General features: G+C 41.8%; 3 protein-coding genes across 10 annotated transcripts in view; all 3 read right to left on the reverse strand.

Moving 5' to 3' along the window:
* Window positions 1-1838: 1838 nt before the first annotated feature.
* LOC120562374 (membrane-spanning 4-domains subfamily A member 15-like) lies at window positions 1839-22630 on the reverse strand. Of its 2 annotated transcripts, none has more exons than XM_039806083.1 (7): window positions 22318-22630; window positions 22121-22231; window positions 9473-9529; window positions 8668-8835; window positions 8401-8508; window positions 7128-7262; window positions 1839-2251 (listed from the first exon to the last, which is right to left on the reverse strand). In XM_039806083.1, exons 1-7 carry the CDS (start codon window positions 22453-22455, stop codon window positions 2213-2215), a joined length of 756 nt encoding a protein of 251 aa, XP_039662017.1. In that variant the 5' UTR covers window positions 22456-22630; the 3' UTR covers window positions 1839-2212. The 2 variants fall into 2 exon arrangements, with proteins under 2 accessions (XP_039662017.1, XP_039662016.1); XM_039806082.1 differs by having other exon boundaries at window positions 1840-2251; window positions 7128-7265; window positions 22318-22628.
* A 1905-nt stretch (window positions 22631-24535) lies between these two features.
* LOC120562372 (membrane-spanning 4-domains subfamily A member 18-like) lies at window positions 24536-56160 on the reverse strand. Of its 6 annotated transcripts, XR_005639764.1 has the most exons (16): window positions 56097-56160; window positions 53186-53301; window positions 52989-53099; window positions 52060-52116; window positions 51412-51570; window positions 51155-51262; window positions 49331-49465; window positions 45707-45819; window positions 36190-36305; window positions 35993-36103; window positions 35755-35811; window positions 31894-31967; window positions 31644-31802; window positions 27010-27226; window positions 25641-26072; window positions 24536-24751 (listed from the first exon to the last, which is right to left on the reverse strand). XR_005639764.1 is itself a non-coding variant. In XM_039806081.1 (8 exons), exons 1-8 carry the CDS (start codon window positions 56143-56145, stop codon window positions 45781-45783), a joined length of 777 nt encoding a protein of 258 aa, XP_039662015.1. In that variant the 5' UTR covers window positions 56146-56160; the 3' UTR covers window positions 45665-45780. The 6 variants fall into 6 exon arrangements, 1 of the variants encoding a protein (XP_039662015.1); XR_005639763.1 differs by lacking the exons at window positions 24536-24751; window positions 25641-26072 and having other exon boundaries at window positions 26601-27226; window positions 49331-49468; XR_005639762.1 differs by lacking the exons at window positions 24536-24751; window positions 25641-26072 and having other exon boundaries at window positions 27010-27151; window positions 49331-49468.
* A 10721-nt stretch (window positions 56161-66881) lies between these two features.
* LOC120562375 (ankyrin repeat domain-containing protein 34A) overlaps window positions 66882-72089 on the reverse strand; it is a 6770-nt gene continuing 1562 nt past the window's right edge. For both annotated transcript variants that reach the window (XM_039806084.1, XM_039806085.1), the window contains exons 2-3: window positions 68410-69504; window positions 66882-67734 (exon numbers count right to left, since the gene is read on the reverse strand). In XM_039806084.1, the coding sequence (XP_039662018.1) occupies window positions 67320-67734; window positions 68410-69504 (1510 nt within the window). In that variant the 3' untranslated portion in view covers window positions 66882-67319. The remainder of the gene's footprint in view (window positions 67735-68409; window positions 69505-72089) is intronic.

The following is a 72089-nucleotide window of genomic DNA, read 5'->3' on the forward strand; positions in this document are numbered from 1 at the left end:
AACCGGATCGGGCTGTACTGGCCTGCCTCCCTCTACTCTCACTATATTATTGAATATATGATAGGTAAATCTGATGACTATAAAGAGAAGCAGAGAAAAGCAGGGGTACTGTGTCTGTAGCTATACACCCTGCCCCGCCAGGCTAGGCGTACATGGCAACTCCTCACTCCCTAACTATAAGCTTTATCAAAGAGGAGAGTTTTAAGTTTACTTTTAAATGTGGTGACGGTGTCTGCCCCCCGAACCCAGATTGGGAGCTGGTTCCACATGAGAGGAGCCTGATAGCTGAAGGCTCTGGCTCCTGGACCCAGACTGGGAGCTGGTTCCACAGGAAAGGAGCCTGATATCTGAAGCCTCTGGCTCCCATTCTACTTTTAGAGACTCTAGAAACGACAAGTAACTTGGTGTGTCATACATACACCACTTCATGACATCAGTCTTGCACTGGTATTGGATCGGTACTCTATATTGGCAGTACTTAAGTCCAGGTAACCCAATCGGTGTTGGGAAGAAAAACATGGTATGGGAACATCTCTGTCTGTGATTGGACGTCCCGATGCTGAGCTGCAGCATCAGCTGAAATCTAAATGGACCCTGGTTCATCAGAGTCTGGTGATGATTGGATGCAGCAGGTTTGAGTTTTGAACATGAAACAAATTTTTTTATTCCACAGTTTGAGTTACAATCAGAGTGAAAGAAGAAAAATAGATCACAGATTCGGCTAACAGGCTTACAAAAATACTTTGATTCAGCACATTTTAATAAGGGAACCACATAGTTAAATAATCATGAGACAGAGTTAGTGTTGGGCATATTCTCTACACTCCTATCTCTGCTGTTATGTCACTACGTTATCTTTTATATATATTAAAATATATATATTTTATTTTACGCCCCGTGGCTAGGGGTATTTGGGACATAACATAAAACCAGATGGAGTTTGGCATTAAAAAGGATATTTATTCTGTAGTCAGGCAAGCGAAGACAAACAGTGTACAAGGCAAAGGATAAGTGGGCCAATGGGTGCTGTGGCAACAAAACAAAATACAACAGAAAACAAAACCCTCAAAAATCCTAAACCCAAATAACAACACAAGAAGCAAACAAAACACCTCTCTAACTTAAATACTTGATTAACCCAAAATACAATATATATATATATATATATATATATATAATATATATATATATAGATATATAGATATATATATAATTTATATATATAGATATATAGATATATATATAATTTATATATATATATATATATATATATATATATATATATATACACGTCACTGTACTTGTGTTTGTCTTTCACTCTCAACGTGTAGTTCTGCTTCCTGTCTGTGATTTAATCTCACTAGAGTTTAAACAGAGTGAAGCATCTTCTCTACCCTCCACTCTCTGTTTTTATTGGTCACTATGTTTCCTGTTTTTATTTCCTGCTAATCAAACAAGCTAATCTCTCTCGATGCTATCTCTGCACGGTGTCCTGCTCTCTCCGGTGTTTATGTGCAACTATAATTTAACACAGCAGAGCATCTTCCTTATGCTCCTATCTCTGATCAGGAGCACGATGATGATGATGATGATGATGATGATGATGATGATGATGATGATGACTGTTTGTTATTAATGAACACAGACACAAGCTGAGCATTTAAGAAATATAATTTCCCTTCAGAACTATAATTTAAATATAAAGAAGCTGCTCTGATCAATAACTGTACATATTTTCTGTCACTTTCTGTTTTCTGTCTTTTAGTTTTCTTTTTGAAACTTTGAAACGTGTTGAAAGTGTTTTTACTTCATTAAATATCTGAATATGTGAACGTCTTTAGCTGTTGGTTCTGACTCACTGATTGGTCCATTGATTAAAGATCAGGGTCATGTGACATGATTCACTGTGTTCAGAGACACTTCCCAACAGAGGGGTACGATTCAAACGCACAAAAGACCCAAACAAAAAGACATTTTAAGTAAATTTATTTCGCATTACAGGGATCCATGTGTGTGTGTCTGTGTGTGTGCGTGTGTGTGTGCGTGTCTGTGTGTGTGTGTCATCTTATAATAATACAACAAAGATTAGGTCAATATAAATGCAGTACTGAGTTTATAACAGTCAGAAGGCAGACCCAGATGGAGGAGGCGGGACCAGGCGGAGGAGGCGGGGCTTGTTGGAGGAGGGGGGGGCCAGATGGAGGAGGGGGGGTCAGACTATGTCTATGTTGTATTCCTGAGGCTTCAACGTCTGTAAAGAACAACAGTCTGTTAGCAGCTAACACACAGCTGAGCTTGTGGAGTCGGGCTCCGGTGTTTCCGGTCCAGTGTACCAGCTTAAATCGGTGTGATTTTATGCTTTCATCATTATGATACATTCATCATTATGATACATTCATCATTATGACACATTCTGGCATTCTTATAACGATCGCGGGTCTAATAACGATCGCAGTTCTTATAACGATCGCATTACATTACATTACGTGTCATTTAGCTGACGCTTTTATCCAAAGCGACTTACAATTAAGTGCATTCAACTGAGAAGGTCCAAACTCTAGACAACAAGTAGTAAGTGCAAGTACATTAGCTTTAAATAAGCTAAGCTACAAAGAAACATATAAAAGTGCAGGTTCAAGAGTTTTTTTTTATTTTTTTATTTTATCCGAGGTGTAGTCGGAAGAGATGTGTTTTTAGCCTTCGGCAGAAGATGTGTAGGCTTTCAGCCATCCTGATGTCGATGGGGAGCTCGTTCCACCATCTAGGAGTCAGGACAGTGAACAGTCGGGCTTTGGTGGAGTGATTAGTTCTCCCTCGCTGTGGGGGGGCAGCAAGCAGTTTGGCTGATCGCAGGTCTTATAATGATCGCAGGTCTTATAACGATCACAGGTCTTATAACGATCACAGGTCTTATAACGATCGCAGTTCTTATAACGATCGCAGGTCTTATAATGATCTCAGTTCTTATAACGATCACAGGTCTTATAACGATCGCAGGTCTTATAACGATCGCAGGTCTTATAACGATCGCAGGTCTTATAACGATCGCAGGTCTTATAACGATCGCAGGTCTTATAACGATCGCAGGTCTTATAACGATCTCAGTTCTTATAACGATCGCAGGTCTTATAACGATCGCAGGTCTTATAACGATCGCAGGTCTTATAACGATCGCAGGTCTTATAACGATCGCAGGTCTTATAACGATCGCAGGTCTTGTAATGATCGCAGGTCTTGTAACGATCGCAGGTCTTGTAATGATCGATTTATAACGATTGCAGGTCTCACCAGGTTAGTTCTGGTTCTTGAACTGGGTCCATTGAGGATTCTTGGAACCTTGCTGCTATCTAGCAGTTCTGAGTGTAACCATTGTAATCAAGAATGTGTCATCAACGACAGTAAACAGTTGAGACAAGACGGCAGATTGCATTGATCAGCTGTGAGCTTTTGTTCTGGATTCAGCGGGCGCCACATCACGGAAGGTAACCCAGAAGATTAGAATGTTTTTTGGTGTATTTGCCAGGCGAGCAACTCCCCTGAACTGAATAGAAGTCATTTTGAATTTAAAACATCTTTGTGTTCAACGTACCGCCATTTTAAATTAAAGGGGTGATAGAATGCAGAACCGATTTTACCCTGTCATAGTGTAATAACGGTAACTAGGACATACATAGAACCTCAGAGTCGCAAAAGTCACCCTTTCTGGGTCACTGGACTACCAAACGCCGCTGCCCTGACAGAGCTCCAGGGCCTGCAGCTCCCCTCTTCCTGCTAAATGCCCAGTGTGTGTGAGAGAGAGCTCGGTCAGCGAGCTTGTTACGCCAGCAATCTCTTATCACAGGTTCCAGTTAATCTTATGATGGATATGTGTGTTGAGTTATTTAAACGATTGGGGAAATAAACGCCTCTTGTCCGCGGTGAGCTGGATGGAGCTCCATCAATGAGAGCTAGCTAGCCTCCTCCTAACAAGACCTCTAAAATTCACAAAAATGCATTAAATTGGAATCTGAAAAAAGTGTTAGCTAAGACCTTAGGGTAGCTGTGATATAAGTGACGAAATTCAAACTGTAAATATACTATAGTTATGCCGAAAGTGTAGCGGCGATCTTTTCCCATTGGATTGAATGGGACACATAGCCTAGCTAGCAGCTCCTCCTAACAAGACCCCTCATATTCACAAAAATGCATTAGATTGAAATCGTACAAAAGCTAAGCTTTGTAAGACCTTAGGGTAGCTGTGATATAAATGCCTTGACAAAATTCAAAGTGTATATATATACGATAGTTATGCCGAAAGTCTACCCAGGGTTTATGAAAGGACAGGCCGGGCGGGGGGGGCAGAAACCTGGGCAGTACCGGCCGCTGTCACCTTAGCCTGCTGAGCTCCTGAACTCCGACACACAGTCGGACAAAATTTGCTATTAGCCATAATTTTCGTAAAACAGCTTCGCGGAGCCCCGAGCCCCGGTAGTCCAGTAACCCAGAAACAGTGACTTTGCCCTGGGTATGGAGCCCAGCAGGCTGCCGCTTTCTCGTCAGACTGTGTGGAGCTCCTAAAGTCCGACACGTCTTACCAAATTTGCAATTAGCCATCAATTTTCATAAAATGGCCCATATTTGAGCTTTATATAGTTGATTTCTCGCTTAAAAAAGTCTCAGAAGTGAATTTAATAACGAAATAGCAGACAAACAATGTATAACATTGCAGTGTCTGAAATATGAGACCTGCTGTCTCGTCTCCAATATATGTGTATGTTGTTCGGTCAACCAATCAGCGCGCAGCTCATCTAAATATTCATGAGCATACCATATTTGGAAGAAAAGCTCTTGTTACAAATAGAGCCATATTCACAGGGTAGTTAAGGACCCATATAATAGCACCTGGGCCATGTTCAGCCCAACCAATGTTACATACCCCATTAGGAGACCTTAAGGAACAGTGTGAAATACCCTATATAATCATTCTATCACCCCTTTAAAGATGAACTGAACTGGAATTTGAGTAAAGGTGATATAACAGATGTATTTTATTTCTTCTCGTTGGTACAATGATTAAAATGGCTGAATTTGTTAAAAGGGATAAAATGGTACATTGAAAGTGTTGTTGTTGTTACATGGGCGCCGCCATGTTGGAATTCCACAACCAGCTACGTCACTGGCATGGTAAGCTACGTCACTGGCATGGTAAACTACATCACTGGCATGGTAAGCTACGTCACTGGCATGGTAAGCTACATCACTGGCATGGTAAGCTACATCACTGGCATGGTAAGCTACATCACTGGCATGGTAAGCTACATCACAGGTATTGTAAGCTACGTCACTGGCATGGTAAGCTACGTCACTGGCATGGTAAGCAGCCATGGAACGTAAACAGTCAGAGGCTAACAGACATGGCTGAGGAAACTGAAACCAACAGGTCTGGGGGGGGGGGTTTCATACTGTATTGCCCCTGGCTGCAGTAATGAACCGTATAGGGCTAAGGCAGCTAGGGTTATGATACATCTCCACAGGCTACATTTGACAAGGAAACCAGTCCTCAACTCATGGCTAGCTGCCTTAAAACTGGCTAGCCCTCCAACAGCCCCTGGATTTAGAGTCTGTAGCGACCATTTTTTAGCGACAGACTATTGCGAGAGCTGTACATTTGAAACAACAGGGTCACTAGTGAGGGTTAAGTCCAACAGACTGAACCTGAGGCCATACCTTCAATGATCGACTTTTCAGACTACAGTACAGGGCCGACCGATAGACCAACGGCAAGTACCAACACCACCGATGCTGTCTGCCGCAGAGACAAGGCGCTGAAACGCTCCCATCAGGCAGAGGACAGAGAGGGATGTTTAGCTGTTATCCAGCATGCTAGCAAGTCGACTAGGCAAAGGGCTGGATGTAACGTTGTCGTCACATACACAAAACATGTACATATTCACTTACACACACAAATAAAGCCTAACGTGGAGGCTTTATAGCGTTCAACAAAACTGAGACTGACACACTGGCCATTCATTGAAAATGAGTCACAAAACCAAGCTAGATACCACACGCTCCAACCTAGGGAAAGGGCTAGCAGCTAAACACGTTGGAAACACTTATGTCCAACTCCACAAACTAGCACTCCGACCATAGACTGTATGAATAAATCCTGACTCCGACAATATCACAGATCAATAATAATGCGTTACTAGCTGCTAACTAAACCACAGCAGGTCTGTAAACAGACTCCAATGTCCCTTTCTACTCACCCTGATGCTAGCTGGTGTTCACCGCCTCAGGGCACATCGTTGATGCAGAGGGAGTTCAACTCGCAGAAAAAGCTGCTACTTCCTTAGTAAGAGGTATCTGTGCAGTATCCATTTGTGTAATATCCATCAACGACCACAAGGAAAAAATCTGCCAACTCTACACTAGCCTAACGTAAACGGCAAAACTCGTGAATCCTCCGTGTAACCTCAGGTTAACCTGGGGTGACTCTCCTACAGGCAGTGAACTTTTTTTTCTTTTTTCAAACTTTACTTATTTGGGTTTTAACATTTTGCGTGCAGGTAACTTAACAAACGATCCCATTGGATGAATTCGTCCAATCACAGATGGATTCAGTTGCAGTGTCCATGCTCCGGCAGCGCCCACACACACACCAGTCACTCCCCCCCAGACGATCTGTACTGCAGGTGGAGCCTGAAACCATGGACTGGTCATCCTCCATGTGGTGGTAGTCAGACACTGCAGGCCTGTCCCTCACAGGCTCAAATGCGTAACCTATGCCATTAAAATTACTCATTTTCATGTCCATGCTGCACTGTAACCTATATACCTTCGCTGGTCCTACCATGCCAGTGACATCATCGAAATTGTCAGCGTTCTAATACTAACAAACGTAATTTTTGTGTTGCTTAAAAAAAGCTATATTGATTTTTTTTAATTAAAATTTTTAGTGTAATTCATTTTTATTTGTCATAACCAACACATTATCAACGCAGATTATTTTCAGTTCAGTTCATCTTTAAGGAACAGTGTGAAATACCCTATATAATCATTCTATCACCGCTTTAAATACACCTTTTGTTACAGTTCCCCCGGCCCAACCCTACTCCCCAGTCACATGACCTCACAGCTTGATGACACACCTTGTAGTCTCTCTCTGAAGGGGGCGGAGTCGCTGGGATGGGCGGGGCCTCATATCTGGGCAGGGCCCCCTGTGTGGGCGTAGTCTCTGGCGTCTTTGAAGCCGCTTCATATGATTGGTTGGTCATGATGATCAGCTGCTGAAGAAGAAACAGATTGAGGTTTGAATCTGAAACACGAGGGGTGAAGTCTGTTTCCTGTTGATTCACCTGGTCTGTGACATCACACAGGACTCACCTGGGGTCTGATTTATAAAACTGTGCGTAGGATCCGTGTAAGGAAATCCGTGTAAGGAGGTTGGTTGGGGGGGTGGATGGGTCAAACACAGGACTTTAACCCAGGAGACCGGGGATCGTGTCCAGCGTGTCACCATTCCTAAACCCAACCGTCCATTATTCCCGCGTGTCACGGAAACGTCAGCCCACCCACGACCTTTTCCTTAACATAACTGCGGGGACGCCAATAGTCCCGACCCAGTACGTTTAGTTAAAGCGCTGTTGGTCACGAGAATCCTACAGCGCGTTATATGATGCTGAAGGAGACTTTTAGCGTCAATAACAACGACAAAGACATCTGACCAAGCATCCATATTTTACAAGATGGGAGTGAGAATCCCGCCCTGTACACGCCCACTTTTAACCATAAATACTCAATGCAAAGCACCTGATGAATGCTGATCAGTATGTTAATGAGCCTGGCGTGCTATTGTTCTTTCGTTATGGCGAATCATGATGACAGGTGGGAATAAGCAAAGAAGTGTAACTTCTCAGAAACCGAACATTGCTGAAAATTCAATTATAATGCCTGTTCTTGTGTAGGGAAACCTGATCTATAGTCTACCTTTATTAATAATACGTCCAAAACGGCAGGCGTTACGGCACTCAGGACAGCTTCGATATACCAGACCTATATGATAAGATTTAACAATTTGTGATTGATAACACCTTGCCACAATCACAGCATCAAGTAGTGGTATTCCACCCCGAGATACAATATACATTTTTCCCACATTTACTTTCTGTAGTCTGACTTCAGTTCACCACCTCATCATCTGCGTTGCCAATTCCAAAATGTGTGTACATGGGTCAGAGTTTGCATGGAGGACCGCGCATTCTCCCGTCAAGTTTGATTTTTATAAATCACAACCTTTGCGTGGGAAGTGGCGTACGCACATTTTCAGCCCCGTTTTGTGCGTACGCCACGTTTATAAATGAGATACCTGGTCTGTGACATCACACTGGACTCACCTGGTCTGTGACATCACACTGGACTCACCTGGTCTGGGGACTGAGGTGAAGCTTTGCAGCCAAGCACAGTAACACAGATGGAGACCATGAAGCCCAGGAAGGAGAAAACAGCCAAAACACATAAAACTCCACGAGTCTGAATATGGAAAAACCCCAAAACAGTTTACAGCTGATGAACCCCAAACTGGACTCTTAGGTCAGGTTCACACCTTCCCACTGCAACAAACATCACATGTGATGTAATAATTAATCAAAAATCTGAGAATGTCAATGACATTAAACCAAAATGTCTCACCACAGATAAGTCATTGTAATAGTTGTGGTGGTAGTAGTAGTAAGGATGGTTAGAATCATATCTCTGGAACAGGTATCCAGTTACATTCAAAACATCCAGAACGTAGATGGTGGTAGCAGCACCAGAAGCAACAGCAGCAACAACGCTGAGTCCCACACCTCCATTCACCTGCAGACCAGAGACACGTCAGAAAACACCTGGAACACCTGGAAATCATAGGAGCAAGTTTCCTACAGACTTAGATTACAAAATGCCTTGCTGTGCATTATGGGATGAGGACAAGGATGCTCTTTAGCAAACTCGCTCCGTGGCGATCTCCCCGACAAACTCTGAGTCATCAGCAGGGGCGGATGTTAACTGTTAACTCCCAACTTTCCAAAAACACACAACAGAGACATCTTCATATTGTTTAGGAAACCAAGAGTGGTGAAAGGGCGAAAATCTGCATAGCTCAAAATGCGTACAGTTTACACGCCCCTTGGCTTAAGAAAGTGGGCGTGTATGTTTACGTGAAGTCATGATGTCATGTTGACAGAGACATCTTCATATTGTTTAGGAAACCAAGAGTGGCCAATGATGTGAATGTTGTCACATAACTTGTGTCGCTGTATTATGTTTTATTTCATCAACTCATCCGCTGATTCGGACCAGAGCAAACAGTGTGGTATCATATGGACCCAAACGGCTGAAAAATGCTAAAATGTCAAATTTTGGCCCTTGGTCCGGACCAAATGAACCGAACTAGAGATGTAAAAGCAAGAGTAATTTACTGCCATCCTGAGTGTGGTGATAATGAGTTACTGACCCGACATTTGTTCATCGATGTCCCAGCACACACCATCAGAGATCCAGACAAGATGTCCTACAACAGACCAGAGACAGCTTTCTGTCAGCTCACAGGTTTAATACAGAGATAAAGTCTTCTCTTCGTTAAGTAATATATTATTTATTCTCCTGAGAAAACCACTGACATGTTTCTGTGACAAACCTGGACCCCCCCCCCTATTCTCTTTACGCTCTTTTGTACTATTCATCCACCCAGGCATGCTCAACTGTCACTTCCTCCAACCTTTGTTGTCACACAAATTTTGTATACCACAATCTGCACTAACTGTATATTGACTCTTTATTACATCTCAGCATTTATATATTCTGTCTATTCATGTATACTGTGATATTATTGACCTATATCATCATCTAGACCAGTGGTTTTCAAACTTTTTTTCTCAATAATGTACCCCATTTGAATTGTGTTTTTAAGCCAAGTACCCCCTGACCAGCGATAGATTTACCAAAACAACAGCCAAGTATCTGAAAAACAACTATTGAAAAAAGGCAACTAAAACCTTAAAACAAAAACTTAAAAAATTGGAAATAGTCAGTAGAAAGAAGGAAGTAAGGCAAGAATAGGTGGAAAATAGTATCAAAATCTTAGGAAACAGCGACAAAAACTTTGTTAAAAGCGACAGACTTTTTAAAAAAAACACAGTAGGAAGGAAGGAAGACATACTTCGAAAAAAGTGACAAAAACCTTGAAAAAGGCGGATTTGTTTTTTTTTTTAAGTGTCAAAACCTTCAACAAACTTGGACAAAAAAAGAAGACGGTGGAAGGAAGGAAGAAAGGAAGGAAGAAATAAAGGAAGAAAGGAAGGAAGGAAGGAAGGAAGGAAGGAAGGAAGGAAGGAAGGAAGGAAGGAAGGAAAGAAGGGAGGGAGGAAGAAAGGAAAGAAGGGAGGAAGGGAGGAAGGAAGGAAAGAAGGAAGAAAGGAAGAAAGGAAGAAAGGAAGAAAGGAAGGAAGGAAGGAAGAAAGGAAAGAAGGATGGAAGGAAGGAAGGAAGGAAAGGAGGGAGGAAGAAAGGAAAGAAGGGAGGAAGGAAGGAAGGAAGCAAGAAAGGAAGGAAGGAAGGAAGGAAAAAGGAAAGAAGAAAGGAAGGAAGGAAGGAAGGAAGGAAGGAAGGAAGGAAGGAAGGAAGGAAGGAATATACTAAAAAATAGTGACAAAAAGCAAAAAAAACTTTAAAAAAGCGACAAACTTCAAAAACCTGCAGTCCTCCAAAGTACCCCCATTTGAGAACCACTGGTCTAGACCACACTTTGCACCAACTGTATACCGACGAGCTATACTGTATATCGACTCTTTACTACATCTCAGAATTGTATAGACTGTCTATTAATGCATATGAATCTGAATCTGTCTGACAAACACAGAGGTGAGAGCCTTAAATTAGACTTGTGCAGCCAGCACATAATAATAGATAGAATGGAGCCAATAGAATGGACAAATAGGATGGAGCCCTATTAGTTGTAAAAGTCAAAGAAAAAGGTTGTAAAGTGAATATATTTAATCAAAGACTGGTTTGTATGTTATTTTATCCATTATTTTATTATCTAATCATAATCATTTTCCAATGTCGTCCTCATCTTCATCTGAACTTTCTACACAGGTCGCCTGGTTTTCACACTCTGTCAGTTTACACGTCTGTGCACCTGAGGCCATTTGCAAGACACATACATCGTGGGAATGAACACTTTTTTGTACAGTTGCAGGCGAGTAGATCCAGGCAGAGGTGTATAAAGTACTAGAGACCCATACTTGAGTAAAAGTAAAAGTGACTTGAGTAGAAGTAGAACTGCTCTTTAAGCACAACACTTAAAGGGATACTTCACCGATTTAGCATTCAGCTTTGTATCAGTAGAAACCCGATAGTATTTCTGAATGACCGTCCTTCCCTCCCTCATGTCCCCCTGAGACGAGAGATCTCTGCATTTGGGGCCTGGAAAAAATCTTCCGATGACGTAAAATGAAAATTTTTGCGTCATCGGAAGATTTTTGGGCCAGTGTCAGTACCCGATCCGTTCCACCGGCACGATCCGTTCTGCACATGTGCAAGATGACACGTATGCCATGACGTAGGCGCAGATGATAATGCTGCGTTAATTCCACCTCGGAATAACAGGCACCGCCCCACTGGTTACGTTGTTTCTGACTAGCAGCATTCACATGGTCGGTGGCTGTCTGTCAGTACCCGATCCGTTCCACGCTAGCCTCCACCGGGATAGCTAACAGCTAATTCGGCTAACCGCTAGCCGACAGCTAGATTCAGTCTAAAATAACGCATGCGCAGAACGGATCGTGCAGGCAGAGCGGACAGCTAGATTCAGTCTAAAATAACGTTAAGTCAAACTTAATGGGAGAAGCAGCTACAGCTAAATTAAGACTTTACAGTAATACCAATAAAGACAAGTATTGAGTGATTGTATTTTAAATGAGCACAAGTAAAGTAGAACTGAAGTAACAGCTGTTATATATGTTAACGTTTATTTTCAAGTTTTATTTTGAGGGTCTTTTTGAGGGAAGTTTACATGCTGTCTCAGCTAGCGGTTAGCCGAATTAGCTGTTAGCTAAACTAACGTTAGCTTAACTATGGAGGCTAACGGCAGACCGCTGCAATCAGCTAGCGGTTAGCCAAATTAACCGTTAGCTAAACTAACGTTAGCTTCCCGGTGGAGGCTAACGGCAGACCGCTATAATCACCTAGCGGTCCGCCGAATTAACCGTTAGCTAAACTAACGTTAGCTTCCCGGGGGAGGCTAACGGCAGACCGCTATAATCACCTAGCGGTCCGCCGAATTAACCGTTAGCTACCGCTATAATCACCTAGCGGTCCGCCGAATTATCTATTAGCTAACTAACGTTAGCCGGAGGCTAGCGTGTGAACATCTTGCGAATGCGCAGAACGGATCGTGCCGGTGGAAGCGGTGCCGTTATTCCAAGGTGGTGGTGGAATGAACGCAGCATTATCATCTGCGCAACCAGTGGCAAGGACTACAGCCAGTATTAGGATCTACTTCCGTATATTTTCAACACGCCCACAGGGGGTTGGACTGCCAAGTCTGGCCGAGGTATTCCGAATGAAAACGACTGTCAGCCATCTTGAACCTTCGCTAAACAGGCTTTCGGTTTTCAGTAGAAAACATTTACAACAATTATCTGCATTCAAACTACCGGACGTGTGTACCACCGGGATACATCGGTACAGATCGGAGAATATGGAGGAAACGTTATTACAGACGCAATACTCGGCACACTACGTGAGCTTCGCCTGCACGGAGACCAGCGGTGTCGCTCAATGCCGCTAGCCGGCTAGGGGACATCCTCATCGGCTAGGTGGAAAGCTAACGCTAGCTGTCCACCTGTCCCAGCCATCCTGCTTGCAAGTGTCTGCTCATTAAACAACAAGCTGGACTAAATCCTCCTTCAACAAAACTCCGAACGTGAGTTCAGTGACTGCTGTGTTTTTGTTGTTGTGGAAACATGCCTGAACAACAGTGTACCGGAACCGGGACTATCCAGCTACCAGGCTGCTCTCGCCGGCCCGTGGAGGTGGGCTGTGTTAAACGGACTGGTGTAGAAATAAAATCCAACTAGCTACTGCTAACTGCTGTGGGCTGTGTTAACACCGAGTGGCGCAGAAATGTGGTGATTTGTATCCATTTAACTGCTAACTGCTGGTGGAGTTTGTGACTGTTAAATGCCGACCATTCGACATTCCACGCTAATTCACGGCTGTGATTATACTCTGTGTTTAGCTACACCAATGCTAGTATGCGTTAGCTGAACTTTACGGATCCTGCTTGCAAGTGTCCACTCATTTAGACCACAAACTGGACTACATCCAACTTCAACGAAACTCCCAACGTGAGTTCAGAGACTGTTGTGTTTTTGTTGTTGTGGAAACCTGCCTGAATAGTGTACCGGACTGTCCAGCTACCAGGCCTGCTAGCCCTCCGAGCTAGAGATGCTCTGTCGCAAGGTAAAAGAGGTGGGCTGTGTTAACACGAAGTGGTGCAGAAACGTGGTGATTTTGTTTAACTGCTAACTGCTGGTGGAGTTTGTGACTGTTAAATGCCGACCATTCTACATTACACACTAATTCACGGCTGTGTTTATGCTCGGTGTTTACAGCCCACCAAGCGCTAATGCTAGTATGTGTTAGCTGAACTTTACGGAGCCTATAAAGTGTGTGTACTAAATGTAGCCTGTTTCGTATGTCGTTTTTATATAATGTCGTTTTTATATATGTTAAATGTGTAACACCACTTGAGTCACGATGAAACGTTGTTTCGTGTATATGGTTGAAATGACAATAAAACACGCTTGAGTTGAGTTGAATGCCTCTGTCGGTCTGTCAAGCGGTAGGCGTGGCTTGGGAGTGGACTCAAAGCAACAAAGCAGGTGCATTCTGGGATTTGGTGTTTTTCATCCATATAAGACCAAAACACATTTTCTGGCTTTTCTCGGCCTAGAAGGCACAAATTTCAATTTTTTTTTCACATTTCTACTACATAAGTGACCCAATTTAAAGATATATTCAGCTTTCCAGCGGTGAAATATTCCTTTAAGTAGAAGTACTAAAGTATTCAACATTTATTGTACTTAAGTATTGCAAGTAGTTTATTTTCAAATGTACTACTCAAGTACTGAAAGTAAAAGTACAAAGTAAAGTTTTTTAGTTATTCAAGAAAGCAGTCAAAAGTTTGAATATCATATTGTTTATATTATTTCAAATGTTTAGCCTAAGGCTGTATCCAACGGAATTAACAAATATTAAATATATTATATTACAAATAACAAATATTAACAAATACTGAACTAAAATGTACAATTATCACACTGTGCAAGTAAAATAAACATCCTCTCCAGCACAGTAACGATTAAAGCCCCAAAAAAACGTAACACACACTAGCTAGTAACGTGTGATGTACAGGAAAGTTAGCAAGCTAGCAACATCCAGATAAACTAGATCAGCTTCACATCACAGGGTCAAACATCCAGGCTTGGCACTTGTGGGTCCTTTTTTTCTAAACATCTTTTCCAAATACCAGCCTGATAGTTATTTCGCAGTGTGTGTTGCCTCAAGCTATTCTTGCACGGTGGGAGTTGATGACTCTCGATTTCACCTATCTTTGCACAGAAAAGGTGGTACCTGAGCTTGTTGATCATGGTGGTTGATGCTTTTGGGGCATAGAGGACACATGTAAATGCCTCCAGTTTGTTGCTCAGTTCTGGTGAGAGGTCCCATTCCTGCCCCAACTTCAAGAATGTGTCTTGTGTTTCTTTGTTGTTTATCAGGAGTGTAAGTGCCCTTGTCTTCCCTTTGTCTGCAAAAGTGCTTACAGTGTCACATCCTGTGTAGGCGTGCAACCCAATGAGAGCCCTACAAGTGTCCATGCCAACAGTGGCTGCAACATTCCTGATAGCTTCCAACCTTGTACAGGTTCTTGTGTCACACTTCAGGAACAATGGGGCCTCAATCTTGTCACAGAATGCTAAAGACATGATTAAGACATCTGTGTCTTCTGAACAGATAACTATAGATTGGTATCCCTCTCTTGCGGCATGGATGGCATGGAGAAGTAGTCGTCCATCTGCTTCTTCTTGTTGACATTGAAGAGTTGACACCTCTTCACTGTCTTGATATGTGATTCTTTAACATTTGTCAATCACAGTTGCATATAGAATCTTCTCCTGTAGCTTTTCTCTGTATTCTGGCTTCCTCCATTCATTCACTATGAAGCTAATGAGCTAGTTTTGTTATTGACTTTGGTCAGGAAGCTCCTCCACTGCCTCACCATCTTTGTGCTTGTGATATCCTGCAACTCATGACCAGTCTCTTCACCCCGTAGAGATCTTTCACTATTCTTGATTGAGTTCTGCTTGTATGTGTCGAACACAACATCTATTCTTCTACTCCAGCCATCGTCAACTGGCCGATGAGCAGTTATAAAACAATTAAAAACAATTTAAAAACTTTAAAAAAACATTAAAAAAACATTAAAAAACAAGAATAAAACTTACAGTGCAGTATAAGAGTTAAAAGAACTGAAAAGTAGATAAAATAGGTTATTTAAAGAAAGGCGACATCAAAAAGAAAGGTCTTCAGCTTAGATTTAAAAGAACTGAGAGTTGCAGCGGACCTGCAGTTTTCTGGGAGTTTGTTCCAGATATGTGGAGCATAAACACTGAACGCTGCTTCCCCCTGTTTAGTTCTGACTCTGGGGACAACAAGTAGTCCTGTCCCAGACCCCCTGAGAGGTCTGGGTGGGTCATAGTGTAGCAGCAGATCAGAAATGTATTTTAGCCCTAAACCGTTTAGTGATTTATAAACCAGCAAAAGTATTTTGAAATCAATTCTTTGAGGCACTGGAAGCCGGTGTAAAGACTTCAGTACTGGAGTGATGTGATCCACTTTCTTGGTTTTAGTGAGGACTCGGGCAGCAGCGTTCTGAATCAGCTTCAGCTGTCTGATTGATTTTTTAGGGAGACCTGTAAAGACACCATTTGCAACTCTATTCACATCCGGCATTCTGTACAGCGATGCCCGAGCTCCACACATAGAGCTGAGCCGAGATGTGTGTGTGCACCTGACTGGGAACGATACAGAGAGGATTACCAACGCCCGCTGCACAAGATGAACTCACGCTAGTCTCTTTTCTGTAACTAGGTTACAATTAAACCTTCGTGAGTAAAAAGTCAATACTTATCAATGCACTCACCTGTGTAGACCGGCATAAACATGTAGAAAGCGATATTTCAATCTGCTCTGTCTGCTCAGTCCGCTCTTGTCCACCACGCTGTTTTACGCAAACACAGCTCTACTCTGCAAATAGCGAATTTTTACAAACAAGCTAAAACAAAAGCTGTCGGTTTGTAGTCTAACTGTTTATCTTAGTTTGCCAGGAATCTGGAAATTTAACTGCTGGCTGAACAAACCAAACTCTCCGCTGGAGCGGTAAATCTATGGAGGTATTATAAGTGGCTACTTAATATGCACGTGAATGACGCGATCGTTATGTTCGCGTTCTTCATTCTTGATGATGATGATGATGATGATGATGATGATGATGATGCTGGTTGTATTATTTTGCAACAGCTTTCATTGCAAATGAGGCACACAATGCGAGTGCATAGCCTGCTTATCCATTCATTCTTAGTCCATTCATCATTAAAGCTGGGCTTTTGGCTTTTCCACGTCAACTTTTCGCTTCAGCCTCTTTGACAGTGACATGTTTACCTGACAACAGCCTTTCTTTCTGCAAGCATTTTCCACCAATCAGGATGCTGCATACAACAACAATGTTTCCATAATCACAGACTTTAACCATCACTCCTCAGTGAACTGCCTCCTAGTCGGAGATCTTTTTCTAGTTAAAGAGCCAGTCATCATTATGGAGTTTCCATGTTTTTTAGGAGTTTGCTCACATTAATACAATGTAAGAGAAACAATATAGCATTAATTCAGTAAGAAAGTGAAAATTTCTAACAAGAATAGGCGTATGTATAAATTCATTTTATTTTCTTTATTTGAAAGTCCGGCCCCCAGAGTGTCTGCTTAGAAAAATTCTGGCCCTTGGAAAAATGCAGTTGATGACCCCTGTTCTACTCTGACTGCCTTCCGTCAAAGCTATAACCAGGATTGTTGTAGCAACATCTCTGAAAGTAACTTCATCACCTTTCACTCATTGGACTAAGTTCATCCTATCAACCAGAGTGGCAGAGTTTTCTGGGTGTTTCTCATGTAGTGTTACATTTTTCTGCAAGGCTGTGGCCAAAGTATCTTTGTTTGTTTTTCTCAGCAATCCATCTGGTGTGGAGAGTGCCCAGGGCAATGGACCAAGAGGATGAGAAAGGATATCCTCCTTGTTAAGTCTACGTGCTTGTGCCATCACTATGATGCGTCCAAACAGAGACCTGTCTGCTTTCAAGATGACTGCCCTCCCACTTGATTTCACTTCTTTCTTCTTACACATATCACTGAATGTTTTCAGCTTGTTGGTTTTCATTGGGTCGTGGAATTTCTTTGCTGGTGTTTCTTTGTCTAGTCTCTCATCCTTGAAGTTTGCATAGCATTGCTCACCAATCTCATATGCCTTCATCAGGTCGGAGACAATGGGCCTCATTCACCAATATCTTCCTAAGTTTTCTCTTAAATATGTTCTTAAGAAGGTTCCTAAGAAAAGTCTACGTCAGATTCATGACGTGTTCTTAAACAGCAGAATTGTTCGCATCTGTGTTCTTAGGATTGTTGAATCCCACGTCTTCGTAACTGAAAGCGCGTGCCAGTTGTTCCTAATTAGCATAAGAAAACGCCCCGCAAATTCCCATATAAGGACATGACACTTCCTGTGCACCTCCTGGGAGACAGGTTTTCGGAGATTGTCGGAGGAAGTACTGAATCTCAGTACTTAAATAAAAGTACAAATAACCAGAGACATATTTACTTTAGTAAAAGTAGAAGGTGTCCACTACCACAAACAAGGCCTGGCTTTTAAAAAAAGTTCCTATCCTAACCAGCATAAAATGGAAATATGTTGTTAGAATCGGAATGCGGTTTGTTTTATTCATGGATGTATTTTATTTTCTTTAACCGTGAAAGTAAGCAAATAAAGTGTGTGAAGCAGCGCAAATGGGGAGATGTGAAGAGGTCCAGCCAAATAAATAAGATATGAACGCAGCTTGGCGGAGGAGTAAACGACGCTGTGGAGAGAAATAGATATAGCAACTTTGATTTAAAAACGGGAATAATAAAAACAAACGTCTTCACTTTTACCGGGGGCTGTATTACCGAGGGTCAGCGGCGCTGCGCCCGGGCTCTGCAGCACCGTAGCCGGCTTGGATCAGCGGTGCCCCATATATACAGTATCTACGGCAACCAAACTTTACTGGTGAGACAAACGTGTGACGGTCAGGAAAACGTTTTGGCAGAGGGGGGAAACTGATCAGAAAATGTAACGGAACATTGTAGAAATGTAGTGGAGTAGAAAGTATAGATAATTGCTGCAAAATGTAACAAAGTAAAAGTCAAAAGTAGGCTATGCAATATTGAGTCTACTTAAGTAAAGTACAGATACGTGAAAAATGTACTTAAGTACAGTTAGGACGAATTTGTACTTTGTTACATTCTACCACTGCATTTTGGCCCTATAAATAGCGATCAATCACCAAATAACGCAGGATTTAATCAGTTTAATTGCTGATGTAAATTGCAGTGTTAGTGTTTTTTTTTGCATACTATGATATTTTTTTCAACAAATGATCAGAAATACATTACAGTACAATACTATCATTGTAAACGACTGTAGAATTAAATAAAATGCAGTGAGCAATCATTTGGAGCAAATTGTCATCACTCAAATGTGCGTAAGAGTGCTTTTCAGTGTTCGTAGATTTTGTTCTTAGCTAATAACAAATCCAAGTTAAGAAAACATTAGTGAATGCCAGAATCTTCGTAAAAAGTTCGTAAGAAGGGTTTAAGAACACATTTCTTCGTAAGAACGGTTGGTGAATGAGGCCCAATGTCTTTGGGAGCTGTCTTTGCCGTAGAGATGCTAATGAGGTCCTGCTTCTCTGCAAATAAGAATATATTTTATTGTCACTGTACTATGTACAACAAAATTGAGTGCTCACAGTCTGTGTTTACAGTATTAAACATTTTATGGCAGCATTTAATGTGACTACTGCTGTTGGGTATAAACTGTTTTGTCTGTTTGTGCATGTTTTGATTGATATATACCGTCAAATGGGTTTATCCATCCTTGTATGAAGCTAACCACTGCTGAAACTGCTTCCTCATCTTTCTGGATTCTTGGTGACTGTAGCTCTGAATGAGAAAGCTGTGATTTGTTGCCTTGTAGCATCTTCCTTAACTGTCCTAGGAATGCACTGCCGTGCTCAGTTGTTAGATAGTAACGCCTGACTACTCCAGCTTTCAGGCTAAACCGTGATGTGCCTCCAGGAGTCTGTGTGTCTTTATTCACTGTGACTTCAATAGCCTGGTCTACAGGAATCCTCCCAAATGTGTTGTTATTTGACAGCTGCACTGAGAACTGGCCTGTCTTGAATGTTTTATGTTGACCACCTGTGACAGCGTATATTATGTCCTGACTAAATGATTGAACCAACGCAGTGATCTTCTGTGTTTGAGTTCTGGTGTCAGGATTTCTAGCGAGCAGTCAAACGTTCTAGTTGATCTGGTAAGGTGATATAACCACTATCTTTCACATCAGATGGATGGAATGACCAGGGGGTCACAGTCATCTCCTGTTTAATTATTGATCTGATATGTGATGATGTCTGATCTATTATCTTGTTGACATTGGTTGACTTGGCCCTCCAAACGTTGAGTTTCCTCAGCAGATTTTTATTTTCCAAGACAACATCCCTTCTGGAAACATCAGAAATATATCGACAGAATTTCCCAGCTCATTTTCAAGCATCCTTCAAATGTTCTTTGTTGAATCCTGCAGGCTTGTAACTCCACCAGATAGCATGAATGATGTGAGCTTTGTCACCAAAGAAGTGACCTGTACAACTGTTTTGTTGGGTATGATATCAGTTCTGATATACACGAAAAGGTCTTTATAGGCTTCCCTTTCAATCCTTTTATACTCTTCATCACCATCTGTTCCTGCATCGTTATCTTGGTTCTTGGACTCCTTTTTCTTGATTCTTGTGTACACACTTCAGATTCTTTGTACTGGCTGTCCATTCTGAAACCAGATCTAAATCTCCTCTACTCAGGTCTATTGTGCAAGAGTATCCCACCATCACAGTAACTAAAAAAGAAAATCACAAGGGTGGTGATGTAAACATTACAGGTTAATGAACAATTGTGTTGAAAAAAAGAAAGAAAAGGTTTGTTACTTGACATTACTTAAACCCAACCCATCATAACATATGCTTAACCTGATGTCACTTACATCCTCTTGGAAATGTTGGAACTGATGTAGCTAGCTAGCCTGCACTGTAGCAGTTACTGTTACTGTTACACTGTTTGACCTGCAAGTTAGCTAGCCTGCTAGATAGCTAGCCTGCAAAAAACACCAAGCTTACATTAGCTACTGTTACAGGTACAGCTATAGGTATAATCTCCCTCTGTCTATTCCCCATCAATTTACAAGCACAAGAGAAAAAGTATTTGGTACTTACATTTAATACCCCTGGAACTCATTGGAAGTTGATTGAAGATGTGTTGTTATAACCATTCAACTGAACCAACGATCTTTTCACAAAACTGACAAAACCTTGTCAAACTGTCAAAATCCATCAACATTACGTGCATGAGCTACTTTCTGACATTCTAAATGAAAGTGGCTGAATATCAAAATACATGATAGAAGCATTTTGTTAAACCACTTACAAGTATTATGTTGAGAACACTATTGAAACAATTACTTTTTATTACAACTGTACATGAATAAATAGGCCATTTGGCCCTGGACTAATAGGGTATTCTATTTGTCCATTCTATTGGCTCCATTCTATTTTGAAGACTTTATTAGACTTAGACTGGCTACACAAGTCTAATTTAAGGCTCTCACATATAAATAGTATGGGTATATTGTAAATTTTCTGAATCATCAGAGTGCCTTGAGTATTGACGTTGTTGAGTTTTGTGTCCCTGGTGTTCCTTCATGCCCCAGGGATAAAAGAAAGCATACAGTTTAGGCGGAAATTGTGAGAAAATGTGTGTTATTTCTGGTAAAGATCACGTGACCTCTGTGTTTGTCAGACAGATTCAGTACTGGGCTTACATGAAAGCCTAAAAGGTCCCCTTTCCAACGATACCAAGCACCATATTATAGAATATTGACAATATCCCTACCATGAGCCTAAACCAGATATACACCAGATTTAAAAAACAGAATTTATCTTAGGGGGTTAGTAACTTCATGAGCTGAAAAAAAGTGATTTCGCTACCACCCCTGCACTGCTATCGTGATTTGTCTAGTACTAGGGGTGTATACCTTGCCAAAAATCACTAGGAGACTTTGTCCCCCCAGATGATACCGATGGTCCAAATTTGGGGCCCTGGCTCATGGACTAATATTGACTTTTCTACATTCAACATCTACATAGACTGTCTATTCTGGTTAACTGTGTTATTACTGACCTATATCACTAACCAGACCACTATTTGCACTAACTGCATATCGACTCTCCACTAAATTTGAGCATTTACATAGACTGTCTATTCATACATATTGCATTATAACTGATTCAGCACCACTAACAAGATCATAAATTGTTTTGTTTGGCTCTTTACTACATCTCAGCAGTGATATAGACTCTATTCATGTATATTGTGTTATTACCATATCACTTTCGCATATCCATCGACTTACTTATACCTCACTTTGCACCATCTTTGTAATGCCTACTTAATCTGTATTTTAATCTGTATTTATGTAACCTATTGTATTCTGTATTACTATACTGTAAATGTAAAACTGTATGTTGTCTTGCACGCTTATGCTTTTCTTGGCCAGGTCGCCATTGCAAATGAGAATCTGTTCTCAACGGCCTACCTGGTTAAATAAAAGTTAAATAAATCAAATAAAACAAATCACACAACATCTTCTAGCTTCTTCAAACTTTTCTTGTTAACTCACAAACAGCGGTGCCCAGACGAAAGCGCCAGAGTACATCCCCAGAGTATATGTATCTGGAATCATGGCGAGCTCAAAGAGAAAGACGGCCAGGCCGATCATGATCTGCACCGTCTGTAGGGAGGAAACATGGCCACACATCAGTCCTGCATTCTCAGTTCTTATCAGCTATGAAATTATAATCAGATGGTGTCTCTCACCCCGAGGGCCAGCAGTTGTTCCCGGTGGTTCTTCTTCTCTGCAGAGTTTTGTGTCGCAGCACCCTGAGGTGCCGGGATCACATGGGTGACCACGAGCACACCGCCCGCTTCTGTAGTTATAGACGTAGACGCCGACATGTCAGAGAGGAACTGAGAGGATCTGCTGTGATTTGCTGCTTAATAATGGAGCTTTAATGTTAATTATTGATCAGAGAGCCAAAAATACAGAAGCTGTTTCCTCCTCAGAGTCCCAGGATCAGGAAATGCATCTGAGCACGTAAGCGCTAGCTTATCTGTCCTCTCTGCATATTGACAAAGAGCGGAGCTCCGACACACACACACACACACACACACACATACACACACACACAAACAAACACACACACACACAGACACACACACACACACACACACATGCGCGCAGAGGTGTGGACCGAGTAAACTCGAGCAAACTACGTGGGCTCTGCAGTTTTGTTGAAGTCACAGTGAGTCACGGCGATGCCGATAAAGTGGTTTCAAATAGTAAATAGTTTTTATCAATGAAATTATCTAGCCTTGTGACAAATAGTTTTTCGAGTATTTTTGAGAACTGACAAAGCAAGGATATCCATCTATAGTTATTGAAAATATGTGAGTCACCAGATTTATACAATGGGATGACTTTAGCTACTTTAATCTTCAGGAATTACTCCTGTTTTAAATGATAGATGATTTTATATATATATATATATATATATATATATATATATATATATATATGTGTGTGTGTGTGTGTGTGTGTGTGTGTGTGTGTGTGTGTGTGTGTTAGTGGGTCTACAATCCCGTCTATTACTTTTTTTACTAGAGACATATCAATTTCATCACAATCTTTGGAAGTTTTTTCATACTTTTACTTACAGTCTGTATAATTTCGTTGTTTTCTACAGTTCCCAAAAAAGTGAGTATGTAGCTACTTGACCATGAAGGCCTGATTCACGCAGTCTCCTCTTAACATTTGTTCTAGAGATGTGTCTGCTGCTAGAACTCTGTGTGGCATTCATCTGGTCTCTGATCTGAGCTGCTGTTAACTTGTGATTTCTGAGGCTGGTGACTCGGATGAACTTATCCTCAGCAGCAGAGGTGACTCTTGGTCTTCCTTTCCTGGGACGGTCCTCATGTGAGCCAGTTTCGTTGTAGCGCTTGATGGGTTTTGCGACTGCACTTGGGGACACATTCAAAGTTTTCGCAATTTTCCGGACTGACTGACCTTCATTTGTTAAAGTAATGATGGCCACTCGTTTCTCTTTACTTAGCTGATTGGTTCTTGCCATAATATGAATTCTAACAGTTGTCCAATAGGGCTGTCGGCTGTGTATCAACCTGACTTCTGAACAACACAACTGATGGTCCCAACCCCATTAATAAGGGAACAAATTCCACTAATTAACCCTGACAAAGCACACCTGTGAAGTGAAAACCATTTCAGGTGACTACCTCATGAAGCTCATTGAGAGAACACCAAGGGTTTGCAGCGCTATCAAAAAAGCAAAGGGTGGCTACTTTGAGGAATCTAAAATATAAGACATGTTTTCAGTTATTTCACACTTTTTTGTTAAGTACATAATTCCATATTTGTTCATTCATAGTTTTGATGCCTTCAGTGAGAATCTACAATGTAAATAGTCATGAAAATAAAGAAAACACATAGAATGAGAAGGTGTGTCCAAACTTTTGGGCTGTACTGTATATACATATACGTCACTGTACTTGTGTTTGTCTCTCACTCTCAACGTGTAGTTCTGCTTCCTGTCTGTTTTTTAATCTCACTAGAGTTTAAACAGAGTAAAGCATCTTCTCTCCACTTCAGACATAAATCAGGAACCAGAATCTGAGTTATGATATGATCGTTGTTTGTTGTTTTAGTTTAAATATAAAAAAAAAATTTTTTGTCCATAAATATTTAAATTTTTTTTTTTTTTTTTTTTTTTTTTTTTTTTTTTTTTTTTTAGAAATTTGAAGCATGTTTGAAAGTGTTTTATTTCATTATAATATATATGTCATTTGAACATCTTTAGCTGTTTTCTACTCATGATTGTCCATTGATTAAAGATCAATGGTCATGTGACATGATTCAATGAATTTTAAGTAATTTATTTTTTTTTTTTGTGTTGTGTGTGTGTGTGTGTGTGTGTGTGTGTGTGTGTGTGTGTGTGTGTGTGTGTGTGTGTGTCTTTCTTCTGTCTGTCTGTATGTCTGTGTCTCATAATAATACAACAAAGATTTGGTCAATATAAATGTAACGAAAACATCAGTTAATCTGCCGGATGTCTTCTTGAGGAACATCACCAGGCTGTACTGAGTTTATAACAGTGGCCAGATGGAGGAGGCGGGACCATGCTTGGTGGAGGAGGGGGGGTCAGACTATGTTTGTGTTGTATTCCTGAGGCTTCACGGTCTGTAAAGAACAACAGTCTGTTAGCAGGTAACACACAGCTGAGCCATGGAGAGGCATTTTCACACCGGAGGAACGTTTTCATGGTTAAAAGAACCCTCCTTTTTATAGGTCCCGCACCACAAGAACTACGAACGATCGCAGGTCTTGTAACGATCGCAGGTCTTATAACGATCGCAGGTTGTGGAACGATCGCAGGTCTTATAACGATCGCAGGTTGTGGAACGATCGCAGGTCTTGTAACGATTGCAGGTTGTGGAACGATCGCAGGTCTTGTAACGATTGCAGGTTGTGGAACGATCGCAGATCTTTTAACGATTGCAGGTCTTGTAACGATCGCAGGTCTTGTAACGATCGCAGGTCTTGTAACGATCGCAGGTCTTGTAACGATCGCAGGTCTTGTAATGATCGCAGGTCTTGTAACGATTGCAGGTTGTGGAACAATCACGGGTCGTGGAATGATCGCATTTCACCAGATTAGTTCTGGTTCTTGAACTGGGTCCATTCAGGATTCTTGGAACTTTGCTGCTATCTAGCAGTTTGGAGAATAACCGTTGTAATCAAGAATGTGTCATCAACGGAGGGCATTGGACAACGACATTAAACAGTTGAGACAAGACGGCAGATTGCATTGATCAGCTGTGAGCTTTTGTTCTGTATTCAGCGGGCGCCACATCACGGAAGGTAACCCGGAAGATTAGAACGTTTTTTGGTGTATGTGCCAGGCGAGTAACTCCCCTGAACTAAATAGAAGTAATTTTGGGATCCTCTATCCAGTTCATATAAAACATCTTTGTGTTCAACGTACCGCCATTTTGAATTAAATAAACCTTTTGTTACAGTTTGCCAACCCTACTCTCCAGTCACATGACCTCACAGCTTGATGACACACCTCGTCATCTCTCTCTGAAGGGGGTGGAGTCTCTGGGATGGGCGGGGCCTCATATCTGGGCGGGGCCCCCTGTGTGGGTGTAGTCTTTGGCTTCTGTGAAGCCGCTTCATGTGATTGGTTGGTCATGATGATCAGCTGCTGAAGAAGAAACAGATTGAGGGTTGAATCTGAAACACGAGAAGGTAAAGTCTGTTTCCTGTTGATTCACCTGGTCTGTGACATCACACTGGACTCACCTAGTCTGTGACATCACACAGGACTCACCTAGTCTGTGACATCACACAGGACTCACCTGGTCTGTGACATCAAACTGGACTCACCTGGTCTGTGACATCACACAGGACTCACCTGGTCTGTGACATCACACTGGACTCACCTGGTCTGTGACATCACACAGGACTCACCTGGTCTGTGACATCACACTGGACTCACCTGGGGTCTCTAAAACTGTGCGTAGTCACCTTACTAAAAGTGCACGTACGCCCAAAAGCCAAAAAATGGCATATGCCAAAAAGAATTCAGACTTAAGCAATGTTCCCTTTTTAAATCACAGATTTCCACTAGTGTGCGTACATGGATCAGCCTCTTATCCCGCCCTGTACACGCCCATTTTTAACCATAAATAGTCAATAGTCAGCTAAGACAGACCTATATAATAAGATTTAACAGAAATATATGCAGGGCCAGCAGTGCCATCATGCAGCATTACGCATGGGGGTCACCACAGTATTTATATTTTTACAACAATTTGTGATTGTTAACACCTTGCCAAAATCACAGCATAGTGGTACATTTGATGCTATCCTGTATTCCATGCAGTCGGGCCATCTCTTCCTCCTGCGCTCCATAGCGGATAATGTGAACAAATAATAAGATAATAAGAATAAGAACAAATTTTAATTAAGATTTGAGTTGGATTTTACAAGGTGTTTATGGAACAATTATCACTCAGTACAAGCACAAATAACACTGCTGGATTTAATCTTCATGATAATGTGGATGATATGGAGTAAGAAAACATGCATGAGGCATCAATACTTATAAATATATACGAGTAATCATTCCCATTGTCTCCAAAATGTGCGTACGCATAGGTCAGAGTTTGCGTGGAGGATCGCACAATCTCCCCTCAAAATAGATTTTTATAAATCACAATCTTTGCGTGGAAAGTGGCGTACGCACATTTTCAGCCCCGTTTTGTGCGTACGCCCCGTTTATAAATGAGATACCAGGTCTGTGACATCACAATGGACTCACCTGGTCTGTGACATCACAATGGACTCACCTGGTCTGTGACATCACAATGGACTCACCTGGTCTGTGACACCACACTGGACTCACCTGGTCTGTGACACCACACTGGACTCACCTGGTCTGTGACATCACACTGGACTCACCTGTTCTGTAGACCGAGGTGAAGCTTTGCAGCCAAGCACAGCGACACAGATGGAGACGATGAAGCCCAGGAAGGAGAAAACAGCCAAAACACCTAAAGCTCCACCAGTCTAAACCTGGAAAAAAACCCAAACACTTTACAGCTGATGAACCCCAAACTGGACTCTTCAGGTCAGGTTCACACCTTCCCACTGCAACAAAAATCACATGATGTAAGAATTAATTAAACATCTGAGAATGTCCATGACAACTAGAGAATGCAGTTTCTGAAGAAATTGCAGTGTGAATGCTGTATGTTGAAAGGCTGATGCTAATGCTTGAATTTTGTAAGAAGAAGGTGAAGTAGTGAGAATAGTTGAAAAAGTGGGAATCAATTTAAATAATATGAATGTCTTTGAAAAGTTGAATAATATCCAGAATGTTTGAAAGATGTGGATGATTTAATATTTGTAGGTTAAGATGATGCTAAATGGGATTGCTGGCTTCAATTTGGATGAACACTCGCACACACTCACACAGGTGGAGGGTAAGATAGGAAGAGGAGAAGAAAAGGAGGGGAAGAAGAGAGGAAGAAAGGAGGAGAGGAGTAGAGAAAGAAGAGAGGAAGAGGAGAGGAAGATAGGAGGTGTTATTTGTCAGCTAACATGATGTCATGATGAACTAACTTGGATTTTTACTGTTCTCTGTAAATCTGGATATGCTCAACACTCCAGCCACTCTACTTGCTAAGCTTGATGCCCTCAACCTTACACAAATTATAAATGAACCTACGAGATACAACCTCAAACCCAGAAACAAGGGCACCCTCATAGATATTGTCCTGACCAACCTGCCCTCTAAATACACCCCAGCTGTCTTTAACCAGGATCTCAGTGATCACTGCCCGATTGCATGCATCCGTAATGAGTCCGCGGTCAAACGTCCACAACTTATCTCAGTCAGACGCTGTCTAAAACACTTCTGCGAACAAGCCTTTCTGACTGACCTGAACCTTGTAGCTTGGGAGAACATTAACCTCATTCCGTCAGTGGAGGATGCCTGGATGTCATTAAAAACTGATTTCCTCTCTGTCCTAAATAAGCATGCCCCATTAAAAAAGTTTAGAACCAAAAGTAGATACAGTCCCTGGTTCACCCCAGAGCTGACTGCCCTCAACCAACATAAGCCTCAAACAACCCCCATAACATGCAAGTCTTTAAAGAAGCCAGGAACCGGTACACTCAGGCAGTCCGAGTAGCTAAGGCTCGCTACTTCAAACTGAAATTTGCTTCTTGCAGTGCCAATTCAGAAAAATTCTGGGCAGCCGTCTACATTGATCTGTCCAAGGCCTTTGATAATATCTGTTAACCATCGTATTCTCATCGACAGACTCAACAACCTTGGGTTCTCTCATAACTGCCTCGCGTGTTTCAATAACTATTTTTCTAATAGGGTCCAGTGCGTTTAATCTGAGGGCCTGTTGTCAGGACCTATGGATGTCTCTATGGGGGTGCCACAAGGTTCGATTCTCGGGCCGACACTTTTCTCTATACATCAATGATGTGGCTCTTGCTGTTGGGGACTCTCAAATCCACCTATATGCAGACGAAACCATCCTTTACACATCCGGCCCCTCTTTTGATACTGTGCTATCAAACCTCCAGGAGAGCTTCAACTCCATTCAGCACTCCTTCCGAAACCTCCAACTACTGCTAAACTCTGGCAAAACCAAGTTCATGCTTTTCAATCGTTTGCTGCCCACCCCTAGCCACCCGATTAGCATCACCACGCTCGATGGGTTGGAACTAGAAAACATGGTGGTGTACAAATACTTAGGTGTCTGGTTAGACAGTTCCCTCTCCTTCCAGCAACACATAAACCACCTTCAATCTAAATTTAAGTCTAGGATCGGTTTCCTATTCCGCAACAGGGCCTCCTTCACTCATGCTGCCAAACTCGCCTTGGTAAAAATGACAATATTACCAATTCTCAATTTTAGTGATGTTATTTACATAACTGCCTCAAACTTTCTCCTGAAAAAAACTGGATGTTGTTTTGTGACCAGTGCCCCTTATAACACCCACCATTGCAACCTCTATGCATTAGTTGGCTGGCCCTCGTTACACACTCACCGCTTAACTCACTGGTACCAACTCATCTACAAGTCCTTGCTAGACAAAGCCCCGCTGTACCTACGCTCACTGGTCACCATAGCTTCACCCACCCGCAGCCTTCGCTCAAGCAGTTACATCTCCTTGGTCACCCCAAAAGCATACTCCTTACAGTTCTCAGCTGCAAATGACTGGAATGAACTACAAAAAACCCTGAAACTCATAACGCTTAACCCCCTAACTGCCTTCAAAATGTGTTATTACTGATCTACATCATCATTCAGACCACAATTTGCAGTAACTGTACATTGACTCTTTATTACATCTCAGCATTAATATAGACTGTCTATTCATAGATATTACATTATGACTGATCTACATCACTAACGAGACCACAAATTGCACTAATTGTATTTTTGACTCGTTACTACATCTCAGCAGCGATATAGACTGTCTATTCATGTATATTGTGTTAATACCATATCACTTTCGCATTTCCATCGACTTACTTACACCTCACTTTGCACTGGCTTTGTAATGCCTACTTAATCTGCACTTCATGTAGCCTATTATATTCTGTATTCCTGTATTGTATTGCATGCAGTGGTGTAGTCTACGTGATACGCAGGTATACGCCGTATACCCACTAGGAAAAGTCAAGTATTTCCGTATACCCACTTACAAAAGCGCGATGATACGTAACAACATCGTGGTGACAGAAAGTTCTCACTTTCATTCATAAATTCACCCCGTCTGTGTTGTGAAGCACTGACATTTGGACCTTTGGGGCTTCCGTGGCCGTGCCCTGGATCTGACGCGACGTCACTTTTAAAGTTGTTTGGCGGTCATTCTTTGCGTGCTCTTTTCTTTTATCGCAACTGGTAGAGTTTGAACCATTGCCATATATATAAGGTTTGAACAACGTTTTAAAGTAACGAGATATGAAACGTAAATAGACCTAAATAACACTACTTCAGTGTTTTCATAAGTCCGTCCTGAAGCTCCTGCCGCGTCGGGTGACACTGCAGCTGCTACAGATCATGATGACCCGATCGTTAACGTTACCGTTACAAAAAAACAGCCTGAAAAGTCTACAGCAACTTTACTGTTGTTACCTGGTAAGTGACAGTAGCTTATATGACATCGCGTGTGTGTGTGTGTGTGTGTGTGTGTGTGTGTGTGTGTGTGTGTGTGTGTGTGTGTGTGTGTGTGTGTGTGTGTGTGTGTGTGTGTGTGTGTGTCTGAGTAAAGCAGCAACCAAAATACAATGTTTATATTTCCTTGTTTGAGATGGTGAGAACTCGTGCTCGTGGCCAGCATTGTGGTCTGAAAGTCAGGCTAGGGAGTTTAAAGTCAGGCATCCTTGGTTGGAGTGGGGGGACATATAGTTAGGTAAATATCAGCACACATGCAAAGCTGATCTAATCAATGGAAATTCATAGGGTCAGTGACAATGCAAATTAGAGTACATTCTTAAATCTTAAATGTGCATTACTTTACACAATTAAATTACTATATTATAATGTTAGTCATCAATGGTCAGATAATTAACTAAAATAAAAAGAGTGGAGCTTTTTTTCTCCTTTCATCTGCTTTTTATGCATTTGTTAGCTATGGTGATGACGACTGTAAACAATTTATTAAATACTTTTGAGTAAATTTAGGCCCTGTTCATCAGATGTTATTACTAATTGATACAAAACTTGTATGATAATGCTAATTATTAGTCATGGTTTTGTGTGGCAGTGTAGGGGTGTCTATTAAATCCAAACGGGGCTCTGAGTCTGTCAGGAGGTCTGAGAACTACCGTATCAGCATAGCAATCACGTAATGCACAGCAGACTATGGTGCAGGTAGATTATTAAAAAAAATAAAAATAATAAGTGCATACAAATTCACTAGAATGCAGGAAATTAAGTATTTAATGATCAAAATTTTCAGGGGGTGGACCCCCAGACCCCCCCCATCATAAGTCACCATGCACACAAATCTGGTAACAAAACACTGGCCTTTGGGTGGCCAGACCAGTTATGATTAGACCAAATGTTGGTGCCATCTAACTTACATGGAAGCTAGAAACTAAAATGAACATACATTGCTACTCTATCGCTGACACAGCGCTGTGGAGATCTGGCTACGCTTCGTATTCGGAAACGTCACATTGCGTCGCTCTGGGACAGGCGAGTATGAGGCTGGGAGGGGAAAATCACAGTATACTCACTACAAAAATATAGACTACACCACTGATTGCATGTGTAACTGTATGTTGTCTTGCACGCTTAACGGCCTACCTGGTTAAATAAAGGTTAAATAAATATATAAAAAAGAGACACCATTACTCAGCAGAAACTGCTCCTTATAAATAAAGGTTAAATAAAATAAAAAAAAATTGAAAAATGTGGAAGGAGTTAATGTGCAAAATAAGTGGTATGGAAGAATAAGAATAAAGAATAAATATGTAGAATAACATAGTTGTGAATGCCTTCAGCATTCACACCAATAAACCAAAATGTCTCACCACATAGGAGCTATAGTAATAGTTGTGGTATGCCGTGCCGTTAGATTCATATATCGGGAACAGGTATCCAGTTACATCCAAAGCATCCAGAAAGTAGATGGGTGTAGCAGCAGCAGAAGCAACAGCAGCAACAACGCTGAGTCCCACACCTCCCTTCACCTGCAGACCAGAGACACGTCAGAAAACACCTGGAACACCTGGAAATCATAGGAGCACTATATGTTTCCTACAGACTTAGATTACAAAATACCTTGCTGTGCATTATGGGATGAGGACAAGGCTGCTCTTTAGCAAACTCGCTCCATGGCAACTCTCCGACAAACTCTGAGTCATCAGCAGGGGCGGTTGATGAATATGTTAATTCTCAACTTTCCAAAACACACAACAGAAACATCTTCATATTGTTTAGGAAACCAAGAGTGGCCAATGATGTGAATGTTGTCACATAACTTTAGGGCTGGGCACTGAACGTCGATACCTTTATGGCACTGACCGAAAATACTCCGATCCTATGAGTATCAAAAAATTATTTATCTTTTGGTGCCAAATTTGGGTTCCAAAAGCATATACACTACATTACACACAGACATATACACACACACACACACACACATGCGCGCAGAGGTGCGGACGGAGTAAACTCGAACAAACTACGTCGGCTCTGCAGTTTTGTTGAAGTCACAGTGAGTCACGGCAATGCCAATAAAGTGGTTTCAAGTGTGGTTACAGTTTTTCAAAACTTCACGCATTTGCTGCAATATGATATTAAAGGCGAGCGAGCAGTCATGGTTGGCTGTTGGCTGTTCTTGACGTTACACTTCCACTGAGACAAGCAGGCACAATAGTGGTTTCTGTGCCCTTGTGACTAACTGACAGGTTGAGGTTGTAAGGCAAGGCAACTTTATTTCTACAGCACCTTTCAGCAACAAGGCAATTCAATTCCATTCCTTTACACTTAAGTTAGTTCTTTATTAGTTCAATGTTGACAACAGGGCAGTCACCAAGTTTATTGTTAAAGGTTTGTGTCATTATGCAGTTTGCACTAAAAAGTCTTTGTTCTTTACATTCCTTTGTACTTGAGTTAGTTCAGTATTTGTCAGGTGTAGCAGGGAGGAGTAGGGAATGGCGGACCCAAAATGCAGAGAGCAGGCAGGCAGGCAGGAGAATGTTTAAGGTGGAAGGTTTATTCAAACCAAGAGTCCAAAAATCCAACAGAGAACTGACTAACAAAACAAAGGAAAACCAGAAACAGAACTACTGACCAAAACTCACGGACGAGGAGACAGAATAACAGGTTGGGAAACTGGAAAACACACAAAACAATCATCTGACTGGACAAGGCACCAAGACTAAATACACAGACTAATGAGATGACACAAGACAGGTGCACAAGGGCTGGGAAAAGGTAAACACATTAGGCAGGGCAGAGCAATCAACAAAAGGAGGGAACAAGAAGAAGTAAATAGTACAAGAAGACAAAACCAGAGACTTCAAAATACAGGAAAAGAGACACAACCCCAAAAGAAGCACCAAAACCATTCCCCCAGGACAGATCCCAGATGTCCAAAAAAAAAGAAAGGAGCAAAAACAACAGGGAGGGAGGAGGGCCGGAGGAGGGCGACCCAAAAAGTCAAACTAAATCAACCCGAGGGAGGAAGGCACTGGAGACACTCCGGGGAAGGAAACAGAGAGAGGCAGAGGGAAAAGAGTCCTGGGGCACGGAGAACAGGGAGTCCAGGAGCACAGGGAACAGAGAGTCCCGGGGCGAGAACACAGAGCACTGGGGGCACAGGGGCCACAGAGAAGGCAGAATCCCACAGGCGACCCGTGAGGCAGGATGCTTCAGGCCGAAGGCAGAACCCCTCAGACGGCGAAAGAAGGTGAGGGTGTAGGAACCCTGCAGCGTCCCCTCAGGAGGGCGAACAGGACGGGAAGTCTCTCAGGCGGCCCGGCGGTACCCTTGGCGGCGGCGACCACCCCTCTGGCGGCGTCGGCGGCGATATCCCTCAGGAGGCGGCGTTCCTCTGGAGGCGGCGGGAGAGTCCCCTCTGGAGGCCGTGCGGGAAGGAGAGTCCCCTCAGGGGCGGCGGGCGTTCCCTCTGGAGGCGTGGACCCCTGGCGTTCCCTTGGAGGCGTCCCCTCTGGGGCGCGGGCCTGGGCGGCGTTCAGGGGCTCGTCTTTAGGTCTGTATTGGTTCGGGCCAGCAATAGTAAGAAGTTTATGGAGTGCGAGGAATAGAGAGAGAGTCCCGGTGACAAATTAAACACAGGGCCAAGAAGTGGCGTGTGTGGTGGAGGAGACTTGGAGTGGGAGGAGTGGGATTACATTGTCTGGCTGACGTAGCGTGGAGGGCTACCGCCGTTGAGGGCTATCCGCCAGGTTTTGCCGATACTCAGAGTTAGTTTTTTGTGTTTTGTGCAGTTGTTGATGTTGTTGTTATTGTTGATGTGTGTGCTTTCTGAATTCGAGGGTGTAGAGGTTTGGTCTTGGTTTTTTTTAAGGGTGTCTTTCTGGCATGCTGGTTCGTCTGCGGCCTGGCTGTCATTGTGTTTTGGCTGTAGTTTAGGCTGCTGCTAGCCTGACTCAGGAGCTGCTACAGCTTAGCTCAGGCTACACAGCCCAGGTCAGACAGCCGTACCCCAGCAGACTGCGTCGGAAGAGGGCCGCCGCTCGGGAACAGAAGGGTTGCACGTCAGCTCGGAACAGAGGGTTGCACGTCTCGGACAGAGGTCAGGGGTGCGCGCAGGCAGAGCAGGCCCACCACAGACAGGACACGGGACCAGAGTCGGCTCGTGGCCACTGGTGGCCTGGCACCAGACAGCACTGGAAGTAGAGCCAGGTTCAGGTACCGTTAGGAGATCCAGGCTTGTCGGCGAGCCAGGATGAGCGGGAGGGTCTCGGCAGCAGCCTGGGAACTGCCTCCTTGGCCTTCCGACCTCTGGTGAACCTCCACTCCCCAAACAGCACAAACAAGCCTGCAGGTGAGGTCACTGAGGTCGTATGCCATTGTCTCTGCTGGGTCCATGGTGGTCGGATGATTATGTCAGGTGTAGCAGGGAGGAGTAGGGTGGCGGACCCAAAATGCAGAGAGCAGGCAGGCAGGCAGGAGAATGTTTAAGGTGGAAGGTTTATTCAAACCAAGAGTCCAAAAATCCAACAGAGAACTGACTAACAAAACAAAGGAAAACCAGAAACAGAACTACTGACCAAAACTCACGGACGGGAGACAGAACTGACACGGTTGGGAAACTGGAAACACACAAACAAACAACATCTGACACTGGCAAGGGGAACACCAAGACTAAATACACAGACTAATGAGATGACACAGACAGGTGACACAAGGGCTGGGACGGTGACACATTAGGCAGGGCAGAGCAATCAACAAAAGGAGGGAAACAAGACAGGAAGTAAATAGTACAAGACAAGACAGAAAACCAGAGACTTCAAAATAAAACAGGAAACAGAGCACAAAACAGACCACCAAAATAAGACAAGACACCAAAACCATAACAGTATTAGCCTGTACACAATGTCATTTGTTTATTTATTTATTTATTTATTTATAATATGTTCATGGGACAAAAAGGTTTCTCTTTTTTTGTTAATTTTTAAAGTTGGGATTGATGCCAATCCTGAGTATCTGACTGACGCACCCCTATCCAAAAGCACAACCAGTTTTATTAATGTTACGCTGAGTGAGCAGTGTTACCAGACTTCTTTTTTATTTTTATAACAGTTTTGATTCACAATTAAGGTAGAAAATAAAAGTTTTGTGTTTAATGTATTTTTGTTGATGTTGAAATGGATTTTAAAACATATGGTATCGAAAAAAGTATCGTTGTGGAACGGGCATCGAAACTGAGGTATCGCAATTGGCTCCGGATCAGAAGATTTTGAACAATGCCCAGCCCATATTGTTATGTTTCATCATCTCATCAGCTGATTTGGACCAGAGCAAACAGTGTGGTGTGATATGGACCCAAAAGGCTGAAAAATGCTAAAATGACGAATTTTTGGCCCTTGGTCCGGACCAAATGAACCGGACTAGAGATGTGAAAGCAAGAGTCATTTACTGCCATCCTGAGTGTGGTGTTAATGAGTTTCTGACCCGACATTTGTTCATCGATGTCCCAGCAGACACCATCAGAGATCCAGACAAGATGTCCTACAACAGACCAGAGACAGCTTTCTGTCAGCTCACAGGTTTAATACAGAGATAAAGTCTTGTCTTCTTTAAGTTATATATTATTTATTCTTCTGACAAAACCACTGACGTGTTTCAAATAATCACTAACACCAGTTACACAAAATCTTCTAGCTTCATCAAACTTTTCTTGTTAACTCACAAACAGCGGGGCCCTGACGAAAGCGCCAGAGTACATTCCCAGAGAATCTGTGTGTGGAATCATGGCGAGCTCAAAGAGAAAGACGGCCAGGCCGATCATGATCTGCACCGTCTGTAGGGAGGAAACACGGCCACACATCAGTCCTGCATTCTCAGTTCTTATCAGCTATGAAATCATAATCAGATGGTGTCTCTCACCCCGAGGGCCAGCAGTTGTTCCCGGTGCTTCTTCTTCTCTGCAGAGTTTTGTGTCGCAGCACCCTGAGGTGCTGGGATGACATGGGTGACCACGAGCATGCCGCCCGCCGCTGTAGCTATAGACATAGACGCCGACATGTCAGAGAGGAACTGAGAGGATCTGCTGTGAGTTGCTGCTTCATAATGGAGCTTTAATGTTAATTATTGATCAGAGAATCACAAATAGAGGAGCTGTTTCCTCCTCAGAGTCCCAGGATCAGGAAATACTCCCCAAAAATACACCTGAGTTCGATTTTTACTCATCTTTGTGCACACCTTCTGCATTCTCTGGTTGGTCATTAAACTAATTAGCTTATTTATTAACTTCTAATCTTGTAATATTGTCAGGCTTTTGTCACATGTTAAGTGTGCGGTGTTTACCTTCAGTCATGTTGATTCACTGGTTTTGTCTCAGCCTCCTCCTCATTATTTCATTATTTCATTATTTCATTATTTTATTTATCTCAAACAATCAACAATGTTGCAAAAGAAAAGAAAATTAAAAAATTAAAAATCACCAACATAAAACAACAATCAGAATTTACCAAAGACCAAAAAAATAATAAAAAAGGATTACTTCGAGAAGGAGCAGGCGGAAGCAAATAGCTTATTAGGTCCTGCCCCTACTTCACGATATCATATTATTACTAAACAAATAAATATGCAAATACAGCATACAGGTCTTACAATAACTTACAACAATACCTTTACATGACAATTCCATTCCTGTGTTTTGGTTTATTCCTTTCTGTATTGGTCAAGTAATGTTTTCTTTAATCTATTTTTGAACTGAATGATATTAGGACTCTGTATTAGGACACAAGAGGTTGTTTGAACATACACTGACCTCTTAGATGACATCCCCCGTATATTTCATTAAACATTGCACATATGTTACACAGTAAATTATTTTCTTTAACTTTAAACATAAATTGTGCAGTTTTAAATGTAACAATGTCCATAAATTTCAGGAAATGTGAATTTAAAAACCGATGATTAGTGTGCTCATAATACCCGGTGTGATTTATAATCCTGATTGCTCTTTTTTGCAATGCGCAAATATAATATATATAATAAGTTTCCTTTTGTAGGAATTTCCCCAAACTTCCACACAATATAACATATATGGTAAAATAAGTGTGCTGTACAGAGTGTGTAATGTAGTTTGGTTCAATATACTAATACTCCTGGCCATCTTCATGCACAGATTTTTAATGTGGGGCTTCCAGCAGAGTTTATGGCCAAGTACAACACCCAGAAATTTACTGTCATAGACTCCTTAAATTAATTCAATAATTATTTAAATATTCATCAATTAATATTTTAACATCTTTAATAATGGTACGATTTCCAAATATCATGAATTTAGTCTTGTTCAAGTTTAAACATATCTTATTTGATTGTCTTATTTGACTTTTAATTTATTAATTTCATTTGTGACCATTTCCAGCATCTGCTGCAAGTTATCACTGCAACAAAATATATTTGTGTCATCTGCAAAAACAGTAAATTTTAGTACATTTGATACTTTAACAGTTTTCGGGCCTAAAACTGCCCCCTGTGGAATGCCACAGGAAACACTACGGCTCACTGACCGGTGATTACCCATTTGAACAAATTGACTCCTGTTTTCGATATAGTTTTTCATCCAGATATAGGCCACACCTCTGATACCATACCTTTCCATTTCCTTTACCAGGATTTCATGATCAACAGTATCAAAAGCTTTTTTTAGATCAATGAAAAACCCCACTGCATAGTTTTTATTTTCAATACAATTTGTTAATCTTACTACTAACTCAATTAGTGCCATAGACCATGGGTCTCAAACTCGCGGCCCGGGGGCCAATTGAGGCCCGCGGGATGATATTTTGTGGCCCCCCTACTTGACATCAAAGTTTAGTTTCAGTGCAGCCTGCATGGTCCATCAGAGTATTTCATCCCTGTGTACTTTTTATCTTTGGCCAGTTTAAGGGCCCACATTTACAAAGAAATTGTTGAATCTGTCAACCACCTCATTCATATTTCTTTCTTATCAGCAGCACGGTGGGCCGATGGTTAGTACTGTGGCCTCACAGCAAGAAGGTACCGGGTTGGTACCCAGGTCGTCCCGGGCCTTTCTGTGTGGAGTTTGCATGTTTTCCCTGTGTGTGCGTGGGGTTTTCTCTGGGTACTCCAGTTTTCCCCACCACTAAAAATATGTTCCCCTCCCTCTCTACCAAGCTAATGTGTGGTGAGCGTCTGGCGTCGTAAGGCTGCCGTGCGCATCACCAAGGTGTGTGCTACACATTGGTGGTGTTAGAGAGTAGTTGTCTCCGCCGGCTTTGAGTGTCTATGATAAAGCGCTATATAAATGTAATGAATTAATTATTATATTTGTCCACGTCATGTCATTATTCTTGAAGTTTTCAAAATAATTAAATTTATTAAGTCCTTTTGTCATATTCCTTTCACATTATATTTGTTATTCTCTATTAATTTATTATAATAATCCTTCTTACAGCCCTCATTATGTTTTTATGTTTTAACTCAGATTCTTTCATTGTATATTTAAAAAAATTCCTATAAAGGTTATTCTTATTTTACAGGCATTTTGAAATGATATGTCTAAAAATGGTTCATATGCATTATGAAGGTCAGCTTCCTTGCTTCCTTCCTTCCAATTATACTTTATTACCTCATTTATAAATGCAAATATAGTTTCTTCAGTTATTATTCTGTATTTAATCTCATTGCACTCCCTTTATGAGTCACGAAGATTGGCAGGTGATCACTGTCTCGACCCCTCAAAGTGTGTCTGTATCCAGAGCTGTATAGTAAAGAAGTATAACTACTTCACTACTCTACTTAAGTACTAAAAGGCTGTATCTGTACTCTACTGGAGTATTATTTTTTCTCCTACTTCCACTTTTACTTGAGTACATATTTTCGATGAGTTTAATACTTTTACTCCGATAGATTTTTATGTGCTGCATCGTTACTCATTACTGTTGTGAATTCCTCAAGCTACGGAGACTGTGGTGGTTACAGTATGTGTGTACGTTAGTTACGTATGCTAATTTACATAAGAAATCCCAGAGATTGTGTCGTGTTTCTTTTTTATTACGGTTGCCCGTTCAGAAGTCAGAGACGATGTAAGTTTGTACTCTTTCTATTTAGCTGTTGTTGCAGCAGAGTAATCTATTCCTGAGTTGTTCCAGTCTGCAGTCAGTCCTGAATGTTAACTGTTTGACCCTGTGATGTAAAGCTGATCTAGTTTATCTGGATGTTTGACCCTGTGATGTGAAGCTGATCTAGTTTATCTGGATGTTTGACCCTGTGATGTGAAGCTGATCTAGTTTATCTGGATGTTTGACCCTGTGATGTGAAGCTGATCTAGTTTATCTGGATGTTTGACCCTGTGATGTGGAGCTGATCTAGTTTATCTGGATGTTTGACCCTGTGATGTGAAGCTGATCTAGTTTATCTGGATGTTTAGACCCTGTGATGTGAAGCTGATCTAGTTTATCTGGATGTTTGACCTTGTGATGTGGAGCTGATCTAGTTTATCTGGATGTTTGACCCTGTGATGTGAAGCTGATCTAGTTTATCTGGATGTTAGACCCTGTGATGTGAAGCTGTCTGATTTATCTGGATGTTTGACCTTTTGATGTGGAGTTGATTTAGTTTATCTGGATGTTTGACCCTGTGATGTGAAGCTGTTTCTAGTTTATCTGGATGTTAGACCCTGTGATGTGAAGCTGATCTAGTTTATCTGGATGTTTGACCCTGTGATGTGAAAGCTGATCTAGTTTATCTGGATGTTTGACCCTGTGATGTGAAGCTGATCTAGTTTATCTGGATGTTTGACCTGTGGTGTAGGCTGATCTAGTTTATCTGGATGTTTGACCCTGTGATGTGAAGCTGATCTAGTTTATCTGGATGTTTGACCCTGTGATGTGAAGCTGATCTAGTTTATCTGGATGTTTGACCTTGTGATGTGAAGCTGATCTAGTTTCTCTGGATGTTTGACCCTGTGATGTGAAGCTGATCTAGTTTATCTGGATGTTTGACCTTGTGATGTGAAGCTGATCTAGTTTATCTGGATGTTTGACCCTGTGATGTGAAGCTGATCTAGTTTATCTGGATGTTGCTAGCTTGCTAACTTTCCTGTACATCACACATGATACTAGCTAGTGTGTGATACATTTTTGGGGGCTTTAATCGTTACTGTGCTGGAGAGGATGTTCATTTGACTTGCACAGTGTGATAATTGTACATTTTATTTCAGTATTTGTTAATATTTGCTATTTTTAATATAATATATTTAATATTTGTTAATTCCTTTGGCTACAGCCTGGCTAAACATTCAACATAATATAAACAATATGGTATTCAAAATTTTGACTGCTTTCTTTAATAACTACATAACACAATACTTGTACTTTTACTTTCAGTACTTGAGTAGTACATTTTAAAATAAACTACATGCAATACTTAAAGTGCCCATATTATGAAAAAAACACTTTTTCTGGGATTTGGGGTGTTCTTTTGTGTCTCTGGTGCTTCCACACGCATACAAACTTTGAAAAAAATCCATCCATGCTGTTCTGAGTGAGATACGGTTTCTGAATGTGTCCTGCCTTCAGTCTCCTGGTGAGCTGTTCAAAATCGGCCTCGGACTGTGACGTCACAGTCCGAAATGAGCTGGCTAACCACAACCATTAGCTCGTTAGCATGCTAACCGTTAGCATTAGCATGCTAACGCTAATGCTAACACTAGCATGGTACCTCATTCTCAATAGCAAAGCACTGCTACAACACACACAAGTTCACCATAATCTACAGAAGAACTACTTACATGTGAGCCCTCATTTAGAAGTCTCCCAGCTAATCCTGCCTTGTAACTGACCAAAATTGGAGAAACAGGCTTTCTTTTACTGTCTCTAGAGTTAGCTAGCTGACATGCTCTACATCTAAGCTACTGAGCATGTGCGAGTGCAATCAAAGATAGTACAGAAGAAGAAGATGAAAAGAGGTCTCACTCTGTAGCTAAAACAGAAACCAGGTGAAAAGAGGATCTGCACCAGTGAGAGAGCTGTGCAGTACAACAAAAATATGGTGCTTTTTGAAAGTTAAACCATGTAAACCTATTCTGGTACAATCTTAAAATACAGTTATGAACCTGAAAATGAGCATAATATGGGCGCTTTAAGTACAAAAAATATTGAATACTTTAGTATTTCTACTTAAGTGTTGTGCTTAAAGAGCACTTATACTTCTAGTCAAGTCACTTTTTTGATAGAGGACTTGTACTTTTACTCAAGTATGGGTCTCTAGTACTTTATACACCTCTGTCTGTATCTCACTACATCATGTTTTTTATACCTCATAACTAACCAATCAGCTAAGCTTTATCAACATGTTATTGCTGCATTATTGCACATTTTAATAAGCTAACAAAATAGTTAAATAATCATGAGACAGGGTTAGTGTTGGGCATCTTCTCCACACTCCTATCTCTGCTGTTTTGTCACTACGTTATCTTTTATATATATTATATATCTATCTCTATATACGTCACTGTACTTGTGTTTGTCTCTCACTCTCAACGTGTAGTTCTGCTTCCTGTCTGTGTTTTAATCTCACTAGAGTTTAACCCTCATGCCCTCCTTAAAAAAACTTACTCTCGACACCTTCGAGGCAAAAATGTCCACGCACAAAAAAACTGTTATTAAATCATCATATATCAATATTTTTTTCTGCTTTTTTTTCATAAATCACTCAAACAACTTGTAACCTAATCAAAACTACCAAACATTCAATCATTTTCAGGATTTTAACCCTTTAAATGCCAGTTTATGTATTTGAAGTATTTCATTTTTATTACAAAAACACAAAAAATATTTTTTTCCATATAATGAATAATATCTAGATTTGGCTTTGGTGGGGATTAGAGGCTTGGATATGTCAAAGATAAGCAACAAAATTAATTTGATTGCATTAGTATTTTTTACATAGTGCCAGATACTCCTTCGACACCTTCGAGGCAAAATGTACATGTCCCAAAAAACTGATATTAAATCATCATATATCAATATTTTTTTCTGCTTTTTTCATAAATCACTTAAACAACTTCTAAATTGCTCAAAACTACCAAACATTTAATCATTTTCTGGATTTTAACCCTTTAAATGCCAGTTTTAAATCTTTGAAGTAACAATTATTTATGAAAAACCCAACAAAACATTAATTATTTTCCATAAAATAAATCCTAGGGGAATGGGGCTTTGGTGGTGATTAGAGGCTTGGATATGTCAAAGATAAGCAACAAAACTGATTTGATTGCATTAGTATTTTTTATGTAGTTCCAGATACTCCCTTTGGACACCTTCGGCAAGGCAAAAATGTCCCCATTGACTTCCATTATAACCACATGTTTTGATCTCACGGCCTTTACAGTATAAAACCATGCATTCTGTAATGTCAGCATTTCTTTGGAAGAAAACTAGTCATATTTGACATTTTTACAGTATTTCACCAGATTCAACCACTTTGCCCTTGTTGGCCGGCATGCAAATTATAGTTATATTATGGAGCTCTGTGTGTGTGTGTGTGTGTGTGTGTGTTTGTGGTGTGTGTGTGTGTGTGTGTGTGTGTGTGTTTGTGTGTGTGTGTGTGTGTGTGTTTTGTGTGTGAGAGTTTGGGGAACCTGTAAGCAAGCAATGATCATTTTAGGGCTGAAAAAAGGCATCTTTTGAAGGATGTATTTCATGTGTCTTTGAAGACGGCTTGAATAAAAACATTGTCTCCTGCATTTGCTGTAAACTGGCGTTTATCATTTCAAATGGTTTGTGGGACATGGTGGCCCTGAAGACTGGTCTCCCCTATGGACATCCCACAGGCTCGGGTGGATTCCCCTTTGGACCGGTACACACCAGCCAAGTGTGAAGTCCCATGTATGTTAAAATCTCTTGAGCATCCACATCACTCCATCCTGAGATTGAACACCTCCCGTGTAGGTTTGTCATTTCCTGAATCAGCTGGATCAAGTCAGGAGTGAAGAAAAGGTGGAAAGAGGATGCCACATCATGCCGGTCGGTGCTTGAATGTTGCGCAGCGTCTCAGTATTAGATGGAGACCAGACTTGCCAATTCTTCACTGTCCATTCAATGTCAGGATGGACAGGATCTTCAGTGTCCTCTCCACTTTCAGAGGAAGGTTAGAGGCACTCACAGAGTTGGAGGACACCAGTGACCATTTGGTCAGACTCCAGAAACTTGTGTCACCTTCAGATGAGTCCTGCAGTTGGCTGGAAGATAAAGGCTCCTTCTCTCTGCTCGTCCAGGTCTGTCTCCTTCTCTAGAGCCAGGTGCATCAACACACTAATAGTTGGTTTTGTTTACAACAAATGCAGGAGACAATGTTTTTATTCAAGCACGTCTTCAAAGGCACATGAAATGCATCCTTCAAAAGAAGCCTTCCCCAGATTTACACAAACTCTCTCTCACACACAACACGCATGCACACACACACACACACACACACACACAACACACACAACACACACACACGGCTCCATAATATAACTGGCAAAAGTAAGGTGCGCTTTTTCACCACTAAAATTATCATTGTTTGTTTACAGATTTACACAAACTCTCTCACACACAGACATGCATACATGCATGCACACACACACACACACACACACACACACACACGCATACATACACACACACGCATACATACACACACACACACGCATACATACACACACACACACACACACACACACCCACCCACACACACACAAATATACATATATACACAGACACAGACACACAGACACACACACATACACACACACATATACACACACACACACACACACATCCAAGCACGCACGCACGCACGTGCGCTCGCGTGCACACACACACACACACACACACACACAGAGCTCCATAATATAACTATAATTTCATGCATCGGCCTACAAGGGCAAAATGGTTGAATCTGGTGAAATACTGTAAAAATGTCAAATATGACTAGTTTTCTTCCAAATGAAATGCTGACATTACAGAATGCATGGTTTTATACTGTAAAGGCAGTGAGATCAAAACATGTGGTTATAATGGAAGTCAATGGGGACATTTTTGCCTCGAAGGTGTCCAGAGGGAGTATCTGGAATTACATAAAAAATACTAATGCAATCAAATAAGTTTTGTTGCTTATCTTTGACATATCCAAGCCTCTAAACACCACCAAAGCCCCATCTACATATTATTCATTATATGGGAAAAAAATCATTTTTTGTGTTTTTTTTTTATAAAAAATGACATACTTCAAATACATAAACTGGCATTTAAAGGGTTAAAATCCTGAAAATGATTGAATGTTTGGTGGTTTTGATTAGGTTAGAAGTTTTTTAAGTGATTCATGAAAAAAAAGCAGAAAAAAATATTGATATATGATGATTTAATAACAGTTTTTGTGTGCGTGGACATTTTTGCCTCGAAGGTGTCCAGAGGGTACAAAATGAATCATTTAAGTATAAAAGACATGTAAGAGTAAAAAACACTGGATTTAAAAAAATTGACTGAAAAGAAGGATTCCTACAAAATTTCATGCCATAAGAAGTAACACAGCAAAAATGATCACAAAATGAAAAAAAAAACTTGAGAAAAATGTACAAAAATGACGAAGAGGGCATGAGGGTTAAACAGAGTGAAGCATCTTCTCTACACTCCACTCTCTGTTTTTATACGTCACTACGTTTCCTGTTTTCCTCTGCACAGTCTCCTGCTAATCAAACAGAGTGAGGCTTCTTTATGGCTGCTATCTCTGCACGGTGTCCTGCTCTATCAAACAGAGTGAGGCATCTTTCTGGCTCCTATCTCTGCATGGTGTCCTGCTCTCTCCGGTGTTTATGTGCAACTATAATTTAACACAGCAGAGCATCTTCCTTATGCTCCTATCTCTGCTCAGGAGCATGATGATGATGATGATGATGATGATGATGATTGTTTGTTGTTAATAAACACAGAAACAAGCTGAGCATTTAAGAAATATAATTTCCCTTCAGAACTATAATTTAAATATAAAGAAGCTGCTCTGATCAATAACTGTACATATTTTCTGTCACTTTCTGTTTTCTGTCTTTTACTTTTCTTTTTGAAACTTTGAAACATGTTGAAAGTGTTTTTACTTCATTAAATATCTGAATATGTGAACGTCTTTAGCTGTTGGTTCTGACCACTGATTGGTCCATTGATTAAAGATCAGGGTCATGTGACATGATTCACTGTGTTCAGAGACACTTCCCAACAGAGGGGTACGATTCAAACGCACAAAAGACCCAAACAAAAAGACATTTTAAGTCAATTTAGGGATCCATGTGTGTGTGTGTGTCTGTGTGTGTGTGTCATCTTATAATAATACAACAAAGATTAGGTCAATATAAATGCAGTACTGAGTTTATAACAGAATGCAGAATGCAGACCCAGATGGAGGAGGCGGGACCAGGCGGAGGAGGCGGGGCTTGTTGGAGGAGGGGGTCAGATGGAGGAGGGGGGGTCAGACTATGTCGGTGTTGTATTCCTGAGGCTTCAACGTCTGTAAAGAACAACAGTCTGTTAGCAGCTAACACAGCTGAGCTTGTGGAGTCAGGCTCCGGTGTTTCCGGTCCAGTGTACCAGCTTAAATCTGTGTGATTTTATGCTTTCATCATTATGATACATTCATCATTATGATACATTCATCATTATGATACATTCATCATTATGACACATTCTGGCATTCTTATAAGCAATACGTAACCGATTTGGTTATGCGTATCTTATAACGATCGCAGGTCTTATAACGATCGCGTCTTATAATGATGCGGTCTTATAAGTAGGTCTTATAATATTTATACTCGCTTATGGCTAACGCGTCTAATACTGCAGGTCTTATAACGATCGCAGGTTTATAACGATCGCGGGTCTTATAACGATCGCAGGTCTTATAATGATCAGCGGTTATAAGATCGCAGGTCTTATAACGATGTGTTAATAAGTCTTTGTTAATTTCTTATAACGATGCGAGGTCTAATAACGATCGCGTCTTATAACAGCGGCTTATAACGATCAGGTCTAATAACGATCGCAGGTCTAATAACGATCGCGAGGTCTAATAACGATCGTAGGTCTAATAACGATCGCGGGTCTTATAACGATCGATCTATAACGATCGCAGGTCTTATAACGACGTAAGTCTAATAACATATTATAATTATACTATCGTCACTATAATGTTATATTTATCCTAATAATGTCTAATAACGATCGCGGTCTAATAACGACGCGGGTCTTATAACATGTAAAATGTTCATAACGATCGCTCTTATAAGATGCAGTCTAATAACGATCGCAGGTCTTATAACGATCGTAGGTCTAATAACGACACGGGTCTTATAACGATCGCAGGTCTAATAACGATCGTCTAATAACGATGGGGTCTTATATTTATAACGATATAATTATACATTAATAGCAGGTAATAAATCCAGTTATAACGCAGTCTTATAACGATCGCAGGTCTTATAACGATCGCAGTCTAATAACACCCAGGTCTAATAACATCGCAGGTCTTATAACGATCGCAGGTCTTATAACGATCGCAGGTCTTATAACGACGTAGGTCTTATAACGATCGGCTATATCGAGGTTTTAACATCGCAGTTTATAATTCAGGTCTTATGTCCGTCTTATAAGCAGCTAATAATGGCAGGTCTTATAGATGTAGGTGTAACGCGCTGTGCAGCTTATAGCAGCTAAGCACTTATAATGCAGGTCTAATAAGATTAGAATATATCTATAAAATATAACCATTAATAACGAGTATTATAACTCGCAGGTCTTATAACGATGCATCTTATAACGATTCAGTCTCATAACTCTTATAACGATCAGGTCTTATAACGATCGCAGGTCTTATAACGATCGCAGGTCTCGTAACGATCGCAGGTCTTATAACGATCGCAGGTCTTATAACGATCGCAGGTCTTATAACGATCGCAGGTCTTATAACGATCGCAGGTCTTATAACGATCGCAGGTCTTATAACGATCGCAGGTCTAATAACGATCGCAGGTCTAATAACGATCGCAGGTCTTATAACGATCGCAGGTCTTATAACGATCGCAGGTCTTATAACGATCGCAGGTCTTATAACGATCGCAGGTCTAATAACGATCGCAGGTCTTATAATGATCGCAGGTCTCACCAGGTTAGTTCTGGTTCTTGAACTGGGTCCATTGAGGATTCTTGGAACCTTGCTGCTATCTAGCAGTTCTGAGTGTAACCATTGTAATCAAGAATGTGTCATCAACAACAGTAAACAGTTGAGACAAGACGGCAGATTGCATTGATCAGCTGTGAGCTTTTGTTCTGTATTCAGCGGGCGCCACATCACGGAAGGTAACCCAGAAGATTAGAATGTTTTTGGTGTATTTGCCAGGCGAGCAACTCCCCTGAACTGAATAGAAGTCATTTTGGGATCCTCTTAATATAAAACATCTTTGTGTTCAACATACCAATTTAAAGGGGTGATAGAATGCAAAACCGATTTTACCTTGTCATAGTGTAATAAAGACAGTTTAGAGGGTAACTAGGACATACATAGAACCTCAGAGTCCCATTGACACCTCTTTCCTCTGCAAATCTCACATTTTGAAACTGCCTCTGAAAACGGATGAATCTGAAAAAGCTAAAAGTTGACGTCAACTCGGTGGCTCCTCCTTATTTGGCTCTAGTCTCTAGTCTTTGTCACGCCCCAACATTTACATAGGCCACTGACGGATCTGGGAGTTTTTATGCGAGAAATCAACTTTATAAACCTCAAATATGGGCCGTTTTACAAATATTGATGGATAATTGCAAATGTTTTACTGTGTGTCGGAGTTCAGCGGCGGTGCTGCCTGGGTTGCTACATCGCCGCCCTGCCCGTCCTCCTTCACAGACCCCGGCCTGCTTTGAGCTCGATTGAGCTCCGTCACGGCTGGCAGCCCACGGAGCTCAATACCCGCGCAAACTCACCCTTTCTGGGTGACTGGACTACCAAACACCGCTGCCCTGACAGAGCTCCAGGGCCTGCAGCTCCCCTCTTCCTGCTGAATGCCCGGTGTGTGTCAGAGAGAGCGCGGTCAGCGAGCTTGTTACGCCAGGAATCTCTTACCACAAGTTCCAGTTAATCTTATAATGGATATGTGTGTTGAGTTATTTAAACAATCGGGGAAATAAATGCCTCTTGTCCGCGGTGAGCTGGATGGAGCTCCATCAATGAGAGCTAGCTAGCCTCCTCCTAACAAGACCTCTAAAATTCACAAAAATGCATTAAATTGAAATCTAAAAAAAGTGTTAGTGATATAAATGCTGTGACGAAATTCAAACTGTAAATATACTATAGTTATGCCGAAAGTGTAGCGGCAATCTTTTCCCATTGGATTGAATGGGACACATAGCCTAGCTAGCAGCTCCTCCAACAAGACCTCTCAAAAAACATTTTGGGTGTATTGGCCGCTGTCACCTTAGCCTGCTGAGCTCCTGAACTCCGACACACAGTCGGACAAAATTTGCCATTAGCCATTAATTTTTGTAAAACAGCTCCACGGAGCCCCGAGCCCCGGTAGTCCAGTAACCCAGAAACAGTGACTTTGCCCTGGGTATGGAGCCCAGCAGGCTGCCGCTTTCTCGTCAGACTGTGTGGAGCTCCTAAAGTCCGACACGTCTTACCAAATTTGCAATTAGCCATCAATTTTCGTGAAATGGCCCATATTTGAGCTTTATATAGTTGATTTGTCGCTTAAAAAAGTCTCAGAAGTGAATTTAATAATGAAATAGCAGACAAACAATGTATAACATTGCAGTGTCTGAAATATGAGACCTGCTGTCTCGTCTCCAATATATGTGTATGTTGTTCGGTCCACCAATCAGCACGCAGCTCATCTAAATATTCATGAGCATACCATATTTGGAAGAAAAGCTCTTGTTACAAATAGAGCCATTCCACAGGGTAGTTAAGGACCCATAGAATAGCACCTGGGCCCTACTCTCCAGTCACATGACCTCACAGCTTGATGACACACCTCGTAGTCGCTCTCTGAAGGGGGCGGAGTCTCTGGGATGGGCGGGGCCTCATATGTGGGCGTGGTCCCCTGTGTGGGCGTAGTCTCTGACATCTGTGAAGCTGCTTCATGTGATTGGTTGGTCATGATGAACAGCTGCTGAAGAAGAAACAGATTGAGGTTTGAATCTGAAACACGAGATGGTGAGGTCTGTTTCCTCTTGATTCACCTGGTCTGTGAGATCACACTGGACTCATCTGGTCTGTGACATCACACTGGACTCACCTGGTCTGTGACATCACACTGGACTCACCTGGTCTGTGACATCACACAGGACTCACCTGGTCTTTGACATCACACTGGACTCACCTGGTCTGTGACATCACACTGGACTCACCTGGTCTTTGACATCACACTGGACTCACCTGGTCTGTGACATCACACTGGACTCACCTGGTCTTTGACATCACACTGGACTCACCTGGGGTCTGATTTATAAAACTGTGTGTAGTATCCTTACTAAAAGTGTACGTACGCCAAAAAGAAATCAGACTTAAGCAATGTTGCCTTTATAACTCGTAAAATATGTAAGTTTGGACAGTGGCTGTCAGCGTTTGAAGTGATGAAAAAATCCCCCTTCAGCGTGTTTGTAGAACGTACCGGGGAGAGCAGACGCTACACGGCATGTTGAAGATGACGTAGCACTAAGAGAGACTACGGTAGTGAGTAGTATGAAAGCCTGAAAATCCATGTAAGGAGGTTGGTTGGGGGGGTGGATGGATCAAACACAGGACTTTAACCCAGGAGACCGGGGATCGTGTCCAGCATGTCACCTTTCCTAAACCCAACCGTCCATTATTCCCGCGTGTCACGGAAACGTAAGCCCACCCACGACCTTTTCCTTAACATAACTGCGGGGATGCCAATAGTCCCGACCCAGCACGTTTAGTTAAAGCGCGTTATATGATGCTGAAGGAGACTTTTAGCGTCAATAACAACGACAAAGACATCTGACCAAGCATCCATATTTTACAACATGGGAGTGAGAATCCCGCCCTGTACACGCCCACTTTTAACCATAAATAGTCAATGCAAAGCACCTGATGAATGCTGATCAGTATGTTAATGAGCCTGCCGTGCTTTTGTTCTTTCGTAATGGCGAATCATGACGACAGGTGGGAATAAGCAAAGAAGTGTAACTTCTCAGAAACCGAACATTGCTGAAAATGTAATTATAATGTCGGCCTGTTCTTGTGTAGGCAAACCTGATCTATAGTCTACCTTTATTAATAATACGTCCAAAACGGCAGGCATTACGGCACTCAGGACAGCTTCGATATACCAGACCTATATGATAAGATTTAACAATTTGTGATTGATAACACCTTGCCAAAATCACAGCATCAAGTAGTGGTATTCCACCCCGAGATACAATTTGTTATATAAGTTCTTCCCACATTTACTTTCTGTAGTCTGACTTCAGTTCACCACCTCATCATCTGCGTTGCCAAATCACATTGTCTCCAAAATGTGCGTACATGGGTCAGAGTTTGCGTGGAGGATCGCACATTCTCCCGTCAAGTTTGATTTTTATAAATCACAACCTTTGCGTGGGAAGTGGCGTACGCCCATTTTCAGCCCCGTTTTGTGCATACGCCACGTTTATAAATGAGATACCAGGTCTGTGACATCACACTGGACTCCCCTTGTCTGTGACATCACACTGGACTCACCTGGTCTGTGACATCACACTGGACTCACCTGGTCTGTGACATCACACTGGACTTACCTGGTCTGTGACATCACACTGGACTCACCTGGTCTGTGACATCACACTGGACTTACCTGGTCTGGGGACTGAGGTGAAGCTTTGTAGCCAAGCCCAGTGATACAGATGGAGACGATGAAGCCCAGGAAGGAGAAAACAGCCAAAACACCTGAAACTCCACAAGTCTGAATATGGAAAAACCCCAAAACAGTTTACAGCTGATGAACCCCAAACTCGACTCTTAGGTCAGGTTCACACCTTCCCACTGCAACAAACATCACATGTGATGTAAGAATTAATCAAACGTCAATGACATTAAACCAAAATGTCTCACCACATAGGAGCTATAGTAATAGTCGTGGTGGTAGTAGTAAGTGTTGTTATATTCCAGGTCCAGGTATCCCGTTACATGCAAAGCATCCAGAACGTAGATGGAGGCAGCAGCAGCAGAAGCAACAGCAGCAACAACGCTGAGTCCCACACCTCCGTTCACCTGCAGAGCAGAGACACGTCAGAAAACACCTGGAACACCTGGAAATCATAGGAGCACTATATGTTTCCTACAGACTTAGATTACAAAATACCGTGCTGTACATTATGTAATGAGGACAAGGTTGCTCTTTAGCAAACTCTCTCCATGGCTGAATATGATGAATATGTTAACTCCCAACTTTCCAAAACACACAACAGAGACATCTTCATATTGTTTAGGAAACCAAGAGTGGCCAATGATGTGAATGTTGTCACGTAACTTGTGTCGCTGCATTATGTTTCGTTTTATCAACTCATCAGCTGATTCGGACCAGAGCAAACAGTGTGGTGTGATATGGACCCAAACGGCTGAAAAATGATAAAATGTAGAATTATTTGCCCTTGGTCCGGACCAAATGAACCGAACTAGAGATGTGAAAGCAAGAGTCATTTACTGCCATGCTGTACCTGATGAATGAACACCTGAGTGTGGTGATAATGAGTTACTGACCCGACATTTGTTCATCGATGTCCCAGCAGACACCAACAGAGATCCAGACAAGATGTCCTACCATAGACCAGAGACAGCTTTCTGTCAGCTCACAGGTTTAATACAGAGATAAAGTCTTCTCTTCTTTAAGTTATTAATTATGTATTCTCCTGAGAAAACCACTGACGTGTTTCAAATCAACCCGGTCTCACTCGAAGGCGTACAAATAACACGGGTTTCTGCCTGTGAAATACGTGCAATGTGTACGCGAAAGTGAAATTCTACGTGCATTACATACGCGGAGCGCTCCAATTGAAGTAATGGGGACCGGTGTGTTTTATATGCACGCAGCTTGCGTCACCATGTTGTGTGATATCGCGAGAACAGCATCACACACAAAAACATAGATATGGTTGGGTTTAGAAAAATAATGCAGGGAAAGGCTTTAGTAACACAAGAAAGTCACAAAAACACACTAATAAACGGTTGGGTTTAGGGAAGAAACATTGGGGAAGGCTTAACAAAAAAACACTACAAAGTCGCAAAAACGCGCCACATAAACACGCTAATAAACGGCCTAACAACAACAAAAAAAACACATGCTGAAAATCGCCAAACACGGGATACTGAAAATCGCCAAACACGGGACGCGAACCCCGGTCTCCTGGGTGAAAGTCCTGTGTTTTACCCATCCACCACCCCAACCAAGCTCCTTACACGGTCCCACGTCCCTTTATACTATAAGCGCAGTGGGTTCCATTACTGTAATTGGAGCGCTCCACGTATCTACTGTACGCACAATTTCACTTTCGCGTACACATTGCACGTATTTCACAGGTAGAAACCCGTGGTATTTGTACGCTTTTCAGTGAGACTGGGCTCTTCAAATAATCACTAACACCAGTTACAGAACATCTTCCAGCTTCTTCAAACTTTTCTTGTTAACTCACAAACAGCGGTGCCCAGACGAAAGCGCCAGAGTACATCCCCAGAGTATATGTATCTGGAATCATGGCGAGCTCAAAGAGAAAGACGGCCAGGCCGATCATGATCTGCACCGTCTGTAGGGAGGAAACACGGCCACACATCAGTCCTGCATTCTCAGTTCTTATCAGCTATGAAATCATAATCAGATGGTGTCTCTCACCCCGAGGGCCAGCAGTTGTTCCCGGTGCTTCTTCTTCTCTGCAGAGTTTTGTGTCGCAGCACCCTGAGGTGCCGGGATCACATGGGTGACCACGAGCACACCACCCGCCGCTGTAGCTATAGACGTAGACGCCGACATGTCAGAGAGGAACTGAGAGGATCTGCTGTGAGTTGCTGCTTCATAACAGAGCTTTAATGTTAATTATTGATCAGAGAATCAGAAAAACAGAAGCTGTTTCCTCCTCAGAGTCCCAGGATCAGGAAATATTCCCCCAAAAATACACCTGAGTTTGATATTTACTCATCTTTCTGCACAAATTCTGCATTCTCTGGTTGGTCATTAAACTTTTGATCTTATTTATTAACTTTTTAACTTAAAGTCTTGTAATATTGTCAGGCTTTTGTCACATGTTAAGTGTGCAGTGTTTACCTTCAGTCATGTTGATTCACTGGTTTTTGTCTCAGTCTCAACCCCTCATTGTTTCATTATTTCATTATTTTATTTATCTCGAACAATCAACAATGTTGCAAAAGAAAACAAAACAAAAAAATTAAAAATCACCAAATTAAAACACAATCAGAATAGATAAGTCAATAGATGACATCTCCCTTATATTTCATTAAACATTGCACGTATGTTACACAGTCAATTATTTTCTTTAACTTTAAACATAAATTGTGCAGATTTAAATTTAACAATAAATTTCAGTAAATGTGAATTTAAAAACCGATGATTAGTGTGCTCAAAATACCCAGTGTGATTTACAATCCTGATTGCTCTTTTTTGCAATGTTCAAATATTTTGTAAGGTGCTTTTGTAGGAATTTTCCCAAACTTCCACACAATATAATATATATGGTAAAATAAGTGTGCAGTACAGAGTATGTAATGTAGTTTGGTTCAATATACTAATACTCCTGGCCATCTTCATGCACAGATATTTAATGTGAGGCTTCCAGCAGAGTTTATGGCCAAGTACAACACCCAGAAATTTACTGTCATAGACTCCTTAAATTAATTCAATAATTATTTAAATATTCATCAATTAATATTTTAACATCTTTAATAATGGTAAGATTTCCAAATATCATGAATTTAGTCTTGTTCAAGTTTAAACATATCTTATTTGATTGCCCTTTTGACTTTTTTTTTATTCATTTCATTTTTGACCATTTCCTCTTCCATTTTCAAAAAACAGTACATTTTAGTACATTTGATACTTTGCAAATGTCATTAATAAAATAAAAGATAAACAGTTTTCGGGCCTAAAACTGACCCCTGTGGAACGCCACAGGAAATGCTAAGGCTCACTGACCGGTGATTACCCATTTGAACAAACTGACTCCTGTTTTCAATATGGTTTTTCATCCAGTTATACGCCACACCTCTGATACCATACCTTTCCATTTCCTTTAACACAAGGGTCTCAAACTCAAACCTGGGGGCTGCTCGAGGTAGAATGTGGGGCAGGCTGGGCCGCATCAAATATTCAACAAAAGTATTCTTTGTTTGCTTTCTTAAATACATCTTGTTGCCTCAATAGACAATAGACATAATCCTCAGCATGTCTAGTTTAGTAATGACGTCTGAAGCTGTCACGAGACTAGCTATGGTAGCCTGTAAGTGATAAAACAATAAAAATAAAATAAAAGCGTGGCAAGCGTGGCACACGCAACGACTCAGCAAAAAGGTGCGTTTCAGAACAACACGCGGGCTGCACTGAAACTAAACTTTGCCTCAATTGGCCCCTGGGCTGCGAGTTTGAGACCCATGGTCTGTGGCACTAATTAAATTAGTAGTAAGATTAGCTTGGCTCCTATCTCTGAACGGTGTCCTGCTCTCTCCGTTGTTTATGTGCAATTATAATTTAACACAGCAGAGTGTCTTCCTTCTGCTCCTATCTCTGCTCAGGAATGTTGTTAATGAACTAAGACACAAGCTGAGCATTTATAAAATATCATGTCCCTTCAAAACTAGTTTTATTTTGAAGGGTTTAGTTTCTTCGAGGCCATAAATCAGGAACCAGAATCTGAGTTATGATATGATCGATGCTTGTTGTTTTAGTTGCAGCTCAAATATCAAAGTCTAAATACATTTTAGAAAAGAAGCTGCTCTGATCAATAACTGTACATATTTTCTTTTTTCTGTCTTCTAGTTTTCTTTTTGATACTTTGAAACGTGTTGAAAGTGTTTTTACTTCATTAAAGGTATAGTGGAGGATTTTCTTTTTCATCAAGACTATTGGTCCTCCTAGTTGTCAATCATTCTGGTGATATAGGTTTACGTAAGGCCGTCGTACGTGCACGTCCCTAGCTTTCAGGTGTATATGTGTGGTGAGCTTGAGCTACGGTTTCAGCCATTCATTGAAGCATTGAAGCTTTTGGGAGAATATTTCACACGCTGGCGTGCGCTAAAAGCACAGGTTGGGCTTCCCACTGATGCCTCAGTCGTGAATTTTCTACTCCACAGGTAAAGTTTGGCATGCTATTTGGAGAAATACATTTAAAATCACTGCTAGTGAAAGTTGATGTAAGCTATGATTAGCGATGTCACAAGTCACGCACCGCGAACACACGGTAAACATCTCAATTTGTGAAAAAGTGCAAATCTTCTTTTGGAAAGTAGGCTTGTATGAGCCATGCCGACAGCAACTTCTAAACAGTGCACTCTCGTGCACACGTTTAATAGGCGTTCCCTCTCGGGAGCAGGCAGAGTGTTGCGCATGTGCATTTTTTCAAAAAGTACAGAGGGCGGTTCTTTTCTAAAATTCGGGAAAATCCTCCACTATACCTTTAACTATCTGAACGTCTTTAGCTGCTGTTACTGACTCACTGATTAAAGTGTAAATTGCAGGTTAAATTTTTCATGAAGTTAAGCAATGTGCTTATTAAACAAAGATTAGAGCCGCCCACCATTGCTTTTTATAACAAAATGCTGAATATCATATGAAGACGCCAACATATCAGAGAGGAACTGAGAGGATCTGCTGTGAGTTGCTGCTTTATAACGGACCTTTAATGTTAATTATTGATCAAAGAATCAAAAATACAGAAGCTGTTTCCTCCTCAGAGTCCCAGGATCAAGAAATCCCCAAAACTCCCCAAAAGAGTTCGAGCAACTTGACTTTCTGCACACCTTTGCATTCTCTTGTTGGTCATTAAACAATTTATTATTATTTATTAACTTTTTAACTTGTCTTTTAGTATTGCCAAGTTTTTGCAGTCATGTTGATGGAAGTAGTGAAGCTTGTTAAGTTTCCTGTAACAGATCCTTCTGATTCAGAAACTTCAAATCATGCCACATAGTTGCTAAAACCACAATAATGAGGAGAACAGGAGCTGTTTCTTCAAGGAATCAGATACTGGTCACAGTCTGATCTAAGTAGATAAACCACATCATCTGCAAAGAGCAGAGAAACAATCCTCAGAACAGAACAGAACTTGTAGTAACGATCCACTTCAGTCCTCACAAAATACTACAGAGGAGACAGTCTTAAACCCCCTCTAAGTCCATAAACACAGACTGGATGGCAGTGTTATAGTAGGGCTAACCGGGACGAATGAAACCGTTTTTAATTAAACGTCTTTTACAAAGACATCGTAAAACACTGAAAGCTAATATTTTGTCACTAGCAACCTAAATCTGTCCTCTGTCAAATACAGTTGCATTTTCAGCTCTGACTGAAACCGTTCTGGAGTTATTTAAGGAGTAGTTTTTTGTGCGTTTTGTTTCATTCGTCCCTCCTGGCCTGGACGAATGAAACAGGCATGGGGGACGAAAGAAACATACAGTTTAAGCTATGTATACTTCCCACAACTTCAATATTTGGCAACATATCATGAATGGTACTTCAGATAGGTATTATTTCAGATAGATTGCTGTAGGGCTATACGTCTTGGGGAATGTCTGTAAACAACTCATTGCCGTCATTGTGAAACGCGTATCTCGCGGTTATGGAAATACCATGGCACAATGCCATTTATATAGCTAGAATAATACATGTTTCCAATTATATAATGTTTCTATAGTACAAAATGTTATTTCACTCTGTTCTTATGTGGGTAAGCCATCACACATCCAAATAAGTGTGCTTCATGACCCATAGGCCGTCAGTCTCCATAGGATAACATGGTAAAACTCGACCCCCTACCTGATAGCCCCAAATATATTTACTATAAATATATCTTTCTAAAACCACTTGTCCATGTCTCACCTGTATAAAATATAGTATAAATACAGATATGTGTGCAATTACTTAGAATACATGGGGTTTACTGCCTTACGATTGAAACAGCTGTTTCAATCGTCCCGACGGCAACAATTGACATTTAAACCTATTTTGCTCCTAAACTAAAAAGCTCTGACATTCCACCCTGAAGGACATTTTAAAACACTAATTCATCTGCCGTATGACCATGACAACGGTACATGAAACAATAAACACAACCTGTCATTAAAAAAAAATTACCGCATCAAACATTTTACTTACCGCACTCAAATTGGGTTCACGGGTCTAACTTTGTAGCAGCATGACGCATCCGTTTCAATCGTCCCGGTTGTACCCTACTCAAGATCGGTCTTGGTCTTGAAAACACTTCTTGAAAGTCTTGTCTTGGACTCAACCGCAGTTTTACTTTCAAGACAACTGCAGGGATATCACTAAATTGCCTGTGCATTGTCCTATTTATGTGTTAACGTCATAACTGTAGTTGGATGTAAAACTTCCTGCTTCAAAGGCAACCAATAACTTGACTAAAAGTGAATGCAAAGGTAGACAGGAGACAAAGCTCTGGCTGTCTGGGAGATTTTAGCCAAATCCTTGTTTAACAAAATGTGGCTACCTAAACCATTAGGAGTTTATTTGTTTTCTAAATTGTATCATGTCATGCAGTGACGGACTCTCAACCCCTCAAAATCTCGGTCTTAATCCCTCAAAAGTCTCAGTCTCAACCCCTCAAAATCTCAACCCCTCAAAAGTCTCAGTCTCAACCCCTCAAAATCTCAACCCCTCAAAGTCTCGGTCTCAACCCCTCAAAATCTCAACCCCTCAAAGTCTCGGTCTCAACCCCTCAAAATCTCAACCCCTCAAAATCTCAACCCCTCAAAGTCTCGGTCTCAACCCCTTAAAGTCTTGGTCTGAACTCCTCAAAGTCTCGATCTTGTCGCGGTCTCAAACTTTCGTTGAAAAGGAAGTTTGACCTCATTTACTGAAAATAGATTCAGATCAGCACATTAAAACTGCCCAACTGTAAAAAAGGGGACCTTGTTTCCTGGACAGAAACCTTTAGATGTTGTTAATGTTTAACAAAGTTTGAATGAGGAGAAAGTGAACTATTCTTCTCTCGCTTTGATTCAACTGTTCAAACTCTGCTGCACTGACTCTGTCCTCAGACAGAAATGATTTAGAAATGATGTGGAAGAGTAGCAGTGTCATGTGCAGCTCATGGACCTTTTGATGGACAGGCAGATGCCGGTGGTAGTTCTTTTAGGGTTTCCACATTGGTTAAAACTGTAGATTCATTAGAAACTTGCAGATTCCCTCCTGGTCTTGGAAAATTACAGCAGCTGTTTACCCATGCAGGGAAACTTAGGCTGCAGGGTCATTAGTTTGTCCATCCAGCAGTGATGTAGTCAGGACCTGCTAAACCGAGACAAACAACAAGACCAAAGACTTTTAGGGGTTGAGACTGAGAGTTTTAAGGGGTTGATTCCGATAGACAGACTTTGAGGTGTTGAGACCAAGACTTTTTAAAACCAAGCAAAATGGCGACATCTACTGGCCAAATATTAGTATGACATTTTATGGAAGAATTCAAGCTCAGACCTCCTGATTTGCATAAAGTAGCCTGGATTCAACTTTATGCAAATGAGGAGCGGGCAGCTCAACACCCTGTCTCTCATAAGTCGCAGCAGCGTTCCCAGAATGCAACACTCCCAGAATTGTCCGTCTGCTTACAGATGATGTATGGCCTGCAGATTAGTAGTCATCTTCCCGTTTTAGCAACAACCTTCTTTTTTAGCAGAAATATAAGTTATTTGTCAAAGAACATTTGACGAACAGTTTGATTAGTCCACATTGTCAACAAATTACTCATGAAATGTCATAATAATGCCAAAGCAAAAATGCAGGGGTCTTTAAATGTTTGTCTTTCAGCTCTGTGAATAGAGATGTTCTGATACCGATACCAGCATCAGAAAAGCCTCCTGTTCTGCCTAAAATATCGGTATCAGTATCAGCAAGTACTGGAGTACAGGAGCCCAGAAAAACTACTTTAAAGTAGTTTAATTACGTGTTTTTTTTCCCCTATAACTGACTGTCAAACTGGTTAATAAAAGAAAGTACTGTGACAAATATTTTCTGTATGTATTAGTTCATGTTTTAGGCCGTCCAATGATGATAGCAATCATATCACATCCATACAGGGATAGTATACATCTGTTTACTGCACTGGCAACATGACATCATAACTTTGCATAAACATACACGCCACTTTCTAAAGCCATGTGCCGTGTTATCTGTACGCATTTTGAGCGCCGTATACAGCGGACGGGTTGATTATGGGGGTCAAAAACCATCTATCCCCCCCAGACAATTTATGAGCAGTCGGTTATCAGACAGGCACATGAAATAGTTTCCGACCAATACTTCACCCTGAATTTCAGCTTTTACTTTCTGGTAGAAGATTCAGGGTTCCTAGACGCAGGCTAAACCGATATGAACACTCATTTGTGCCCACAGTACAGGCCAAAAGTTTGGACACACCTTCTCATTCAATGTGTTTCTTTATTTTCATGACTATTTACATTGTAGATTCTCACTGAAGGCATCAAAACTATGAATGAACACATATGGCATTATGTACTTAACAAAAAAGTGTGAAATAACAGAAAACATGTCTTATACTTTAGATTCTTCAAAGTAGCCACCCTTTGCTTTTTTTGCTAACTCTGCAAACCCTTGGTGTTCTCTCAATGAGCTTCATGAGGTAGTCACCTGAAATGGTTTTACCTTCACAGGTGTGCTTTGTCAGGGTTAATTAGTGGAAGTTATTCCCTTATTAATAAAAAAAGCAAAGGGGGGCTACTTTGAAGAATCTAAAATATAAGACATGTTTTCAGTTATTTCACACTTTTTTGTTAAGTACATAATCCATATGTGTTCATTCATAGGTTTGATGCCTTCAGTGAGAATCTACAATGTAAATAGTCATGAAAATAAAAAGGAAACTCATTGAATGAGAAGGTGTGTCCAAACATTTAACCTGTACTGTATGTCCATTAAACTTCTTAACACTAACATGTAGGCTGATTGTGTTGTGTCCTATGTTGTCATGCAGTAAGTAGTGTACCGCATGGGCTATGTGGAAATGTGTCATTTGTGCAATATGTGGGCTATTGGGGTGTCCTTTATGTCATTTGTCCAATGCGTAGTCTATCGAGGTTGGGCATTGTCAGTGTATTGTGGAATTTGTGCGATATGTAGGCTATTGGAGTTGGGCAATATGTTACCTGTGCAATATCGTACTGTGCAAGGACTGTACACTTATTGCAGAGAATACAGCCGACAGGGTTGTTTAAGGGGAAGTGCCAATGAAAGGAGTAGTTAATGTGCTTATTACATGTATATGGAAGCATGTTTGTGTTGCATGAGAGTATGTGTTGAGAGATGATGTCTTTTCTGTATTTTGTGTTGTTTTTTCTGTATTTGGTGTTGTCTTTTTTGTATTGTGTGTTGTCTTTGTAACGCTGCAGAATGGACAGAGTCCAAAACAAATTTCCCTTCGGGGACAATAAAGTATATCTTATCTTATCTTATCTTATCCCCGGTCTCCTGGGTGAAAGTCCTGTATTTGACCCATCCTCCCCCCCGACCAACCTCCCTAAACAAAGTTTCTCCCTTTCATTCTACTCGCTACGGCGTCAATTCACACGCAATCGCAAGGTAATGTAAGTCAATGGAGGCCAAACGGCATTGATAAACACGCTAAAAAGCGAGTATACGTCTTGATAACACACCATACACCACTTCATGATATCAGTCTGGCACTGGTATTGGATCAGTACTCGGTATCAGCAGTACTTAAGTCCAGGTAACCCAATTGGTGTTGGGAAGAAAAACATGGTATGGGAACATCTCTGTATGTGATTGGACGTCCCGATGCTGAGCTGCAGAATCAGCTGAAATCTAAATGGACCCTGGTTCATCAGAGTCTGGTGATGATTGGGTGCAGAAGGTTTGAGTTTTGAACATGAAACAAATGTTTTTATTCCACAGTTTGAGTTACAATCAGAGTGAAAGAAGAAAAATAGATCACAGATTCATTAGAGACGTTTCTATCTGCTAACAGGCTTACAAAAATACTTTGATTCAGTTTAAACTTCAAGTATCTACGTACAACAACAAGGTCCATGGGCCAGACCAGTCGGATCCAGTTTAAACCAGATTAAACCAGGATCAGACCGGTTTGAACAATTCTTCATATCAGAAAAACGTTTCACAAGAATCAACTTTATCTTCTTCTTCTAATGTCGACATAATTTAAAACATTTTACTCAACAATCATTGTTTCAGTTCAACTTTATAAAAACATTTCAGTAAATCTTCTTCATGTTTTCATCTCTGTGCATCAGACAGCATTAGCCTAGCTTAGCATCGAGAGCACAAGATTAAAACAGAACTCGATCTTTTTGCAGCTTTTTTAGCAACTTTTGGACTTTGTTTTTGTTGCTTTTTTCAACCCTTTTGATGTTTTTTTCCCCTGTTTTTGGTGCAGTCTTTTCTTTTTGAAGTTTTCCGCAATTTTTCCAACGTTTTGTCCAACGTTTTGCAACTTTTTTCAACATTTTCGACACTTGAAACCCTTTTTTCTTGCACTTTTGACGCCCGTTGATACAAGTGCTATTTAATAGTCATGGTAACGGTTTTGTGAATAACTATGTTATATAAATGCCTTTGTAAATCAACAGAAACACAAGTGTCAATCTTGTTCTATGGACTCATACATCTGTTAATACACAGATATTTCTTAGAGTGCACCGACATGGAAGAAGAACTGGCGCTAATATCCAAAACCGTTATTTAAAACTGTCGCATATTCACATCGCTGTCGGCAGGGCTTTAAACTGACATCCGCCAACAGCCAAATGGGGGTATTAAATAAGTTTGGGGCGTAACATTGTAAAGTCATGAGCCAGTTTGGTTGATGATGAATGATTTAAATAACTCTGCGTCTGTTTGAATTGGCCGGCTGCAGAAATGTTTCCAGATTGGTCTGTTTTCTGCCAAGAACTTTGGGTGGTTTTGTGTGTGTTTGGCCTAGAAACCTTGGTAGTCATTACCTGGAAACACTGCTGGTAGTTCTAATCCTACAATAACCCATGAACACTTTGTCGTGTTGTACAACCTAGCGTTCACGGTATCGATTACGAGCTATACACTGAAACAGATAAGACCAACGGAAGAGTTTAATTTCATAAAACAACTTCTGTGTGTGTTTTTCATCCGTAGGTCTCTCTTCTTTCTCTTCTCATGGGAAACTTTTGAGCCAAAACTATTTGGTTAGTGAAATATTAAATGTAAAGATTGGATCTTCCACTCCATGAACTCAAACTACATGGAAATAATTCAGCCGTTAGTCTACATAAATAAAAAGACCTGGAGCGCTCTGGCTCTGGTTTTGGCTCGGATCTGTCCGGGGTTTTGGCCCTGGTTTTGGCCCTAGTTTTGGCTTGGGTCTGTCCGGGATTTTGACCCTGGTTTTGACCCTAGTTTTGGCTTGGGTCTGTCCTAGTCTAGCCTGGGTTTAAGAACCTACTAGCATGGGCGTCAGTTTGGTTTAAAATGTGCTGGGGACAGAGACGCATTTGGAATTACATTTCCAGAAGTGCTGGGTACAATGACGCATTCATTTTTTTTGTTCTCTCTTTCGCGCAGGTCACGTTTGAAAGACGCTGTCCTGTAGCTTACTAGTTAATAAAAATGTGGTTTTACAACGTAAACAATGATCAATGATTGCCAAATTTCTCTCTCATATTGCTCCTCATAACCACTGAAAACTGTCAAAAAATCGAACCCAAAGTCCTGTTATTATGGACGTTATCTGAAATGTGACGCGTAATGTTTCCGCTTCACATTTTCAGCAGGGCGGCAGAGCGGCTGTGGGTTGACTCCCAATGGTTCTCATAGGCTTTATAAGTCCTAACATGAAAAAGCTTAACGTGGTTTAATGTATCTAAATCATCACTACGTTTCTGGTTCGATTTTTTGACAGTGTTCAGTGGTTATGAGGAGCAATATGAGAGAGAAATTTGGTAATCATTGATCATTGTTTAGGTACAAGCTTTTTCCTTGCCGTAGGCGCCAATGAAGAAGAAAACGCTTTGTGAGAGAACTTATAATCGTTGGATTTCGGTTTAGTTCTTTTGACAGGCTTAAGTGATCATTACAAGATATGGCCATGATAAATTGTGTGATCATTGATCGTTGTTGAGGTACATTAAACCACGTTAAGCAGAATGTCCCGACAGGCAGTGTTGTGAACAGAGATGCGTGCAGCCAGCTCAGCAGCAGAGCGGCTATGTGTGCCTGCCCTGTGGGGATAGAGATTGTTGTGGATTTTTCGCATCTGTCGCTCAAGAATTATATGTGTTATGGACTTCTTTTTTTTTAACTAAATTGAGCTCGAGGTTTTCAAAAAAAGTGGTGGGTACAAAATGACTCATAACGAAATCTGGTAGGTACGCGTACCCACCGTCCCCAACGAAATCGACGCCTATGCCTACTAGCCATGTTGGCTGCTGATAAGTAAATTTAAAGTCCTGGCTACCGGTATGAAAAGTTTTGAGGCGATTATTTTGAGTCGTTTGTAACGGCTTTGACATTTTCTTCACTTGTCTTTGTGCTAAGCTAGGCTAACCCCGCCCTGGACACACAGAGATGAAACAGATAAAACATGGGACTGTCCCTTTATCCAGATGAAGTGCTTTCAGGCTCTATTGCACATCTTTACAGTATTTACAGTCTGTAGGTTTTGGTTCAGATGGTCCTCTCCACTTCTTTGGGATTTCATAAAGAAGAAAAACACATTTTAATTTCAGTTCATCTCAACACAAATCAGATCCATACACCACCTCGGTGATGTTGGTAAAGTTCAGAAACATCGTCAGGACAAACCTCTGAACTGTGAAATAAAGACGGTTCGTTTACACAGAAATACCAACTATTATATAGATTAGTGTTGATAATTACAGTACATACAGCGCAGTAGGTAGTTCCCACTTTATCACATTCTTCAATCAGAACAGGAGCTTAGAAATAAATACGTTAATGAAGAGATGATCAGTTAAATTCCAACATGAAGAAAAATGGACCTCAGTGCAAATAGTGCTTTCTTTTTATACTTTCATCAGTTTGTCAGTTGTAACTGAGAGTGGGTCTGGGGAAGGTTCATTCGCAGCCCATTTCCAAAGGGGTGTCACCAACGGACGCCACTCAAATGCCTCTGGGCGCAATTGGACAGTCCTTCAACCAATCAGAGCAATGAAGGAGATAACGCTTCAAAGTCGCTGCGCTATTGTCATTGTGTAAAGCCCGTCTCAACGGTTGGGATTTAGAGTGTGGATCTGGCCACAATTTTCTGTCCGAGCCTGGCCCTCGTCCGACAGAGCGGTAACCAAGCCTGGCCCGAGCCCGACACAGTTAAAATCTCATTTTTTTCTCCTACTAATGAAAATGTATGTTTGTTTGTGTGAAAGCTTTTATTAAGCAACTGTAGGAAGGCATTCAGAAACGTCAACAGATGAGCTAATCAGGGCACAAGGGGCAACAATAATACCTACATAATAAGCTGTTTTAAATTTAAAATGTCCAATGCCTTATCGCGCTGATGTGACGGAACCCGACCCGAACCAGAACATCATTTCTAAATATCTGTCTAACCTGGCTCATCGGGTACTGCCGGGTACTGCCGGGTCCTGACGGGCCGGGCCGGGTATCCATCCTCTATTGGGATTGGTGCCTCGATTTGGAAAAATTGGAAATGGGCTTGAATGGGCTCTTGACCAGATGCACTTGCAGAGCAAATCTCAAATTTGCCAGAAGTGGGTCAGGGGTTTCCCAGACTATCACTTTGTGACTGAAGGCGATAAATGATGAGGAAGCATCAGGATGTAAACTGAGAACGCTTCAGCAGAGAGGAAACAGGAACAAGGGATTTAAACTTCTCTTACTGATCCCAAAACCTCTACGGTGGCCCTGAAGTGCAAACCTGGTTGGTTGTTTGGAACATAGTACATTTTGGGGTATTTGACACTGTTGTTTTTTATTTTATGTATTATTTAATTTTGTATATTTGTTGTGCAATTTGCTGTCGTGTTTTGTGATTTGCTGTTGTGTTGTGCAATTTGCTGTTGTGGTGTTGTGATTTGCTGTTGTGTTATTTGCTGTCGTGTTGTGTGATATGCTGTCGTGTTGTGTAATATGCTGTCGTGTTGTGTGATATGCTGTTGTGTTGTGTGATTTTCTATTGTGGTTTGTACTTCAGGGCCACCTAATGTTTCAGCTGTTACCACAACAGAAAATAACGCTGCATTAATCTTTTATAAAGCAAGCTCTGGTTTGAAAATACATCTGCCCATTGAATAAACTACTATTTTATAAATATTTGTTTCTGTTTCTGTATTTATTGTTTATTTGTATTAATGTTTAATATGTATGTTTGTGTGTGTATGCACCAATCACCAAGGCACATTCCACATAGGGTAACTACTGCTTCAATAAACTCCTTTCTGATTCTGAAAGTAGTTGTTTTGGTGAAACTGTTCTTTCATTTCGATGTCTTAACTTTAGCTGCATGAAGCTGGGATGGTTCAAGTTTAGAGATCGTTTCAGTGGTTGTTTCTGGGGGCAGAGCCAGAAGTCGTAAACATTTGGAGGCGGATCCAGAAGTCGTAAACATTTGGGGGCGGAGCCAGAAGTCGTAAACATTTTGGGGCAGGGCCAGAAGTCGTAAACATTTGGGGGCAAAGCCAGAAGTCGTAAACATTTTGGGGAAGGGCCAGAAGTCGTAAACATTTGGGGGCGGAGACAGAAGTCGTAAACATTTGGGGGCGGGGCCAAAGGTTGTAAACATTTGGAGGCGGAGCCAGAAGTTGTAAACATTTGGGGGTGGGGCCAGAAGTCGTAAACATTTGGAGGCGGAGCCAGAAGTCGTAAACATTTGGGGGCGGAGCCAGAAGTCGAAAAGAAAAATCTGTGCATCATTTGGAAAAACATGATTATCATGAAAAAATTGCTTTAAAATGGAGACTCTTAAAAGATCCATCTCAGGATGTTATTAGTCGATATCGGATCTGGAGAAGCATCACAGTGAATGACCCTAAAGATCTCTGCAGCTACCCATGATGCTTTGCTCCAGTAAATGACCCTTGTCACTGCCCGATGTGAGTCAGAGCAGAAGTGAGTTGCACATGATCAGATATAAACACTTTACGGCATAATGTGTCATACTGAAATTTGTGAAATCCATAAAATAATAAACTTTTCTCTTTACATACAACAACAGAAGATGGAAATCATTTCAACCAAGTAGTTATCTATGATTGTTTGATTGCTAATGTTAGCTCAAAACACCATTCCAGTGACAGCCTTTGTTGTGTTTGATTGCTAACTTGTAGCCAACAGTGAACCAAATTGGTTATGTAGGTCCATTTTTACTGTATTGACATTACAGAAGTTTCTTGTTAGTCTCTTGTTTGTCTCGTTAGCATCTCATTAGTCTCTCGTTAGCATCTTGTAGGCTACTTGTTGCAAAGTCGAATGCACAACTCACATCTGCACTTGACTCACATCGGGTAGTGACACCCTAACCCTAAAGGTCTCTGCAGCTACCCATGATGCCTTGCTCCAGTGAATGACCCTAACCCTAAAGGTCTGTGCAGTTACCCATGATGCCTTGCTCCAGTGAATGACCCTAACCCTAAAGGTCTCTGCAGCAACCCATGATGCCTTGCTCCAGTGAATGACCCTAACCCTAAAGGTCTCTGCAGTTACCCATGATGCCTTGCTCCAGTGAATGACCCTAACCCTAAAGGTCTCTGCAGCTACCCATGATGCCTTGCTCCCGCTCCTCCTGTCGTCAATCGTTGGCCTCGCTGACCTTCTCTGCGAGGATTTCCTGGAAGGTGGAGAGCTGCTTCATCTGCTCCGTCTGCATCGAGTGTCTCCTCATAAGCTTCTTCTTCGTCTTGAAGTCGGGGCCGCGTTTGGGCGAGGCGGGCGCCACCGGGACCAGGATCTTCCCGGTGGCGGTGGCGGCATGGCTGGGCGAGGCACGGATGTCGGGGATGGGTCTCTGCGGGTTGATGTTGAGCGGCGGCAGGAAGCCCGGCCGCGTGTGGGAGATGTGGTCCAATAGGAGCGTCCCGGAGCCGCGGCGCTCCAGGAGCCCTGGCGGACGCCGGCGCATGGCGAGCGGCGACACAGAGGCAGGGATGTTCTCCAGAGACTCCCGGGACGAGCCGGGGAGCAGGCACAGCGGGGAGGCATTGTACCTGCAAGGACATTTTATTTAGACAGTCACAATTTCAGGATAACTTGTCCCACCAGACTCCATGTAAACAATCAGGACTTTTAGCGTGTATAGAGCCAGCCTATCTCCACCAGACTCCATGTAAATAATCAGGACTTTTAGCATGTATAGAGCCAGCCTATCTCCACCAGACTCCATGTAAATAATCAGGACTTTTAGTGTGTATAGAGCCAGCATATTTCACCAGACTCCATGTAAATAATCAGGACTTTTAGCGTGTATAGAGCCAGCATATCTCCCCCAGACTCCATGTAAATAATCAGGAACTTTAGCGTGTATAGAGGAAATATGCTGGCTCCATACACGCTAAAAGTCCTGATTATTTACATGGAGTCTGGTGTAGTTTGGTGATGGTGATTTCGGGGCTGTTTCATGTTAAACTAAAAAGTCTATCTCTGTAGGGATCCATCCCATAATGTTGTCAGACACTTAGAATAATAATCTGAATCTGTCAGCAGCAACAACAGAACTTTTAGTGAATGAAGTGTGTTTTACGACGATAAAAGTCCTGATTATTTACATGGAGTCTGGTGGAGTTTGGTGATGGTGATTTCCGGGCTATCCATAATGTTGTCACACACTATGTATAATAATCTGAACCTTAATATTTGAATTCATCCAAACATTTTGGTCGTACCTCCTGCGCTCCACTGACACGCGTCCCGAGTCGGGAGACCCGGGGATGGAGTCAGGGCAGAGGTGCGTGTCCGACTCGTAGTGCTCCATGCGGGTCAGTTTGGGGTGAGCCAATCGGGCTGCGGCGTTCTCCTGGGACTCTGGCGCCGTGTTCCTACGGTACAGGATCTGGTGCTGCTGCACTTTGTCAGCCCAGGAGGCTCCGGCGAGCGCCGCGGCGTAGTCCTCGGACACGGACCGGTCCATGAGTTTGGGCGAGCAGGGGTCGTGCGTCTCGATGCTGTGTCGCCGCGACAAAAGCGGCCTCCCCGGCGACGGCTCAGCGATGGACAGGCCGTTGATCTCTGTGATGGTCTGGCTCAGAGCGGCGCCAATGCCCTCCTCCCGGGGGGCGGCGCCCAGCACGGATGGCGCCACCAGCCCCCAGGGCTCCGAGTTCAGCCGCTTCAGAAGCTTCCGTGGCGGCGCCGCCGGACGCTTCTCGCCGGGCGGCCGAGCGGACGGCAACGGTAACGCCGAGGTGAGCGCGAAGCTAAAGATCCCCTCCCCGTCTTTGCGTTCGTCTCCCGCGGCCGGAGACTCAGTGCCGATCTCCACATCGGACGGCGACATGCACGCCAGCGAGGGCTTGTCAAAGCCCTCGCTTGCCGCCACGAACAAGCCCTCGATGGCCAGTGAGGGCTTGTCCAATGGAAAGTTCTTGTCCAATGGCGAGGGCTTGTCCAATGGCGAGAGCTTGTCTGATGGCGAGGGCTTGTCCAATGGCGAGTTCTTGTCTAATGGCGAGGGCGGTGAGTTGAGGTACTGTTTGGTCTTCTTGGTGCCAGACGGTGAGGTATGGCTAGTGATGATGATGACCTCCTTGCCCTTGGCCTTGCAGGCGTCCAGCAGGGCCTGCAGCGTCTGGCGGTCGCCCGTGTTGATGGTGTGCACCAGTGCCGAGGCGCCGCTGTAGTCCCTGAGGCTGGGGTCGGCTCCGTTCTCCAGCAGCAGGAGCGCCACGTCTTCTCCGGCGCGCCCGGCGCAGGCGTGCATCAGAGCCGTGCGCCCGGCCTTGTCGGGGATGTTTGGGTCGGCCCCTTTCTCCAGCAGGTACCTGCACAGGAAACAGTTTCAGTTTCATCTTATCCTGGGATTCCATTTCCTGTTTACTGATCACACTCAAACTATTTTACCTGATCAACAGGGCACTGTTCGATACCGATACCGTCTGTCTCTCTAACCTGTCTGTCTGTCTGTTATGGTTTGCTCTCTCTCCGCCCTGATTTGGGTGGTTTGTCTGTGTGTTCTGTGTTTTTCCACCTGGAGTGCTGGAGTGTCCAGAGGGAAGTAGGTCAAGGGGCGTGGCCGACTCAACACTACACAGCCGGTCTTCACAGCTGCAGCTCATCTTCATGATTCACTCCTGCAATACTTAAACCCGGGCTGATCACCTCTTTGGCGCCAGTTCATAATCTACAACCCATGTGGTAACTTGGCTCTCAGTTTAACTCCAGTATAATCCGTTTTACCTCGTACTCTGGTTTTGCCTCTGTTCCCTGAGCTCCTACTAACCCTGTGTCTCTCTCCAGTTACCGCTCTGCCCTGCTGCCTCCTCTGCTTTGCCTGCCTGCTTCAAGCCTCACCATCCAGCCTCTGTCTCCAACTTGGGAAACCCTCCATGTTCTCATCTCTGCCTGTTCCCCTCGTGTCCCATAATAACCTGGACTCTTCCCTGTCAGCTCGCCGCAAGCCGCAGACCAGCCAGGAGTTTCACCACCCTGACACTACCTGCAGTGATTCTCTGAGTACACTTTGCTCCATTAAACCTTTTTAAACTGCTTTACGTTGTCAGTGTGATATCTCTGCGTTCTGGGTCAGACAAGCTCCCTAACACTGTCCGTCTGTCTGTTTCTCTCTCTGTCTGTCTGTCTGTCTGTTTCTCTGTCTGAGAAAAGAGAGTTCTCTGCGCTTTTGCAGACCACAACAATCCGGTGCAACCAAGGCAGGACACAACAGTATAAAATAGCAAAAGATTGCCGGTGCAACACAGATGTCTTCTTACTTGATGGTTTTATTTCTTAAGGTGCATAACAATGACTAGGTTTACAAGCTGTCAATTTTCGGGTTATGGTCGGGTTAAGGTCACTATTCGGGTTTCTGAAACATTCGGAATAACCCGTTTACATGCGTGAGCAGAGAGAGTTACTCCTGTATACATGGCATTTGTAATCAAATGGCAATATCCCGACGTAAACGGCGACGCACGGTTAGCGTCTGGCGTCCGGACTAACTCTGCTTCGCCTAACTTTTCGGTCCCCTTCCTATAAATCTTCTATCTCGGTACTTTCTGCCGTCAACAAAACACATTATATTCATGGTTTTCACCACACTAATGAAGAAATTGGTTTCCTCCTCGCTCCAAAAGTGTGGTGCTGTGCTGCGTCTCGCCATGTTTACCTCCTACTTCTTGTTTACTTCCGGTATACTGCACGCAGGTTTTCTGCATTGACATATATATATAACTATATTATTATAGTATATAATTATTATTATAACTATGTTTTCTGGCGCATACAAGAAGTTCCTCTACTCAAAAGACCAAGATTCCTTGCGAATAGAACATGCGCAGAACACAAATCAATGTTCCTTTTGATGGGATATGCCGATACGCGTTTACATGACCAAACTTTCGGTTAGTAAAGGGGTAACCCAGGTAGCATATTCGGGTTTTTAAAACCGGAATATAAGCATATTTGGGTTTTTGCTGGTGTTTACATGGCCGTGCGCTAACGGGTTATTGCTAATATTCCGGTTTTGAACGGGTTATTGGCTGCTTGTAAACGTAGTCAGTGACTAACGTTACTAACTAACAGTGTCTAACAGTGACTAACGTTACTTACTAACAGTAACTAACAGTGACTAACTAACAGTGACTAACAGTGACTAACGTTACTAACTAACAGTGTCTAACAGTGACTAACGTTACTAACTAACAGTGACTAACGTTACTAACTAACAGTAACTAACAGTGACTAACTAACAGTGACTAACAGTAACTAACGTTACTAACTAACAGTGACTAACGTTACTAACTAACAGTGTCTAACAGTGACTAACGTTACTAACTAACAGTGACTAACGTTACTAACTAACAGTGACTAACGTTACTAACTAACAGTAACTAACAGTGACTAACTAACAGTGACTAACAGTGACTAACGTTACTAACTAACAGTGACTAACGTTACTAACTAACAGTGTCTAACAGTGACTAACGTTACTAACTAACAGTGACTAACGTTACTAACTAACAGTGTCTAACAGTGACTAACGTTACTAACTAACAGTGACTAACGTTACTAACTAACAGTAACTAACAGTGACTAACTAACAGTGACTAACAGTAACTAACGTTACTAACTAACAGTGACTAACGTTACTAACTAACAGTGTCTAACAGTGACTAATGTTACTAACTAACAGTGACTAACGTTACTAACTAACAGTGTCTAACAGTGACTAACGCTACTAACTAACAGTGACTAACGTTACTAACTAACAGTGTCTAACAGTGACTAACGTTACTAACAGTGACTAACGTTACTAACAGTGACTAACAGTGACTAACGTTACTAACTAACAGTGACTAACGTTACTAACTAACAGTGACTAACGTTACTAACTAACAGTGACTAACGT

Source organism: Perca fluviatilis, chromosome 7, assembly GCF_010015445.1.
Source record: "Perca fluviatilis chromosome 7, GENO_Pfluv_1.0, whole genome shotgun sequence".
In the NCBI taxonomy this organism is placed as follows: Eukaryota; Metazoa; Chordata; class Actinopteri; order Perciformes; family Percidae; genus Perca; species Perca fluviatilis.

Bases quoted from the DNA above. Each gene is read 5' to 3' on its own strand.
- LOC120562374 (XM_039806082.1), bottom strand. From the start codon at position 22,455: ATGTCGGCGTCTACGTCTATAACTACAGAAGCGGGCGGTGTGCTCGTG. The intron at 22,232-22,317 runs GTGAGAGACACC...TCCTCCCTACAG, and splicing joins AACAACTGCTGGCCCTCGGG to ACGGTGCAGATCATGATCGG. The intron at 9,530-22,120 runs GTGAGTTAACAA...GGTCTGTTGTAG, and splicing joins TCGTCTGGGCACCGCTGTTT to GACATCTTGTCTGGATCTCT.
- LOC120562372 (XM_039806081.1), bottom strand. From the start codon at position 56,145: ATGTTGGCGTCTTCATATGATATTCAGCATTTTGTTATAAAAAGCAAT. The intron at 52,117-52,988 runs GTGAGTTAACAA...GGTCTATGGTAG, and splicing joins TCGTCTGGGCACCGCTGTTT to GACATCTTGTCTGGATCTCT. The intron at 49,469-51,154 runs GTAAGTCCAGTG...TTTCTTCTTCAG, and splicing joins CACCTCAGTCCCCAGACCAG to CAGCTGTTCATCATGACCAA.